This window comes from Tetrao urogallus (genome assembly GCF_951394365.1).
Source record: "Tetrao urogallus genome assembly, chromosome: 2".
In the NCBI taxonomy this organism is placed as follows: domain Eukaryota; kingdom Metazoa; phylum Chordata; class Aves; order Galliformes; family Phasianidae; genus Tetrao; species Tetrao urogallus.
The window spans coordinates 40,641,198-40,713,286 of NC_136814.1; the positions used below are offsets into that span (position 1 = coordinate 40,641,198).

General features: G+C 37.3%; 1 protein-coding gene across 1 annotated transcript; it reads left to right on the top strand.

Annotated features, from left to right (window-relative positions):
- Positions 1-22,476: 22,476 nt before the first annotated feature.
- On the top strand, positions 22,477-51,720 carry THBS2 (thrombospondin 2; the record flags this gene model as incomplete). The annotated part of the gene is made up of 20 exons (XM_079549901.1): positions 22,477-22,546; positions 23,421-23,977; positions 25,451-25,535; positions 28,692-28,888; positions 29,631-29,771; positions 30,046-30,142; positions 31,197-31,367; positions 32,185-32,361; positions 33,819-33,992; positions 34,454-34,581; positions 34,685-34,837; positions 35,822-36,040; positions 39,696-39,803; positions 41,430-41,589; positions 43,049-43,167; positions 44,276-44,510; positions 47,629-47,856; positions 48,304-48,575; positions 49,428-49,525; positions 51,576-51,720. 20 exons carry the CDS (start codon positions 22,477-22,479, stop codon positions 51,718-51,720), a joined length of 3,534 nt encoding a protein of 1,177 aa, XP_079406027.1.
- Positions 51,721-72,089: the final 20,369 nt, after the last annotated feature.

Consider the following 72,089-nt stretch of genomic DNA (forward strand, 5'->3'; position numbering starts at 1 on the left):
TCTGCAGTTGCCAGTAAGGGACAAGGCAACAGCCAGAGTCAAAGCAGAAGTGCAGTTGCGTGAGAAAGGACTGTCAGGGCACTCATGGTACCAGGAGCTGCTTGTGGGTTCTGGATAAGATCTCCCATGGCAGAGCCTGGCTAGCAGCTCCTACCTCTGCTCTACCAGCAGCAAGCACCTAGGGGCACAGGAGCAGTCCCAGTCCCAGGCCTCAGGCACCTCCCTGGGGATGGGACCAGGCTGAAGCCAGACCAGGACATGGGTCCATTATTAGGGGCTAGGATAAGTAGCAAATAGCAACTTTTCCATTAACAGAAACATAAATAGTATTACTACTTTTATTATGCCATATGTATGTGAAGCATTTTATAGGCAAAGAATGAAATACATTTAAGTATAATGTGCAAGGCAGGCTATTTCATATAATTGAGTACTGTGGAGTGGGCTTCTCAAGTCTGTGGCCAAGCTCCATCAGCATCACACCCCACTGGCTGCCAAATGAGCATGGAAGGAAGAAGGCCACTGGTTGCTTAAAGTCAGTGTTCAGGAATTTCACAGAATCATAGAATGGTCTGGGTTGAAAAGGACCACAATGATCATCCAGTTGCAACCCCCCTGCTATGTGCAGGGTTGCTAACCACCAGACCAGGCTGCCCAGAGCCACATCCAGCCTGGTCTTGAATGCTTCCAGGGATGGGGCATCCACAACCTCCTCAGGCAACCTGTTTGTGTGTCACCACCCTTTGTGTGAAACTTCCTCCTAATATCTCACCTAAACATCCCTTGTCTCAGTTTAAAATAATTCCCCCTTGTCCTGTCATTATCCACCCAATGGTAAAGAGCCATTCCCTCTACTGTTTATATGCTCCTTTCAAGTAGCAGAAGGACACAATGAGGTCTCCCTGGAACCTTCTCTTTTCCAAGATAAACAAGCCCAATTCTCTCAACCTTTCCTCTTAGGAGAGGTGCTCCAGCCCTCTGACCATCTTAGTGACCCTCCTCTGGACCCACTCCAAGAGCTCCACATCCTTCCTGTACAGGGGGCCCCAGGCCTGGACGCAGTACTGCAGATGGGGCCTCACAAAAGCTGAGTAGAGGGGGACAATCACCTCCCTCTCCCTGCTGACCGCCCCTTTTTTAATGTAGCCCAGAACAAAATTGGCCTTCCAGGTGGTTCCTGTGCTATAGCCTCATCTCAATCTTATAATGATTTGCTGACTTTGTCTTCCTTCTTAATATGATATCTGGTGGGCAAGCAGAGAAACCTCTGAGTATCACATTCAAAAGGACAGAAAAGGTTGTAGGTAACCATGTATGTGCCTTTCAGTGCTCACCCTGAGTTCTGCCCTGGGCATTTGGTCCATCTGTACTGAAGGACCTCACTACTGCTTGGGCCTTAACTTCTTATTCCAGCCATTGATAACTGCCTTGGAGGATTAATGACTGATTGATAAAAGGCTTCATACATTAGGGAGAATATGGCAGCATATGCAAAGTAAGCAGAAGAGAACTCATGTAAAAATAAGGCAAAACACACTGATTTTCTTGTGCATGCCAGGTGGTAATAGTATTGCATAGTATGAGAAGAGCAAAAAGTGAATGTATGCTTAGACAAAGTGAAAGTATGCTTTCGGTCTTACTAGGAATTAGGCTGAGAGTTCATAGTTCCTGCTCTAGTCTGACATCTACAAAGGCTGGAACATCATAATAGAGAAGAAGTCAAAATCTGATCTTCCCCAGTGGTATCTATTATTAGATTACAAGAATCTTTGATTTGGTTAGAATTCAGAAATGGCAATCTGTTTGGCTAGGGAAAAGGCTCCATGAGTGGCTGCTGTTTACTACTAAGTTCATGCTCAAAAACAGCAGACAAACAAGAGCTCTTGCCTATTGTCAAAATTTACTTTATGACATTCTTGTACCTGACATCACAGGAGCTCCTGCAATCCAGATGCAGCTATAAACTGCAAAGTTTCTTCTCTTCTGGATCACACGGTCTCAAGATTTCTGAATTCAGGATTTGCTGTTCAGAAATTCTATCACAGAAGAATGGTGCTGTTGATTTGGTGACTAATGCTATTTTATTTTTGAGGGAAGTGGAGGTATTCATACAGGAAGCTCTGCAGTGCTTACAAAGGCAGTTATAAGTAGTAAAAAAAGATAAGTCTGTAGTACATAGCATAGTGTGATCTATCATTCCTAAAAGAACTACATTTCAGTACACTTCTCATGCAATCTTTTATGTAGGTCACTCTGAATGTAATGCCTCCTGTTTATTCCCACGGAACAACAGCTACAAAGAGTACAACAACACTATTCGATAGAGAAAATTCTCACCTAAAAATGCTAGTTTTTCAAAAGTAGTCACCACCATTAGCTGCACATTTTCAGCAGTGATGAACAAGACCCTGCATGACATTGTAAGTCAACGTAATAAAATAGGAGGCATTGCTTTTCGAGCAGTCCTCAAATAAATGTGTATAAGCACTGCTGCTGATGCTTATAGATTGGTGGCTTGTAACCTTGGATAAAAAGGCAACAGGATGACTTGAAGGGATGCACTGGAGAAACAACTTAGCTGTGCAGAAAAACTCAAATTGTTTTTAATCACACAAAGAGAGGAACAATGGGAACAAATATATGATTAATGGCTCTAAACTAAGTGTCCCTGGAACCAGATGTTCTCTGCAAATACCTAATGTTCACATTGTTGACTGGGTGTTGGAAAACTGGACATGTTAACACATCAAGCTGCCCAAATAATTCAAAGATTAGAGAAAAAATCTAGAGAAGTTCAAGAAGTATTTCACAGTACTTGTGCAGGAAAAAAAATACTGTGTTTCTTGGGGTTCTCACAAAAACCATAGCAAACACACACACACACACATATGTATATACATACCATACCACAGGCAAATTTGGATTATAAAGTGAGCATTTACTTTTTTTTCAAGAGTGAAGATAAATGATGGAAATAAATGGACCAGAAAGAAATATTAGGCATATCTTTTTGGAAAATATGATTTAAATAAAATCATGTTACTGGGATCAAAGCAGGAATCTTTTAATAGAATTTAATGGACCATGATATACAGAAAATCATGTCAGATGATCTGATGATGTATGTGAAGGAAACTGTCTATCAGTCCCTTAGCTGGTCTTTTTGGGGATTATCAGAGTAAAATATGTCTTGGAATGACACGGTACGTTTGTCACCATATCCATAATCAGCAATGAGTATTTGATGGTTCTTTCCAAATTTTTACATTATCTGAGTGAAAACAAACCTTCTCTTCCTTCCACTAATCAATAAAAAACACATATGGGAAACAAAAGGAACATAAATAATTTCAGCATTCCTGAATTAATTTCATATTATTGAATTAATTATAGGAGATTAACTCAACTGTATGTTTGTAGGTTTAATATTTTGGTACACATGGAATTATTTACTTCATAAAATAAGCTAAAGTAATTAATGCTTTTTAGTCATAGGAAAATACTGTGTTTTAGCAACTAAACACATATTTATGAAAATAAATGGCTTCTTAGAGACTATTTCAGAGCTCTGTTTTGGGAAGTATATTGCATCTTTTTGAGAAGCGGCTGCTGTCATAGTGTCCCTTTCCCCTTCTTCCCATTTTCTCTTATATTTAAGATATTTACTTATTACCATGTTGTTTGTTAACTTGTTTCATAAGTTCTGCTGAACTTAACCCAAAGTATTTGAGAAACTAAATAGTTTCCCTAGTGTAAATGTACATATCTGTAAATAACAGAATAGTTTCAACAACAAAAGCAAAAACATAACTTTCTAGACAATAATAATCTACCTCTAGAGTTCTAATTACAAATGCTGAGACCTTAGGATGCAAATTAATAACCTTATGTGTGATCTTATTTCCCTGATTCAGATAGATTCAAAAACTTTCAGTCCATTAACTTTGTCTAAGTTTAATATTGGTTCAAAAATTACTGGTCCAAATCACTCTAGATTTCTGCCAAAACAAATATCATTGGTCTCTGACAGCTGTCATACTGTTGGCTTAAAAGTATGAAGCTGAAACACAGTCTATCAATCCATATCCTGTGTCCTGAATAGATGGGCTGAAACACAATTGATTGCATGCCCAGGTTTGAATTTTTTCATTGAATCTTTGTCTTGATGATCTGGCAGTACACAGATTTGATATGACTGACTCGGAAGTTAGATGCTTCACAGATACTTCCGATTTCTCTTTTTTCTTTCCTTTTTCTTTTCTTTTTTCTTTTCCTTTCTTTTTTTTTATTTTATTTTTTTAAATTTTTTTTTAACTTTTTTTATTTTTTTTATTTTACGAAACCTATCACTTCAGGTCCTAAAAGATAAGCTGCAACTTAATTTATGAAGTTGGATGAACTATATAGGAAATTTCACATTGACTTCATGTGTTCAATTTCTCCTACACAAACAAACGTGGCGATTAGCGATAGCTCTGTGATTCTGCCTGAACTCTTAGAAACATCTGGCCTTTTATAGTTTCCTGATAGAAGTCAGGCATTTTTGCTTTGGTACGCGGTAACATAGCGTATTGTTATGTTTTATATATGTATTATATGTATATATATATGTATTATATTACAATGTTATTGTAATGACTTAATTAGCCACAAAGCAAGGTGATGGTTTTACACAATGGCCATAAAACATTTGGAGTTTGGGTCAAAAAAAATTATGCCTGGGGACAAGATCAAACAAGAACTTGTTTTCCCTTTCTTTGTTTTTTTAAAAAGTGGTTATGGTAAATAATATCAGAAAATCTTACCATAGAAGAAATCTTAATCTGCAATTCCAGTTATGATGCTAAGTTCATAAAGAGAATACAGGATGACATGTGAATGCCACCAAAGGAAACAGTGGGATATAGCATAAATTTTTTGTGATTTGTACATAAAATTACAAGAAAAATGTGTAATGACACCATTACTGTTGGCATACTGTTAGCACAGTATGAGAATTAAAGTTCAGGTAATGTAAGTGTAGTACAGTACAACATAAAAAAATGCACTTGACTTTGAGGCTTGATAAAGTATAGGCATTAATGAAAGTAAAAAAAGTAAATAAAGTAAAAAAAGTTGTTAGATGCTTTTAACCTTCATTTCAGTTTCTAGCAATTGTTAAGATTATTGGTTAGAGGCAGCAAAAGAACCCATCATGCATCTTCTGTCTTTTAAATTCTAACAATAGAATAGCTCTTCAAGTTTGGATATGATCTTCCTTTCATAGTAATATAAACATTGCTTGCATTCTTAGCTGTACTGAAATCTATGATAGTTATTTTATTAACTTTATCTGGGCCAGTTTTTATATTCTGTATTTATTTTATACATATAAGGAAATGTGAATGCCAACACACTGGCTGCCACTATACTTTTTTAGTGCTTCTACCAATATTCATTTTTTTGTCTTTCTTTTGCAACAGTATCAGCTTGCATTGTGATGCTGCACCTGGCTCAGCACATCTGATGGAATGTATATGGACACTGTGAAGGAGTAGTATAGGGAAGGGTGACGTATGTCATGTTGCTGCCTATTTTGTAAAGCAATAATTTGAGAGGTTGGAAGTAAGGAAATACTTTCATAGAAGAATTTCCTCCAGTTGAGCTTTTTTCTTTGTTGATGATTAGAAATTGAAACGTATTTAGAAATTGCATGGATATTTGTCCCTTGCTGCAGAAAATGCTAGTCCTTCATTGAAAGAATCAGTTACAAACACATTTTAAATGAAATATGGGGCTTTGATGGTAGTACTGACCTTGTAATTTAAGTTGCTGTAGTTGAGGGCTTCTGTGTCTATTTCAGGCATATGTAGTCCCATTGAAAACAATGAACAAAGTCATGTTGCTACTTACTGGCATAAGTGCTTTTTAGAAGTGGAATGGATATTGGGAAAAACAAACAAAACTAATCTGCTATGATTAGTCTAATGGAAATTCATCATTGAAAATTACTGCAGTTTATCATTTCACTTAAAAAGGAACTCCAAAGCCAGGCACGAGATATTGCCCATATCAGGGCATCCGCACTGCATGTGTTACTAGAATACAGCTCTAGGATAGAGCATGATAGTCATGTTGGAGAGCAATGGTTTAGATAGTGGAGGGAAAACAGTTGGCTCATTACAAATCTGAAAGAGGAGACAGTTGTGCTCCAGAGCTGTGCTCTTGCTTTGAATAAGAAAGGTATGTGTACACAAGATACACAGTACAGCAGAGTGAGAAAAAAACCTTATTTTTGCAGTTAAATAATAGGAAATAAAGAATACTGAATTAATTTGTAAGGACATCTTCATAAATAGGAAGAAAGAAAAGAGCAAGCTGTGCTGATTGGTCTAAAATGAATGCCTCCTATTTATTTCTACAGAAAATACAAAACACAAAAAGCAGCCTCTTCCATTGCTTAGCCATCCTTTCTATGACAAATTCTTCCTGATATCCAATGAAAAACTCTGCTAGTGCTAATTGAGCTCATTTCCTCACTTCTTTCATTTGTCATCTGTGAAAAGAGACCAACCTTCCTCTTCACCATGACCTCATTTCAAGCAGTTATCAGCCTCCTCCAGACAAAACAGCCCCTTCAGCAGCTTCTCATTCACTTGTTTTTGAGTCCTTTCACCAGTTTTGTTGACGTTCTCTCCACATAGTCAAGCAACACAGTATCCTTCTTGTAGTGAGGTGCTCCCAACTGAACACAGCACTCAAGATACACTCTCACCAGGGGTGAGTAGAGAGGGATGATCACCTCCTTTCTTCTGCTAACTGCAGTACTTCTGATACAACCAGGATAGAGCTGGCCTTCTTGGCAATCTAGTCACTGGCTCATGTTTAGCCAGCTGCCAACCAGCAGAGTACCCAGATTTTTTCCGCTGCACAACATTTCAGTCACTCTTTCCCAGGTGTATATACACATCTGCACGCTCCTACTTCAGAGTTTATATAAAGCAGTACTAGGAGAGGACTGCGGTCCACACAGGTTGCTTCTGAAATTCACTTCTTCTTAAATGTTTCTTTCAGTCATTGCTGTGAGATGCTTTTCTGTTTCATACCTTTACTTTACTTGATTTCCACTGTGCTTGGCTAGGATAGGAAGAGAGGCAGCATGAATTGTCATCACAGCAAAGCTCACTCCATTGACTTCGCCATTTCCATTTGTTCCATTTCCAGTAGCTCATCCCTTTTGCAAACTCACAGTGAGTAGGTGAGGAGCTTACTTAATGAAACTTAGAGAAAGTTAAAAACAAGTTAACAAACAAGAAAATCCCACAAAACACTAAGAAAATGACTCAGACTTTAAGCAACCACACTACTTAGTGACTTAGGTAATCAGTTTGCCCTCTCTGTGATTCTCAGAGATTAGTTTTCTCTACCAAACTCCATACTGACTTCAGAAGACACATTCCTTCTCTAGGAAAACCCAGAAGCTTTAATACACAGCCAGAGCTGGACAAAGCAAAAGCAGGTGCTCTGCACTGGAGGAATGGGGTGGGGGTAGACGATGATTTATGTTTAGAAAGTTTAAATGCTAATGGTTCTTTCCAGACTTAGGAATGTTTTTTTTTTTTTTTTTTTTTTTTTTTTTTTTTAATATACGTATTTATTAAAAGGTTTCTGACAGGAAAAAAGTCCTGTGGTTTCAAGAGGATTTTTTCCCCAACACACATTACAGTTGCGCAAGAGATCTTTATTTTGTCTCTCCAAAGTTTAGTTCTGAAAACTGAAAATTTTGTCTTCTTATTTCTTCATACTATCTGCTCACTTTATAGCATCCTTCATGTTCTCCCATTTTCTCTGTAGACTCATAAGGGAAGGAACAGGCATTGTATTGCTGGCTCAACCAGCCTAGCAATGCGTAGTTGCTCTGATCTACGAGTATTTGATCTGTGTGGATATTATTGTAAAAAGCTGCATCAAATTAGGTCTTTTTTTTTTTTTCCCTTCAAGCATAAGGATGTTATTATTTATTTTTTTAAATAACAAATTCCACAAATAGGCCTCAATTCATTTGTATATATTTTACCTTTTATTATGTATACATACACACAGACAGACAAACACAGAATCTCTCTCCCTCCTCCTCTGTCTCATTTTCAAGTGTATGGGAACTACTGAGCCATGGCCTGCACCTCTGATTGATCACCTGAGGCGAGCCATGAGTCAGCCAGAGGAGCACAGGTGAAGGCAATTCACCTGTGCTGCAGGAAGGGATGGAGCCAGGCTCCACCCCTCCTAGACCTATTTAAGAGCTGGCTACCAGTGGGGAAGGATCTCGTCTGGAGATCCCTTCTTCTGGTGTTTTGTGGTGAGCTCAGCATAAGGGTAAGCCTTCCATTTATTCTCTTTTGTTATCATAGTCTACTTTGCCTCATTCTCTTGTTTATTTTGTGATTGTAATATCTTGATATCCATTGATTATATATCAAGCTAGGCTGACATTTTAAAGAAAATTTTATGAGAGATTAACCTCTTTATGAAGATATGCACTTAACTGCTGTATAACTGCTACTGAATATAACCTACTGTGGCTTTGGGGCAAGAGTCTTGCATCTTTTTTTTTTTCAGTGTTTCTTTATTCTGTTGAGTTGGTTCATTTATTGATTCATACAAAACATGGAGATGTTCTCAGAAACAGCTGCTGCCTCCCCTACTTCCCATGGATGTAGCTGCTTATTTTCTATTTCCTCATAAAGAGAAATAGTGGGAGAAGAAGCAATTAGTCTCACAGCTCTTCCCTAAACCCTCAGGAATTGGCTGTCTTAACATCAAAAGAGAAACCCGAATTTGTAAGTTACATGCAACTGCAGGGAAAGATAAGATGGTATATAATTAATATTTCTTGTGCTTGAAGAACTGTTTTACTTCTATAAACCTTTCCTTCTATGGCTATTAAGACTATCTCATAACTAGAACTGGAGGATGTCTGTAAGTCCACCTTAATCTATGTAAGTAGAAAACTGGATCTACATTACTCTCTGCCATGCCCACTAAAATTTATAAAAGGTGCTGCTACCTACTATCATGTAATTATTAAATGCCATTTGCCTGGCAGAAAGTATCTGTAACATAGTAATGTCCCCTAGCTCAGCGCTAAGAAAGAGTTTTTGCTCATAATTCCTCAGATAGGGTATTATTACTTCCATTGAACCCTCGTTCTCTATTTAATCACAGTTTTGCACTTGTGGCTTATTTGTATTATGTGTTCAGACAGTAAGACAAATGGCCCATGAGAGGATTGCTTTCTGTTAAGTGAAGTCTATGACAAAACATGATTTCACCTGAATAACTGTCTAAGCCAGGAAGGAACAGGATGCCTAATTCCACTCAACAAATATCTTGGCGGAAAAAAATGGTCTTCATGATTTTCTTTCCAAGTCTACACAAATGAAGTCTTCACTTCCTCATACGGTTTTTCTCAAACTATGATGTTATAGAACGTACCAAGTTTACTCAGATAGAACATCACAGCCATCCAAAAATGACTTGACTTTCACAGTAAGCTATATTATTGTCTTTTATCCACTTCCATGGGCTTATTTTTATCTCCTCTACATTTGTCTTTCTCCATCTCCCCATGTTTTAGAATTTCTTATCTAGATCATCACCTGAGGGAAAGTTTACATGGTATTCATGATGAATTCAATCTGCGCAGAGCCTCTTTTTTTTTTTTTTTTTTTTTCTTTTGCGTGTGTGGATGTGTTGTGAAGCTTACAACTATATGAAGAGAAGTTTCTGTAATTCTCCTTCCCTTTCAGTCACCATCATCACTATTGAGGATTCCAATTCCAGCTGTTCCAGGTAGCTAGGCAAAAAAACTCCTAGGTAGCAACCCGATGAATCTCACAACTGTAGCACACAGAAAATGCTTCTTCAGGAAACCAGTGAAAAAATGTTGCTAGCAGAAAACAGCTTTTAAACACTTTTTTTCCTGTTTGTGACTTTTTTGCCAGCTTCGCAGAGTGTGGGTATTTCCTAAATATATGCGTATATATTGTTGAAGAGGGTATCCAGGGTTTAGATATAATCAGTCACTTCTTAATTGATTTTAAATGATGTCTCAACCTAACTTAAATTGAATGACTGTACTGTATGTCACCCACTACAGACTTCTTTATAGTTCCGTATTACGTTATCCCTAAGGCTATGAGATACAGTACCAATGTGATACTGTCCTCCTGCTATAACAGTGTACAGTGATATAAAACATACTGTGTGGGTCATATAAAAAGAAAGATGTATTTTCCTTTGGAGACAGTGACATCTGGAAACCTTGCCTCTTGTGTTACTGTAAGAAGGATTTCATCTGGGGAGAGCTAAAAAGCTGCAAGTGTCATTTCTGCATACCATCTTCTTCCCATCAGGAGAGTTCTCTTAAAGACAAACAATTTACATGTTTAATTAGAAGTGAAATAAATGCTACATTGCAGATGTGCACATCAAAAACATTTTATTCCATGGCAGACACACTCACTCCAAATATTTATTTTTTTTAATAATTAACATTTAATTTTAATTAAAATCTACCACCATGATATAGAGAACTGAGAGGAAATGGAATTAGGAGCAATAGTATAACTATAACTGCTAAGGAAAAAGGGCACAGAAATAACACACAACCTGCCAGAACTTTGTGTTCCCCCTGTAAACCACTGAACCAATCTTAGACTATTTCCTTTGCTAGACTTGTTGGTAGAAGAAAAGACTTTTTTTTGACAAATCAGGTGCAAAGCAATTTGACATCTGAAAGTAGCAATTCAAAGAGTGAACAAAGACAGAGAATGTCATTACATTTATCACTCATGCAGAGAGTGAGGAAAAAGTGAAGGGAATTTTATTGCCATCATGTATAGTATCATTAACATGTCAGTTAATACTGTTCTTTAAGCCAAATCCAAAAAGCTAGTCAATGAAAAAAATGTGCTTGCACTGTGTGCTTTCTACTTCATCAGCCAAAGATGGCTGCACCTCCGGTAGTAGAACTCCTGTATGTTACCAAGAATGCTTCACATCTTTAATTCCTCCATCAGTCTACTTTTTCATATGTGGATTTCTTTTTTCCTGCAAAGTTGTCAGACTGTCCAAGATATTTGACACAAGCCAACCAGCATTTGACTAGCTAAGCCTACCTCCCATTCAATATATTCTCCACCACTTTCTTGGACTAGGGAAATATTTCTAATGGAATATATAAAAAAGCAGCTTCATATTTCTCATCTAAAATATTCCAGAAGGCTTTTTACAAACCATGACAGAGAAAGGAAATAGCTGATGGAGATTTTTTTTCTCAGTTGGCTAACCACAGTATATAAACATAGGGTTATGATAGATATCAAAATCATTTCTGTTTTCTTTTTACCCAATAAAAATATGCATGACATAACACCCAGTGGACTGCTGTATTCTCACTATTTGCAGCTTTTTAACTTTCTGTTTTTTGTCATTTTTAAAATCAGGCAGACTTGAAAGAAGTACAGTAGTTAGAATGTGAATATTCTTCAATGACTGTATGATTAGTTAAAACTCAGAAGCAGGCAATACACATTTTTGAAACGTCTTAGAATATCAAACGTCCTTCAACAGGCTATTTGGAGTACAAGGAACAGATATGGTGTTACATTTCCACGAAAATCCTCAGAACACACAGAACCTAGGAGAACACCAAAATTTGCACTTTGTGTAACACGTACTTCATTTTCTGAAAACAAGGAAATGCAAATAAGCTACCCACTCTCTTCTGCCTCTGCAGCACCCTCTTGTGCTGTATGTACAGCTTCTGTCTCTTGTGCTCCTATTCCCAAACCTTCACTCTGACCCATGAAAGCTTCTGAGAAGCATTTGAGAGTCTTATGAAGAGACTTATCCTAAATATCTAGGCTTGTTCCTGGAAAGGCTGAGCCAAGGCAAGCTGATGTGATCCATGTCAACCTCATGCAAAATGAAGGACCGAAAAAATGGGCATGGGGCTTCATAGATATAGAAGTAGGGGCACTTTGGAATTGACTGCTTACATGATCTTGAAGCTGCAGTAATAACACTGCATTGCAGACTCCAGATGATGACAGTTTTCTGAACAAAGTTAATATGAATTTCGGAGTACTTGGAATAGTCATCTTTTAAACAGTAAACAATGTCAGTTCCAGTGGTAATTCAGAGTGTATGCTGGCACTATTCCCATTGCATTTAGTGACATTTTTGAGTGGGTGATGATTAAAAATGGAGTATGGACATGAGGACTTGCTCCGTATTCTATAATGTTGAGACAATGCATGCTGCCTTGTCACCCTCAGAAATGTGTGTTTTTCTGGTGAGACTTCCCAGTCTGATGTACAGTTTTAGTGACCTCTTCGCACGCCCTTCTAAACACAGCTGAATTGAGGAGTTACTTATGGCAGTCACTTTAGGAGTTCTTTTCATGCCTGTCTCTAGGATACAACTTCACAATAGTCATTAGAGATTTATTAAGTTTCATGAGTGAGAGGACTAACAAAAAATTCTTATCTTTGTGATGTAAGAAGCATCAGACATTTTCCCAGTAAATTTTACTCTTAGCAAAACATTATTACGTGAAATGGATACACAGAATTGACATGGAAATATGTTAAAAAGTCACATAAAATTTTCCAGGAAAATACAAAAGATCAGCTACACTTCATTTTGTGAAATCTATTTTTTTATGCATACCATTTTACTGGAATATTGAAGTTTTCCTGCAGGTCTCCTTTTTACTTCCAGAGCTTTATAAAATGAGCATTACATTTTATCTTCACGTTGCCTGTTCAAAGCATGAAGTATGTTTTTTGAGGTTTCTGCTTCATGCTTTCGTGCTTTCAGCTTCATAATGCTGTACTGATTCCAGTTCAACTCGCCTGTGTCCATAAAGTAAGTCAAAATTAATTTTGAATCAGTACAGATTAAAGGATTATTTTCTTTGCTCAGGAATACTTATCTTCAACCTTTTGGATTAGTCAGAGATGTAGATATATAATTGCTATTGGAATAATTGTTCAAGAGACTATGGCTTGACTAGGAAAAATTCTTGATCCTCCCTTCCTAACTACATTCCTACACTCTGAAAGTCAAATTCTATTTCCTACTAACATAAATCTCTTCTATTTGCTTAATACTTGGTGGTATAGTTAAATGTGATACTTGTGGATTATACCAAGGTATCCAGCAACAACTGCTATATATGCAATAGGAATGTTACAAGCAATGCAGATGACATCTCTAGATTAAGGCTGTCTGATTCTCATCTTAATAGTTTTTTTTTCCTTGGCCGTACTCCAAGATAAAAGTTTCTCATTCTGATGCTGTCACGATACCTTTTAGGAAATTTCAGGCAAAAATAGTTGTGAAGGCTGTTTCTGAATTTCTCAGATTGTAATGGGTCTATCTCGCATCTAATTTTCCCAACTCATATTTGAATGATGTTCCATAAAAGATCTTGTACCCTCATTTTTGAAACAAATTTTTAAAATTCAGTGAAAACTCTTCCCATTTTGCCAAATCAGCATTGGTATTTAGTCAAGTTGCAACCTCTGAAAAAATCTGAGATATTCAAATGTTTCATAGCATCTTCGCAGATAATTTGTTTGACTCAGTGGCAACTGCACCTCAATCTTTAACAATGCAACAATTAGCTGGCTGCTGAAGCACTTACCTCAGAGAGCCATGAAGCATATCACTCCCTCACCACTGTATGTCCAAATTCATGATGCTCAGAGGCGACTCTGAAACCCACAGGGAAGTGTAGGCCTATCCTTGTCCAAAGCAGACTCAATATTCTGTCCCTGCTTCCTATGTCTTTGCAACCTCCAGCAGATATCTGTATGATGATCTAACTAGTCAATAAATGTGATTTGATAAGAGGGAATATCTGTGTCTTTTTCAAGGTATTTTGTACTTTGTGTGAATCTCTGCATAAGGTTAGGTACAAGATCTGCAATGACTTTGAGCTTTTTACACAATTGGTCTGATTGTGTGGAGGGTTTATCTTGCTATCATAGAGTTCAGAATTTCAATGAGAAATCGACTCTTCTTCCCAATCACTGTTGAATTTTAAGTACTCCTTGTAGTTTTTGCATTCATTCTTTAGCTACACATCGAATTGGGAAGCCAAGTAGCCACTTGCTATCAAAGAAAAAAAAATATGTACTCATAGAAACTTTAAGTAGAAAACACTGAAGGAACCTTGGAAAGGTTACGTAGAGAGTAACACTTTCGGAAAAAAAATCTGTTCAGACTTATCAGAATGGCATGTGAACTCTGGCGTATCTTACATTTACTGTCACTATAACCAACAGCATTTATGCATGTTTTGTTCATTTTGGTCTTTGGTCTCCACCTCTAGATCTTATTAACTTGAGACTTGCTTTTAGGAAAGGAAATGCCTGTGCCTCTGTGTTAACAGTAGAAGTCAGTCTAAGGCTAGATAAGACTTTTAAGGCTTGCTTATAATTTAAGTGAGAAAAGTCCTACCTGTAATTTTTATAGCTACAGTAACTTGGTGGCCCAATGCAACCAGAATTCTTTAAAATCTCACTTTCCTACTTGACATCTTTTCCTTAGCAACACTAGTTTTAAAGTTCTTATGGTTCTTATCCTGTTCTTCATGTTAATAGAGAAACAAAAACAATATATAAAAAAAACACCTTTTCTTTTAATGTCGGAAAGTATGCTTCTTGATGTCTTTGTAAATTGATGTGAAGTTGTAGAATGGACTTAATAAAGCAATGTCCATAATACAATACTGTTTGGTTGACACGATCCTATGCCATGACCTGGTTACCTCTTTTAAAATGCACAAACGTACACCAAATCTGCTTTCTATCATGAAAGCAGATGACTAAATGCAATTGTGAAATAGGTTGTCTAATGATCAAAGAAGATCTTGTGCTGGCCTCATTTTATAAAAGCTCTTAAACACATTTCCTTTTGGCTGTGTGTTCAAACTTACATAGACTTCTGTGATGCAGAAGTCTGATGACTTTTTAATTACATCTGGGACTGAATTTCTAAGAAAATTGTCATCCTAACCAGTCCAAATCTCAGAAACGAGCAATAATTATCTTTTTGTCCAACAAATAATCTGAAATCATTTTGTTTTATGGCAACAGTCTTTCTCCCATGGATCTGACTGTTGGAAGCCATATGGCTAAGACAGTTGGAAGCTACCGATTCTCCTGGCAGAACTAATCACAGAAGATTTATATTATAAGATCAGATTATGTCCTAACAGGAGCAGAAATTACTATTGCATGTCTAAAAGAAAGATGAGAAACATCTTCTCAACTGAGATGGTATGAATGATCAGTGAACAACTGGTGTACCTATGGCTACAACACTGGCATCATTAGCCAGATGTCTTTCCGATCTGTGGGCTGTGTTTGAACTACAGCCACCGTACAATAAATTATTGCTGTTTTTCTGTGACATGTTAAAGCTGTCAATCTTCTGATAATTTCAGAGAATTTTAAACAAGCCACAGCAACAGAGAGACACATGACCCAAATTCACATCCTGTTCACAGAAGGCTGATGCACGCCTTATACTTAGGCCATGTGGTATAAATAACCTTGTCCTCCAATTATGTGACACTCATCAGCTCCGTTCAGAAGGTTGTTTGAGAGATTCAAAGTAGTAGTTGGCTGAACATATTCTACTCCATAGTCCGTCCATTCCTTATTACTGATGCTGCAAAAAAGGAACACCAGTTTGGGAAAAGAAATTGAATCATTTCCATAGTGAAATCCATTCTTGTAGAGGCAGTGTCTAACTTCACTTTAAAAACAAAGAGCCTGACATAGAAATTCTAAACAAAGGCCAGCAGTTAGATTTTTATTAATTACTAAAAATATGTTTTCCTAAAAACAAAGAACCTCAGATTAATTTTGGCACACAACATACGCACGCAAGTACTCGTGTTCCAAATATTGCACTAATTTACATATACTGGAAATGAATCTAAGAAAATCGTAGCATCAAGACAGCACTGAGTAATTTAATAATGGAAACAAATCACTTATCTATCCGTGATGGTGCAAAGATTAAATAGCTTTTAAATATATAATAAATTTTTGCTATGTTTATTATGTTGACAAAGGCTTTTCATTAAATTTAAAACTGTGGCCTCATAGGGACTTACATGTAACTACAATTTAGTGCTATAGTTATTATTCAAAGATGCTGCAGGCAATGTGCCTTGCTGCTTACTTGATCAAAAATGTTTCTTCAAGATCAAACCTGAACAGGACTATAGACTGTCCACTAAAATCTTTTTATTACAGTAAAGTTGTATAAGTCATATGGAACACTGAAATGTTAAACTGTGTCTTTAAAAGGAGCAATTTGAAACAGCTGTTATTTTTATAAAATTCAGTGGTACAAATATAATTTTTTCACCTTTAGTCTATAAAGAAATTGAAAAAAATAACTGCACATAAAATACTATCTCTAATGAATTATAGAATTAAAAATTAAGTTCCACAAGAGCTAAACTTTTGAATAAAGAGCCATCCAGGTGATCAGACAAGTAATTAGCAAGCCACCTTGGAAATCTGTCTGCAGGTCATTAAAGACGTAAGTATTTTCTAGATACTTTCTATATATTTTCAGTGATTATTAAATATTATATTATTAAATATTTATTATTAAATTAATTGAGGATTTGGATTCGGAAGAATGAAGAAAAATAATAATCATGGTTCAAATGAAAAGGCAAATGCAAGGCCTGTTGTAGTTTCTGATTACAAGGTCGACGTGAACTACGTGATTAATCAAAGTAAACAAAAGTGAAGCTACACGTTTTTACCCAAAGTGAGTTTAAGCTTCAGCATTTTTAAACTAGCATAACCCAGCAGCACTGGTTTTTCAGTCAGTGAAAAAATAATAATAAAATATGGCAATTATTTGCTCAGCTTTAATCATCATAGTCATTATCAAGCCACAGCTGAATGAAGCTCTGTTTCCTAGTTAAAGTCCCACAGCCAGCTGTAGTAGTTTCATGAATTGCTTTCTTTCATCTCCTCTCTTCATCCTGTGGGACCTATGACTCCATTTGTGGGAGTTTTGCACATATGGAGAGATATCAACCCCCTAGACTATTCTCTGTGGTTTTCAATTTTTTATTATTTTTTTTTCACCAATCAATTTCAATTCTTTGAGTATGTTTCCCGTGCTTTTTTTGGTCTCTCAAGAATCTGTGAGCACCTTGATTCAGGGATGCACTGTACCTGATGAGATCATAGTTTGATTTTGGCCACCCTCAAGTTCCTACAGAAGAATGGAAAGCAAGGAAAAGGGTGCAGATACTTGGGGCCTAGATAGCAGGAAGTGAGCATGGTAGAGGCAGCTCCTCACTACAGTCAGCACATCCAACAGTGGGATTAACCTGAACTTCATGGGACAGATGTATGGGCAAGCAAGGAGATGATGATGAAACACCAACATGGGTCTCTCATAAAAATCCTTTTTAGATTGAGATCATTCAAATATTTACTATAATTTCTTAAGACCTCTGAAAGTGTTTAGTATTTCATTTCTATAGTGAAAAGGCAGTTGGTCTTCCAAGATAGATCTCTCACTTCCCTTCTTGTATCTTCTTTTTCACCTCCTACTGAAATGAATGACAGCTGATCATCTGAACAATTTTTATGAATTGAGCTGAAGCACTGAAGGCATCATTTTTATTACATTCATTTGCACCTCAGGTAACACTACTAGCAACTTCAACGTGCTTTACTTCTCAATATGAATTAAAATCTAAAAGATTTGAGAGATGGACTATATTTGAACACAGGAAAATATAACAGTTCAAATTGCGTTTGACAAACAGAAAACAGAATACAGCAAATAAAACAGAAATTATACAATTACAGTCTAGATAATAAAGATAGTCTTAGCTGTATGAAAGTTAGTACTGCAGTGATGTATGCTTTTCCTCTTATAAAAAAATTGTTTCCTGTTTTAAGTTTCTGGCCATGAGTTAGGGCTCCCCTTCCTGCTTGTTCTGTAAGCTATTGTAGGATATTAATTAAATTGCATAGGAATTGGTTTAGCTGAGTTTTAAGCTCAGTCATCCAGCTAACACCACTAAATATGCTTTTATGTATAATCACTTCATTGAGTATGAACTACGTTTGTAAATGGATGATCCTAAGATTTCCCTCTCTGACAAGATTATTGTAAAAGTACACCAGGTAGCACATGTAAAGCCCACAGCTGTCTTGTCTGACAGAAAATGTTAGCACGTGTAATTGGACGTATTTTATACCTGCAACTTATTTAAGGAAGGTTGGAAATGGAACACTTCTCCTTCTGAATCAATAATAATAATAAAAAATAAATAATTTTAAAAAGGGAAACTAAGTATCTGATAACGATATCAATTTATCTTGACTGCTTTTGCACCAGAACTTAGACTAACACATACATAAAGCTTTGTCAAAAATAACTTTCTCCCCCATCCTACATGAATTCATTGTCCCCAGTGTAATTTATTGTAGTGTTCAAACTGCATTTAGCTGGAGTACTTTCAGCGTGTCATTTTTGGAACCACCCAGGTCTTTCTCCCTATCAGTAATTTCTTGCTCGTGCAGAAATCGAATGTCTGAGTCACATACTAATCTTAAGTCATCTGTTTCATTTCTGTAACCCAGTTATAGTAAGTTACGAAAATTAAGCCTCACCGTGCAACACACTGATTATGTATTCATTTGGAAATTGGAAAAAAAAAAAAAACCTCCACTTCAACACTGAATTTCGAGGAACTTAACAGAAAAACAGAACCGAAGACCACAGCTGTTCCAGCAGCACTTGCAAAGGAAGTCCAGAGATTTCCAGATTTCAGGGCTTTCAAGGACTGTTAAAACATTCAATCTAACCTACATAGTGGAGGCATGAATTCCCACCCCACTGCTCTTGTATTAGTCTAACTGGTAGCAAGCTGCTTAGAAGCAGCCTGTTGTTCCAGGGGCAATATTTCTCCTATAAGCTTGTGAAAATTATTACATTTATGATATCTGTTTTTTATGTCAGTTTTTACTGAAATTACATAGGAAAGCAACTAATTATGCTGCAGTTAATATTATTTTTTAATCCAGAGATTAGAAAGTTTATATTTACCATAAAAGGTAAAATACCAAAGAAAACCATTCATTTGAGAACTATTGTTACCTCATTAGTGCTCCTAAATGTTAGCAAATCTGCCTTGCTCTTTTTCACACTCTACAAAACAAGATGGAAGACTGATAAGAGATGTGAATGTGATTCTAGTATTTGTGGCTAGCAGGGGAAAGCAGCACATGTATTCAGTTCTGTAAGCTTTTCTGTCAAGAATCCTATGATGAAAACAATGTTTACTTCTTTAAAGTTGGCCAAGGAAAAGTAAGCACTGAGCATTTTCACAGTCATAGAAGAGAAGCAAATCTGTCTCCTCAAAGGTCATTATCTTCTATGTAAATCACTCAGCTTGAAACAATATGCTATCAATCTTTCATTCCTGCAACACACACACAGACAGAAAGAAGGGTAGCTGGTTAAAAGCAATCAGGATTAAATTTATCTCTGCTTTGCACTCTTTTTACTGACTTGAAAATCTGCACTGTAGAAGGTGATTTTTTTATATATGCATGTAGTAAGACTAAACTACTATCTCAGATACCTCCTGGGCCTCTGAAACTCTTTGCTGCCCTTTCTGCTCCAAGTGTAAACCCAAAGCAGATTCCTGAATACAATCATGCCAGTCCTGTTCAAAATCCTGTGGAAAATGCATTGCACAGCCACATATATAAAGACTAACTTAATGTAGTGGGGGGAATGAGTAAACGCAGTAGAATTTGAGGTTTTGTGAACTTCATTAGCTATTTTTTAAAAATTCTTGAGGTTTAGCAAAACTGAAAACCAAATGTCTTAGGAAGACAAAAAAGCCCTCTCCCTCCTTGCTTGGCTCAGACCCCTGGACCTGCGAGAAAGGGGAAAGTTCCTTGGCTCCCACTACCCTGCAAGACCAAGGCCAGCCAAATTGGAAGGAGCTTCCATGGCAAATGGCAAAGCAGTGATGCTTGCGTTGGCATTTTCTGCTCTAGAGACAGATTGAACCTTTTGAAGTCTTCTGTGTTTTGAAAGAGCAACATGTTTTCCTACTGGAATTTCAAGTGGTGATGACAAAGTAGGTGATTTTCTACACTTCATTCTCTGTGCATTTTTATTTTTAAAGCAAACAAAACATTGATGACATTTGTCCATCTATACATTTGTTGGGGCTCTACCCTCTGGATTCATCACACTTCTCAGAGCCCAAACCCATGCCTCTTCTCATCAGCTGCAGAATCCTTCCACAGATGTTGTGCAAACGTGCTTCCAGCCTCAGCAAAGCAGGGATCCTTCTCTTCCCGTTTGAATTCTGAAACTTTTCTGTGCTGCAGGGCAGGACCCACCGCGAGTAATTCATTCTCTTGTTCCACACTGAGCGGGCTTGCTGCTCCACAACAGGACAAATGATGAGTCTGAGGGTTGCTTTGGGAAGATATTTTCCAGACTTCTGCAGTTTGGGAACAAGACGTGAGAGACATGTTTTGTGTGCTGGTTGTATTAAACTGAGGCATGGCTCCGTTCACAAGAAGCATACCTCGGACAGCCTAGTGCCAGGTCAAAGGGGATCAACGCTCCCACCAGGACAAGAAAAGGATGGAGTGCACCCTTGAGGAACTTCTGATTGGCCCCCGACGGGCACTTTACCAACTGGGTGACGGTGCCCAGTTGAGTTGCCAACGCAAAGTAGAAAGAAAAAAAGGTTGAGAAGGAGAGGGTTCTGTGCTGAGGAAGGCTGAGCTTTGCCGCGGTACAAGCCTTCAGCTGCCGACGTGCAGGGCTGGTGGGACCGCGGCTCGGGAAGCCCAGCGGCGGATCCCGGCCGCGCACGGTGCCTGGCGCCGCCTCCCGGGGAGCTCTGCCGCGCCGCCCGGCCGCGCTCCACCGTCCCTAGAGCCGCCGGTAATCGAGGAGCACAACACCCCGCCCCGACCGCCTCTCCTCTCTTCTCTCCTACCCTCCCCTTCGCTCCTTCGGGGAACCCAGCCCGCCTCCCGCACCGCCCCGACGCGGGGCGGTACAGGGCAGGGGGACGGGCCGCCATCGCCCCGCAGGTAGGCGAGGGCGGGCGGCCCGGCGGGGAGGGGGCGGCAGGGGGCCGTGTCACTGCCGCCGAGGAGCGAGCCGGGGGCGCGCCCCGCCGCCGCTGATTGACAGCGGGGCCCGGCCCGCAGCCTATAAAGGCGACGGCGCGGGGCGCGGGGCCGCGGAGGGACGTGCGACGGCGGTAGGGCACCGCGATCCGCTCCGCAACGCCAGCAGCGCCCCGGGAGCAGGCACTCTCGCCCCGTCGGCTCTCCTCATGCCAGGTGAGGCGTAAGGCGCCGCATCTCTCTGCAGGCTGATGCAGCTCCGGACAGCTCTCCCGAGGCAGCGTGCGTGCCTCTCGAGTTCTAGGGGGGGTGGAAAGAGGAACCTCCTGCCCCTGGGTGGGAGCTGTCCTTGGGGGGAACCCACAGGGAGCGAGAGCTGGGATTGAGCCGCTGCCCCGCGTTCGTCGATGTGCGGCTGTAGCCGTAGTACATCGAGGCGCTGAATAAGAGCTCCTGGAGATAAAAAGATCTGTATGAGAAAGGAAATAGATGGTATCCTGAGCGCTTCCAAACGTGCGCGGAGTGTTGGGAGTGTTGATGGGTGCTTGCAGAAAAGGGAACGTCTGCACGTTCAAGCTACCGCCGCCTGCTCCATTCATTGTGGGAGTGCACGCATATGGAGATGCAATTATGTGTCTTGCGGTTGTACAGCGCTGCAGGGCAGGAATAGCATCGTGTTGAAAGGCACTTTCTCCAGCTATGATTGGGTACAGTACGCTGTAGGAATGGATAATGATATGTGTATGAGAAAGAGGAATTTGTCTGATGATACTGGGAAAGGTCCTGGAAGCCAATTCCAGTAGTCAGAACTGGCCTTTATAAGATCCTGTATCCTACAAGGAATTGCAGATGAACAAGAAATTTCAGCGTTTTGATCCAATGTGAAGATGCAGCTACTTATGTGTTGTCTTATGCAGTACTATGTGGTGGTATCTATGCCACATGGTAAAAACCACACATTTTTCTACGTGGCTTTTTTTTTTTTTTAAAAAACAAAAACAAAAACAAAAAAACTCCTAGGGCCATTTACATGGAAATGAGCCTTATTCATCATCCTTTTGCTTGATGTCATAATGCTTTACTTCTGGAATAAAAATAATCCCAGAACATGTATGACAGTTGTTAGGGAATATAAAAATTTTGATTTCATATGTGTAGTATTTAATGAAAATTCTGTTTATGGTGTATACTGCGGTTAATTAAAATATTTGTAGTTGATAACAATTATTTTCCTAATACTACTTCTTTATTGGTAGGAGTTATGCTGCAGAGGAGCAGGCTGTTGTGGCTTGCTGTCTTGATAACCCTGTGGGTTTCCTCAGATGCTCAGGGTAAGTTTTAATGCTTCTTAGATTAAGTCACAAACCTGAAATCTGGCTTAAATAGACTTGCCTGACTTACAGTGGACACAGTAATTCTGTAAGAGTTTTAGAAAATCTTGGAATGGTAGTTGCTGGGTCTTATTTTGATAGCTGCATCTAGCTGCTGCAAAATGGAGATTCCATAACTAATAACTAAAAGCAGTTTTCTATAGAAATCATTGATCAACACCTACGTAATCTCAGAAGTAATTGCTGTTATGCTTACTTCTGCCCTGTAAATGTGTGGCAGCATAAACAGAATGGCTGAGTCGGCTGAATTTCTTGAAAAGATGGAGGTATAGCAATAACTCTCTGCTGACCAAATGTAGTAGAATGTAAATTGGCATAATGCCAGGCCCTCATTTACATCTGACTTTTTGTCCTGAACTGTTAAAAAGTGCTTCTCGTGCTTCCTGTTTTCCTGTGGCCAGATGGCTTCTCAGAATTTGATTTTTATTAGGTGACTGTGAAAATACTGAAATTGCCTCATTCCTTATCCGTATACAGTATATATATATAAATATTTAATGATTACATTGTTACATGCATCTGCATGTGGGCTTGAACATACAGCATGTATTGTGTGCAAGTTTGTTTATACACTGCTCGTAAAATGTGTGGTTGTATGTAGAGTTCATATAGTTATGCCTACATGTGTAGAAGAAGAGAGTTGTCATAAATGAAAATTACAAGTGAAAAATACAATTAACTTGCATGTTAGTAAACTATTATAAGAAAGTATGGAGTTTACTAATCTTCACATGTGTTGCAGTTACTAAGTATTGTGTGCAGAGTTGTGTTTCTGAAGACACTTCTCATAGTCATGTGCTGTTTACTTTTTCAGATGATGTCAAAGAAGAGGAGAATACCTTTGATTTACTTCAAATCAGTAACATAAACCGAAAGACAATTGGAGCAAAATTGTTTCGGGGTCCAGATCCCGCTATCCCAGCATATCGTTTCATTCGGTTTGACCATATACCTCCATTCAAACCAGAGAAGTTAAAAAAGATTGTTAAACTCATACGGCAAAATGAGGGCTTTATCCTTTCAGCCACCCTGAGACAGGACAGGCAATCTAGAGGCACTATCCTTGCTTTAGAAGGTCCTGGCATCACTGAGAGGCAGTTTGAGATAATTTCCAATGGCCGAGCCAACACCCTGGACCTCATTTATTGGGTGGATGGCTTCCAGAATGTGATTTCCCTGGAAGACGTGGACCTTGCTGACTCGCAGTGGAAGAATCTCACCGTGCAAGTAACAGGAGAGAACTACAACCTCTATGTTGGCTGTGACCTTATCGACAGCTTCATCCTGGAGGAGCCTTTCTATGAGCAACTGAAGGCAGAGAACAGCAGAATGTATGTGGCGAAAGGATCCATTCGGGAGAATCATTTCAGGGTAGGTAACCTGTAAGTTTCTGGTGAGGTAAGAATGTAGCTGCAAATAGTCACTGAAGATGCAATAGATGCAGTTTTGTTCTCACAAAGGCCCTTGAATTTGATGAGGTCCGAGGTATTGGCAAGCAGATTTTTCCAGGGTATGTTTTTATTCATTACTGGATACCTATTGCATGTATTTGGGAGTTCCTGAAAATTCAAAGGACTGATAAAGAACAGTCTAAGACCAGGAAAAATGCACAATCTGTTTATGGGCGTTTCTATACAACCACCCTCTTTATTTTCCAGATGCAGGAACTTCTGAACATGTCACGTTTTTAGGGGTGATTCTTGGAAATATCTTGTAGACTTGTTTATTTTGCACTATGTCCATTTTGTTCACAGAACCTGTCAATATTTGTTAAATTTTATTTGAAAAAAAATCAGGTGAAGGAGGAGAAGAATTTTTAGTAGAGTTGAAGGATATAGTGTTGTTCCCCTAATGGAATGTCTTGGTTTACCATTTTGAATAACCTTTCATTTCAATATCAAAGATAAAAGACATTTGAAAAGCAGACAAGACCAGAACAAAATGTTTGGATCAGTCTGGTAGAAAGTTTTTCTTTTTGTGGAAAAACATCTTGCTTCTCTTTTGCTTTAAAATTAAGCACATTCAAACTCTCTAGTTCTCCTATCAAATGAGAATTACGTCCTGTCCATAGAATGATGTGATCTGGTCCTGGTGCTCTAAGGATGGCTTCTTTGCACTTAAAATTGAAATCAAATTAATTTGTGGCTTCAAAAATTTGAAAAATGCTTCATTTTCTCATCCTGTTGTGCCATTTAGTTGTCAGTCAGAGTGTGACATGCTGGAGGCTGGTCCTATGGGTTGACTAGTTTTGGCAGGAAAGCAGGAAGTTCTTGGCCACACATTCTCCCTCTGCCTCCATGACTACGTTTGACAATCATGTGTGCTAATGGAACTAGTTTTGGAGCTGTACAGTTCAATGGACCATTGAAATCTGCTATTAAAATAATTCCTTTCTTTTTTGAGATTTTTAAGTGAAACATACTAGTGTGTTTATATAGTATTGTATCAGGGTAGTGTCAGCACAATTGAGGAGAGAGCAAGGTATGATGCATGGAAAACTGGAAAATAATGGAGGTACAGTGGGGTGGGAACTTCAGAAGTTGGCTTTGACTTCACGGCCAATGTGTTATGGAACTACAGTGTAAAATACACTCTATGGAAATAGATTTGAGCTCATTGCTGATGAATTACTGATTTATTATGACCTATTTCAGAAAATACCTAACTTGTTGCTTAAAGTACTGAAATTGTATATAATAAAACTATCAATATATATTTTTTCATGCCATGGAGATTGTTTTATCTTGGTATTAATCATGGCTAAATGCTAATAGTATGGGCTTGAGATTGTATAATCCCAAATTGATAAAGCTGGTTTTTATTTATATTTTTTTATTATTACAGGGTCTTTTGCAAAATATTCATTTAATCTTTGATACTTCCATAGAGGATGTTCTACGTAAAAAAGGATGCCAGAGGAGCCAGTCAAGTAAGGCTTGCTTTTTTTTTTTTTTTTTTTTTTTACCTCATTAAAGTTTTTCATTAAACTTTAAAAATGAGTATGCCATTGATGACATATTGTAAAGCCATGAAACAGATCTATTTGAAATTTTAGAGGATTCTTACTTGATAATGAAGAAGAAAGCAAGGTTCTTTTTGGTGGTAAAAGGAACATGCTTGTTTGCTACCTTGAGATACCATTCCTACAGTCCAACCTACTTCTCTAGTTCATGATGGTTAGATTTATAACTTTGAATATCTGCTTTTAAGTTGAGATAATAATCTATCAAGCAAAAAAAAAAGAAATAGAATTGCATATGCAGATATCTGTATTTTACCATGAGGAAAAATCTCTGATGCTTTAAGCACAGAACTAAGAATATTGCTTCTGACTAACGCTCCTGAGCCTCACTGGGTTCATGAGCAGGTTGGCAAGTCTTAAAGACAACTAATTCCTCAACAGTGAGTTTATTGAATGAAAGAGGTTTTGGGTTTGAATCCCAGAAGGGTTTTCATCAAACCAACCAAGGCAAAATAAGAAGGAAAAAAAAAAAAAAAAAAAAAAAAAAAAAAAAAAAAAAGTAGTTATGGAAGGCATGTGTATGACAGGCTACAGTATATTCTATTTAGTCCTGCTCATGTTGACCTCTCCAGGAGGTGAGCACTCTGTGTGTGGGAGTTTTTTGGATTCATCATGACAGTATTGAAAATTTGTCAAGTGTGCACTAAGGTTTTGTAGTAGGTCTAATGGGAGGTGCTATTCTGCTTTCCAGGGTTTGTAACTGGCAGCAGTTCAGTAAGGGCTCAAATATAACTGATTCCATTAGAGGAGCATGGTGTCTGTACAAGGCAGTCAAGACTTCAGTGTTTTATATGAAACTCCTTTCATCTGAAATGCAATTATTTCTTGGTGAAGTGACAGAAATAAGACATTGAGCCTTTTAAGCTGGGTGAACTCAGCATTTTTCCTTGCTTGTACAAACCCCAGAAATCAAGCAGTAGCAGTGTAAACTTCAGAGAGAGAAAGAGATTTGAGTTTTGTAATTAAAAATTTCTGAAAGGTATATAAATACACACTTATATGTATTGTATAAGTGTGTATGTATATGTTCAAAAAAACTAAACCGCTAGTGGAAGAAAGTGCTTGAGAACTGCTGCAGAAAAAAATGGAAAAATAGAACATATATTTAGATCTAATTGTAATCTGAATAAAAGAGATGGTTTCAGGAATTAAGTAGAGTATCTTCAAATCTTTTGTGTTTTTATTTGTTGATTAATACAAAGGAAGATTGTTTGTCCAAATGTTTTGAAATATTACCAAGCACAAATGGAATGTTTGAGTACACTATTTCTACTATAAACGGGAAGCCAATGAATGGGTGCCTAAAGGGATAATTGAGTTCTACATGCTAACCGTATCTGCTATAATGCATATTTCATCATGTCTGTCAATTACCAAATTTCAGTTCCAGTAAACTATGCAGATTTTGTTTTTATCCTTCCTGGGAAATGTGTATAGAACTATTTCATAAATAATATTTTCACTTTACACCGAGATAACACTTCAATATGGAAATTGCTTATCTAATGGCAGAAGAAGGCTAATGGTATGCTGTGGTTTGAGGCTATCAGAAGGACCTGAGAAGGACATATTTGACTGTGGTTTTATAGCATTACCCATTCACCTTATCACAGTTACAAAGCCATGAGTAGTATGCTAGTGACCACAGAATAAGTATTTTCCCATTTGTATTGCCCATCCGCTGAACTGAGGTACAGGTGCTGAAGTGTGAAACTTACGTAAGTTATATGACAGACATTATCAATGAAATGCTACTGCTTTTTCAGAAATGCAGTTGTGTTTCTCTAATGCATCTTATTCTAGTATGAGGTGAGGTATGATGAAATGGTAGCTTGGAACTGCTGTTGAATTGTGTGTAGAAAAGTGTCTCTGTAATGTGGCAGTTGCAAATACTGTAAGCAGGTTTTGCACACAATGGTGAGTAGGACAGATGAGAAAAGTGTGCCTGAGTGTACACATCAGTAAAATTCTTTCTCCAGCTAGATCAACAGCATGATATTTGCATATGTGAGAGAATGTACATTCTGCTCTTCTGGTTTCTCATTTTAAGGATAATCATGTGGTCGTTAGGAAATTAGCAGGAAGCCAGCAGCAGAAAACTGGTTTTGCAGTGATCCCCAGGCATCTTCTTTAAGTTGCTGCCAAGTAACAGTAGGAAGTGTGGATTTAGCTCTTCTGACATAGTTTTGGTTTATGTTTCCTGCTGAGATTGCATCTTTATTAATGTTCTTAGAGTGTTCCGGTCAAGGCATACTCCATGTTGGCTTGAGAAATATGAAATGAATGACCTGAGAAGTGCTATGGGGGAATCTGAGAACCTTAGTGTTTCAGCGTGGTAGGAAAACTGCATTCTTTCCAGGGAATCAAAAAGCAGTTAAATGGTTACGACACAGACTTCTGAATCATTATGCGGTATATCAGTTTTCTTCCATCCTATAAGTGAAGGTGGACAATTACATAAATGCTGGAACATTGCAAACAGTTTGTTGTAGTCCCTGGCTAGCAGTAGATTCTCCATGGCTAATAGAAAAGCACATCAAACCAAGCATCTTAAATACGGTTGTGACAATTTTTGAATGTCATCTTATTGGTTAGTTCTTTTGGACCAACTAGACATGGGATATATGGGCAGCACCATACCAGCAACTTTCTGGTAGACTTTCAACTGTTTTTTTTCTCTGCACTGAGGAAACATAATAAGATTTGGGGAAGGAGGAAAAAAAAAAGGAATCTTTCATGGCTTTGAATAGATGACTTTGACTTTTTTTTTTCTTTTTTTTTTTTTTTATACTGTGTCCTTTACTTGCACTTAATTCACAAATGAATATGATGCAGTACCAATGGTGTTTTAGAGTGAGGACTGTATAAAGCAAAGCTTGGCTCTTAGTTTTGAAAAGGCAAAGACTATAACTGGAACCATCTGACATCTAACCCCTGTTTTATTCAGGGTATAATACGACATGAAGCTATTCCATGGTTACCAGTTTGTGACTTTAACAGGAACTGTAAACTGTGGGAGAACTCTGTATATTCATCTCTTCTTTTTCATTCTCTTGCAATTAGCTGAAGTGAACACCATCAATGAGAGCACTGAAATCCTTCACTTGAGCCCTGCTGTCACGACTGAATATGTAGGTGAAAAAACAGAGAAGAAGGCTGAGTTCTGTGACCGGTCCTGTGAAGAGCTGGGAACAATGTTCACTGAGCTCACTGGCCTGCGCATTGTGGTGAACAACTTAGCTGATAACCTCCAAAAAGTGGCAAGTACCTTCAACTCTGAAAAACTTAACCTTTGCTGTAATGCTTTGCTTCATACTGGTAGATTTGGGGTGGTCAACAGAGCTATACGTGTTTGGATAGCTACGCACTGTAGACATTAGACACATTTTCCAAGTAAAAGTAAAGCAGTTCTTGAGTAGGAGTTGTTAATGAAGGCTTTGGTTTTAACTGATTGGGTTTAAAGGAACACAAGCACATGCACTCTTACACAGAGTAAGAAATCTAGTCTCTAAAACATACTCCAAGGATGGAAATTGAAAGCAAGCTGTAAACTGTACATTTAGAACATTGTTACCATTCTTATACTATTTATGAATATATCAGCAAGTGGCTACACGGAGTACCAAAACTGTAAGTGTGTGTGGAATTTTGATAGTTGAAGTAAGGTGATGACGTTTTACTGAAATTTGCCACTCTTCTTATTTTGGATAACTTACTATCTTCTGAAGGAAGTTTATTATACCATTATGTCTCAAGAGTAAAATCTTCCCATCTAAAGGAAGAAAGTCTCCTCAGAATGGATTTCCCTTGGTACTATGTGAACTTATTTGTACTGTTAGCTTCACAATATTGCTGTACCTGAGATCACTGTATTTATGTATGAGTAAATGTATAGAGTTCTTAACAGGAAAATTAAATCTGCTAGTGTTTCTTAGTTTTGGTTCATTTAAAACTATATGCTTACAAAGTGCAGTAACTTTTTTCATTTGCTTCATCTTCTAGTCTGAAGAGAACCAAATTATGTGGGAATTGATTGGGCCTAACAAAACACTCAAGAACCAATCAGTTTGCTGGCAGGATGGCCGAGTCTTTGCAGATAGTGAAAGCTGGATTGTAGATAGCTGCACAAAGTGCACCTGTCAGGTAAGGTCTGGGAAATACTCTTTTCTGCACCAACAAGCAATAGGTTTAATCCGGTTTGACTGTCCAGATCTGGTCACATTTACTGAGGGCTTGGTCCAAGCTTTCTGAAACTTACTGCCTCACAAAAAAAAAATAAAAAAAATAAAAAAAATAAAAAAAAATTTATGTCCATGCCATTTAGAATAAATACAAATTCTACATGTGAAACCTTCCCCATAGGCTCACCTTGATTTGTTTGTCTGTGTGAGCATGTCAGAATATTCTTTTCCTGTAGGACTCTAAAATTGTGTGCCAGCAAATTACCTGTCCACCAGTTTCTTGTGCTGATCCATCCTTTATTGAAGGTGAATGCTGTCCAATCTGCTCTCACTGTAAGTATTTATCTAAAGAAAAAGATTCTACTCTCTGTTGATTTCTTATTTCACTACTAGTAGGTCAGAAAGGTCAAAATGAGGTGAAGATAGGTAAGAGAAAATCAGATTCATTTGTATACAAGGATTGTATGAAATAACTGATGCTGCTTCCAGAAGCTACCTTTTGGAATAGTTTTTCTCACTTTAGTCATTGTATTGGTATATTGCTAACAAGCTGGTAAATTACCTAGCTTAGTCAGATGCTGAAGGTCAGATGCATACTCCTCCTGAGTTATGTTTTCCAAGGCTGAACACTGTTGTGTGTTTAAATTGGTTTACAGTATTATTGTGCATTGTTATTTGTTTTCTGTACTGCCTAATTGAACAGACTAACATAGATTAGGGTGTCTTTTTGCTTGCTTTACTTATGTGAAACAAATTGACAAGGTTTGTTTAAAACAGAATTGTAGGCTGTGGACTATGGAGTAATGCTAGTTTCAGTGATTTAATTGCGTGACTTCAGTGTCAGTTCAGTACCTTTTTCTCCTTAGTTGGACGGATCTGTTACAGAAGAGAACAGCTTTACTGTTTTGTTTGATTAGATGTTTTAAGTAACAGTACAATAGCAATATACTCAGTTTTTTTACTTGGTTAGAGGAGAGAGCATGTTCTTACAATGTGCTTATGATGGTTTTCGTGCTAATGTTTTGTTTAGACCCAATGCCATATCTCATACTGACCTATTTGCTAAAGTTAAAGGCAGGTGAGAATTGAGTGTTTGTCTCAATGCATTCTAGGATAAAATATCCTTCTTCCTCCAGAGGTTTGTGCCTTTTGCAGTTACATTGCATGAATGGGAATTCCAGAAATACATAGCATTAATCTGGGCTAACCTCTTACTACCTTCAACCATATTTTCCTAACTTTAGTGACAACCCAGGAAAGCAAAATTAGAAAGAGATCTAGAGGACAAAGCATACATAATACACAAAAGGAGAAGTAAAAATTTTCCAAGTAGGATAGTAGAAGCAATTTTCAATGCTAAACACTTTTTGTACCTTTTACTTTGAAGCTGATGATAGTGAGGAAGGCTGGTCGCCCTGGTCAGACTGGACAAAGTGCTCAGTTACCTGTGGCTCTGGGACTCAGATGAGGGGAAGGTCTTGTGATGTTACCAGGAGTGCTTGTACAGGCCCACACATTCAGACAAGGATGTGTAGCTTCAAGAAATGTGACCATCGCAGTAAGTAATAAATTTCTCCCTTTCTTAAAAGTTTCTTTTCATTTCTCAAAGCAAAAATAAACTTATCATAAGTTTTCTGTGAACACTTGCTAGTCACTAAGTATATGCATAACTCTCATTACGTTCTTTGTTGTGTCTCCCCTTTCAATATTCTTCTATTTACTGTCAGTTTAATTTCTGTCTGAATACTGGGCACTCTTTTGAATAGAACGATAGTAGGTCATCTTTTCTTTCACATTACAAACTGGACTTTCTTGTTTGAGGTCAGCATAAAGAAAATTGTTCATATTTGTGATATGTGAGAACATAGATATCTTCTGCTGTTCATTCACAATTATTGGCCTGTTTCAGTAGCTTCGGTAGAGTTTAGGAATTCAGTAATCATAGAGGGCTTCTGGAAAGTATGAAACTGCTTTTATATTTAAGGCACGTAGAAAAATCACAATCTTTATCCAGAGCTTTAGCTCATACTGTTGCAGGTAACTGCTGTATGCAAGCTATGTGATTGCCTAAGGTTGTTGCTGAAGCTGCTAGTTGTCCAAATGTGCATTTTAAATAAATATTTGTTCAATTGGAACAAGTTTATTTTTATGTAAAATGTTTAACATTTTAGTGCTCTACTGGTCATTGAGATTCTTAAGAAAGCTGCACTTGAATGACCAAGATGAAATGCTGGGATTTGTAAGAGATAGTAGTAGGAAAGTAAATGTGTATCACATGTGGTGTAAGACTGATTGGAAGATTGAATTTTACAGGTGGATTTGTATTACTACAGCAGGTGGGGTATTTCCTTGAATTTTGCTCTTTTCTCTGGCAGTACGTCAAGATGGTGGTTGGAGTCACTGGTCTCCCTGGTCCTCGTGTTCAGTCACCTGTGGAGTAGGAAATATCACCCGCATCCGCCTCTGCAATTCCCCTATTCCCCAGATGGGTGGGAAAAACTGTGTTGGAAATGGGCGTGAAACAGAGAAATGTGAGAAGGCCCCATGCCCAGGTAAGTCTGTGGCCTTAAATCCAAGTGACAAAATAGCGTTCCATTTGAACTTCTTCGTTTTATACAACTCTAAATTACAATGAATTTCTATGACGGAAAACATAAATTACAGCTTAGAGGTTGAAACAACATTTATTTGCTCTAAGTTTTGAGATTTAGTAGCTGGTTCAGCAGTTAGTGGCCACAGAAGTTGTGGAGGAATCAGGAGATCCTGTTGCAGATCAACTGTTGCTGTGTAATCTCCTAATATTCACAGCTGATCTCCATGTCTTAGTTTGCATGTAGTTACTGTTGCTAAACTGTCTAATGATGTTTTTAGAATGAATGTAACAGTGCAGTCTGAGGTTCTATAAACCTGCCAGGTTATGATTAGGCATTAAGCATTAACAGAGTGAGAAATTACCTATTTATAGTTCAGCACTTTTATTGTTGCACAGCAGAAATACTTTCCATCTGCAATGTGGCTGGCACTACATATTAGGAAAATACATAATCCCCCAGTAGCCAGACTACTTTGAATGTATGCATAGATACGGTTTATACATATGCAACACACTTTTTTTTTTTTTTTTTTTTCATACTATCATACTTTTGTTCCTCACCTACATGTAGTAATCTCTAAAGAGATTAGTTTTCATTCCACTCATTCTCTTTCCTAGGAGTTTAAATATATATATTTTTTCCTCACTTTGTTTATATTTCTTCACTCCCTTGTCTCTTTCATTTCTACTCTAGGGATATAACTTTGAAATTGATGCCAAGCTTTTATCCAGTGTTAATTGAATAGCTTTTTTTTTTTTTTTTTTTTTTTTTTTTTTTTTTTTTTTTTTTTTTTTTTTTCCAGTGCTAAGAACAAAGATGTTTTCATTTGAAGATGTTTGTACTCTTGAATTTTCCTGAAATGATAACAGTCAGTGGGAATGTACCAGTATAAATTGTGCAGAAGAATTGTACAGTTAAATTACTTATAGTGAGTTAAGCAGTACCACTGAAGAAAAACTGATGAATGAGTTACCAAATAAGAATAAAAATATAAATGCTTCATTAAGCATAGTTAAGTCTGGAGGTCAGGTAGGGCTCAGCAGAAGTTTGTGTACTGTAGATACATGCTGCTGTCTGTACAAAATCAAAGCTTAGAATGGAGTTTTGAAGCCACTGTACTTGTTCTGATCAGCTTAAGTGGAAATGCACCATGCCAGTGGGTGCTATGTGCTGTTTTGTATTATTGGCCAAAAATGCCTATAAAGCAGTTGGGTATTTTTTATTTGCTTGTTTTTTTCTAAAATACTGTTATCTCAGTGTAAGGCTTTGTCAGCATCTTTCTTCCTCTGTGTGTAGTGAGAAACTGTCTTCAGTCAGGGATCTGAAGAAAGGAATGTTGTTGTTGGCACTAATTGTTGTTCCCTGTGTATTGCCTGTGATGCTCTTCTCCTTTATTCTATCTCCACGTATTCTAGTGAATGGCCAATGGGGTCCTTGGTCTCCATGGTCTGCTTGCACTGTTACCTGTGGAGGAGGAATCCGTGAGAGGTCTCGCCTCTGTAACAGTCCAGAGCCACAGTATGGAGGAAAGCCATGTGTGGGAGATACTAAGCAACATGATATGTGCAATAAGAGGGATTGCCCAATTGGTTGGTATTTAATCATTTCTTATTTAGTTTGTCTACTTATCATTGCTTTTGTTTCTGCAGTGGAAAAATCTTGAATTAATGATTACAGAAATACAAAACTACAGAAATTTGCTAATTAAATCTTTGTTACAGGAGAGCACCTTTATGTTCTCCTGTACTAAACATTGTACAGCGGGATCTTATATGTTCTTGATGCTAGTTTCAAGGATGCACTTTTCAGTCAGATCCTGAAAGCTTGTTGCACGTTCAAATAAATTTAGCAATCTGCAGTATTTTCATAGCGAATGAATAATATATCAAATGCATTTAATGACCTTAATTTGTAGGGGATTTTTCCTGTGAATTGGCTGTATCAGATGTGATCTAAGCTAATGAATAGAGAATAGCTATTTCTTAGGTGGTCTTATGTGCCTTGCTGTGCTCCTAACTCAATTTATGCTTCTTTTTTGTGTCTTTTCCAGATGGTTGTTTGTCAAATCCTTGCTTTCCTGGAGCAGAATGCAACAGTTACCCAGATGGATCTTGGTCATGTGGGCCATGTCCAGCAGGTTTTCTTGGGAATGGCACAGTCTGTGAAGATCTTGATGAGGTACTGACTTTGTTTTCATTAACATATGGAAACTGCTGTGAAGATTTAATTATCTGGGAATTACATGGGCATCTAATTGGTTTCTTTCTTCCCTTTCCTCCAGTGTATAGCTGTGTCAGATGTTTGCTTTAAGGTGAATCAGGTCCATCGCTGTGTGAACACGAATCCAGGTTTCCACTGCTTGCCATGTCCTCCACGTTATAAAGGAAGTCAGCCCTATGGAGTAGGGCTGGAAGTTGCCAAGACAGAGAAGCAAGTAAGTGATGTTGAAGAGAATCTCATGGCCCAGAAACTGAGTAATTCTCACCAAAATTATCTGAATGAAAAAGTGATAAACTTGCGTGCAAAACAAAGATAACATGAAGTAGACAACTCCTGAACTCCTGTTCCTGGTTACTTTTTTGTTTGTGTGGCAAAATACCAATTTTATTTATTTATTTATTTGCCACTGTCGATAAAATGTCAACAGTGGGCATTTGGCTGTTTTGCACTGCTTTGTCTTGGGGTTATGTACCAACTGAGGATATCAGGAATTGAAGAATCACGTTACTTTCATGAGAAAAGTATTACTGTTAATGTGGATGTCATCAGATATAGGTCTGAATTCCAAATTCCATTCAGCCAACACCTATCAGTGGGGAAGGATAGAAGAAATTAGAAGTGATATTAAAGATTGTGGTTTGATAGATAGGACAAAAACATTAAAATAAATGCCATGGGATACCCCCTCTCTGCTGCTGAGTAAGGTTGTGGTTAGTTCAACGTATGAAGACTAAACATAAAACATCTGCATAAGATTCGCAGATCCTGCCAAAGAAAATAAGCAAGGTAACTAATCTTACTTGAGGAAGATGTTAAAAACTCATTAAACTTGACGTTTGATGCAAGAAAAAAAAAATGTAGTCCTTGCATACTGACAGCTGGACTACTAAAGTAAACAGGTGAGCATAGTTTACTTTGTGGACATCAATGACCCATGGAAAAAAAGCGGATGGAGTTCTGAAAATGCCGGCTGCTTCAGTTTCTTTTGAATAATAGCCATATTTTTCCTATGTTTCTTTTACTTATTTTCACTGTACTTATTGCCCAAAGATGTGAACTGACAGCAATGTGACTTGGTAATAAAAAACGAAGTTGCTGTTTTGAGCAACAAATGACTGATCTGCTTTTGACAAAACTGAGGCAGACAGCTGGTGGCTGCAATTGTTATGTGTCAATGAGTATGCTTTATTTGCTACAGGTCTGTGAACCTGAGAATCCGTGCAAAGACAAGACACACAGCTGCCATAAATCTGCGGAGTGCATCTATCTAGGCCATTTCAGTGATCCTATGTACAAATGTGAATGTAGAACAGGTTATGCTGGTGATGGACGCATCTGTGGTGAGGATTCAGATTTGGATGGATGGCCGAATAATAACTTGGTCTGTGCTGCTAATGCTACATATCATTGTGTGAAGGTAGGTGTTGAAGTTAAACCATAACTGAAGTTTCCCTTTTTTTTTTCTTCTAAATAGTTATGAATGATAGCTATCAGCATCAAGCTGGTGGTGATCACATTTCAGTTTTGGCTGTTATAGCGTACTTACTTTGTGGGAGATTCTGAAAATTGTGTATTCACTTAACACTGTATTCAAAAAGGGATTTTTTTAATTGAAATCCAGAGTTGGGTTTTTTCCTGTTTAGTATACATAGAAGGCCTATGAGTAGAGTTAATGTACTGAATAGGAGCTGCCACAGCTAGCTAGAACTAAACAATCTCTGGTGCAGGTGAGTAGGAAATCCTATCTGCAAGGCTTGTTATGAGATCCTGATAGTCAAGTAAGATCTATGCTTCTGAATACTGCTTTGAACTAACCCTTCTTTTTAAAGAGTTACATTGTGAAAACAAATTCAGATCCTGAGATAAATTTTCGCAATAGGAAACAGAAATGAACAAATATTAGTAACTAGACAGTTTTCTTAATTGCAAAAGCTTATGGAGGAGAACAGGAGGTTCAGCCACTCTCCTTTCAGAGATATGGAGTTACAACTTTCACCCCTTCTAAGGGAAGTGACCTACCTGCCATGCTGGCTCTAGACCTTTCTAGACTGTTCTCTGCCCTTTCTGTCTAATCATAGTACTGAAAAAGGAAAGATTGCTAAGCAAACAAAATGGGAAAGCCTGAGGGAGCCTGAAAACAGCTATATGTAAGTTTTGCAGACGCTGCTTATCGTGGTATGTTCCCTGGGACTGGGTTTTGTGCTCATCTGAAATGTTGTTATTCTTGGTTTCCTAGCTTGGTTTTTCTTCTAGCAGGAATTTCTGAAAAAAGGTGAATATATTTGTGGGCCTCATTGTGATGAAGTTACTCTGCTGAACAAAACTGGGCTGGAAGTTGTTCCGGGTCCACTGGTTTAAACATAAACCAAATATCTGAGATATATTCAACTCAGTTCTGAGTGGTCGCCTCATTGTTGGTTGAAAGGCAGGCGCAGCACAGAGGAGCATGCATTCTTAAAAGTAGCAAATCAAGTAACTGGGACAAAATAAGCTATACCTGAAGGTGAATGGTTAGATTTACATACCTATGAATTAAACGCTTGCATCAGTGGATTAGAATCATAGAATCACCAAGGTTGGAAAAGACCTAAGAGATCATCCAGTCCAACCGTTCACCTATTCCCAATAGCTCCCACTAAACCATGTCCCTCAGCACAACATCCAGCCTTTCCTTGAACACCCCCAGGCTCGGTGACTCCACCACCTCCCTTGGCAGTCCATTCCAGTGCCTGACCACCCTTTCTGAAAAGAAAATATATTCTATATCTATATTCTGAAATATATTACCTATATATTTTCACTCAGGCAAGTTCTCAAGTATTTTTATTGAATCATTTATGGCTTCAAGGGTGATACTTAGCATTTCAGATTTGTTGTGGGTTTTTTTGTTTGTTTTTCACCCAGAATGGAAGCATTTTGGTTTCTCCCTCTAAGTTAAAGCAGTCTACCTCTAAATTGTTATGAAGTACAAGTGCAATAATGTTAAATTAAAAAAGAAAAAAAAAGGGAAAAAGAAGTGCAAAAATGAGTGGTTTTTTTTTTTTTTTTTTTTTTTTTTTTTTTTTTTTTTGGTTGTTAACAATAGGAATACAAATCAAGAGTTTGAAATCAGGTGGTTTAAGAGAGTCAGTAGTTACCTCTATTAATCCAGCTGAAGTTGTGAATTTGGCCTTTTTTAGCACAAGGGAGTTTGAGTTTTAGTAGGAAATATGGAACTCAAACACTGAATGTCCTCATCCTCACTGATGTCTGCTCATCGTGTTTGCAGCCAGTTCAGCAATTGCAGTTCACATATTCATTCTTAGTTCCTGTCATCAAGATTTGCAGCATGTTGACTCCAGATGTAACACAAATGATTAATTTTTACTAAGTGCCCAACGTACCGAACCCATTCAGAAAAAACTGTTCCAAAGATTAATTGATTAATTCATGTTTTCTTCAATTTGTGTGTTGATCTAGTAGAAACATTTAGGGGGTGAAACACCTTGAAAATTCTAGGTATTTTCAGATTGTTGTATTCATTACAAAATATCCTACTTACTAAAAGGCAACCAAAAACTACTTTGAGTTGTTGTTGTATGAAAATTTACATACTGTCTAAGCAAATCTATATGCATAAAGCATATAGTTGTAAATAATAATAAAATCTTAGCAATATTTGTTAATGTAAATCTATTTCTCATTCATATGATAGTTAATCTTTTTTTCGTTTTTACTGTACCAACATAGAACTTGATTAACAGATGAACCAAAGAAACCTAGTTTCTGGTAGGTTGAGTTCCCTGGAGTGAAGCGTGATGTGTCTAAGTCTTCTTTTTAATAGCTAGTAAGAGGCTTTTTGAGTGCACTGATTTGATCTCTTTCCTCTACATAGCTACTTCTTCCTAAAGCTTATGGGATCTGGCTACCCTTGAGGTCTTTGCGCTACTACTAGATTTGTATGAAATTGGACTCAATTCTATGGAGAGTACAGGTGAACAAACGTGTAGATGCAAACATGGAAAGCAATTGAAGAAGCTTTGACTGATTTTTTTTTTTTTTTTTTTTTTTTAATTTTTTATTTTTTATTTTTTTCACTGTTCCCAAAAATACATAAAGAAATAGAAAATCATTTCATATTACTGGATTGATAGTAATCAGTACTGAGTTGGACAGTCAAGGCCATCTACAACTATTTGATAAAAACGTGCCATGAAAAGGTTGGAGTTACATTATGGTTTTCATACTTACGATGAACAGTTACAGTTTTCTTCCTTGAATTGTCTCCACTATTTGAACTGCTGAGATTTTTTTTTTAAAAAAAAAAAAAGGGGACGGGGAATATTACTGGAATATTCATGTATTACAAAAAATACTTCTGCAGTCTATTGGCAAATTCTGTTTTGGTGTGAGATAAACATGGAAATACTTGTTAAAGTTTTACATCTTAGATTACACTTAAAAAATACAGCTTTCTTTATTTAAAATAATAATTCTTTGCAAAGCTCCAGTACAAAATAAATACATTTACTTTGTTTTCAAAGCTCTGGCTGTACAAGAGAGCAAAGATGTTCTTTTTTAGGACAGTTTGAAAGGCCCATTTTCTAAAACCCTTGCTTACAGTGTTCTCCTTATTGCTCCATACTTCTTCATTCCAGTAACTTTCCATATGAACAGCTGTTTCTGAAGATCATCTCCTGGCTTGTGTGTTTTTCTGGCAAAAAAACCTGTTCATTTTATATGTAATCTTCAAACATACATCACCAGCTGTCTATAAAAAGTTGATGTAAGTGATCGTGTGTGCGTGTGGTGTGTTTGTTCTTTGCTAGAGATTTTCATCTAAAATTTACTGGGAACATCCCTTTTACAGAAGGAGAGCTGGGAAACAGAATGATTTGCAGATGCGTTTCACTTACTGTACAATATGAAGGCAGCAAATTTACTACTATCTTTGGCAACAAACACAGATCCTTTAAAAAGTATTTGTGGATGACTGTTTGCTTTCTAGCCTGTGGTGGTGGCACCATATCTGCACTTCTGTTCAGGCAAGTCATTCTGACATAATGTAAAGATCAGTTATTTCTTTTGATCAGGATAACTGCCCCCTCCTGCCTAACTCTGGCCAAGAAGACTTTGATAAAGATGGCAAAGGAGATGCCTGTGATGAGGATGATGACAACGATGGTGTTGAAGATGACAAAGTAAGATGCGTTTCTGTGTTCTCCGTACTTTTGACATAAACATCCGTTTCTGATTACAAGTGATGACTTAATTATTGTTCAGAGCTTCAGCTAAGTTACTCTGCGCTACTTTCCTTGAATGATACCTGCTGCAGAGTAAAGTTGTTGCATCAAATGAGATGTAACGCTGGGAAGAGCAAAACAACCCAGGGAACCTGAGGCTGAGCTAAGTTCTCTGTATTGGCTCTGAGTTCAGTTGTGTACATGAAAACAACTTAATTAAACTCTTTATTTTGTGATGAGAAATGATAGCTCTATTTATTTTAAAAGCTGATAGATACCTGATATATGGTGGAAACAAGTTACAGTAAGTAATGTAACTATAAACATAGAGAGCATAAAAGAGAAGTGACAAGAGGAAAGTAATAAGCCTTGTTCATGCTTTCATCTCTTAAGTATGCCCACAAGATTGAAATCTGTATAGTTGTGTTAACTGAAAGACAAGTGGTTAATCTAAACCTCTTATTCCTTTACATTAAGCAAATGGACAGGAGTATCTTTCATTGTGCTTTTTCTGAATATGTTTAGGCTAAGATGCATGAACTGCTATTAAAAAATTGTAGTTGTTTTCAGTTACCTTCACAAGAAGCCTAGATGCTCTGAGCTAGACTGTAACTACTAGTTCAGTTTTATGCGCAGTATAAAATTTTTATTTGTCCTCTATCATCTCTTTCAGTGTATAAAATGTGTGTCTGAGGAATCTGAAATGTTGATCTGAAAAGTAGTTTTCTGGTAAAGGTTGTTGTTTCTTGTTTTCACAGAGGAAAAGTAGTCTAAAGGTATTTTCAAATTACTCCCTTTAGATTCCACAATTTTGATCTTCTCAATTCCACTGCTTTGATTTGGCTTGGTGATCCTTTACTTCTACACAGAATACTTCCTCAGGGCTGTGCAGAAGACCATTTGTAGTTTGAAGATGCATGAAGCATAAGAAATCTTATTGTACCAGACTTCCAGCATAGGGGTTGAACTGAGATGTAATTTTAAAAGTTCCACTAAAAAGAGTGGCTCTAGGGAAAAATATTTTGGATCAAAGAGTATTTCATTTAAATTTTGCTTTTTAGCATCTTTTATACTTTATCGTATGCAATATACCCACAAAAATTAATTCTTGTTTAAAATTAAAAATCAAAACATTTGATTTCAGACAGAATATTGATACTAGATTGCTCTAAAAAAGTCAGAGTATTAATTCTTGTTTTTTCCAAAGAAAAATGCTGCTGCCGTTGGACTGATTCTACAGCACATCCTGCTTTTGAAAAAATTGCATGTACCAGTGAGATATTTTCATTGAAATTATGGAGTACAGATCCAATTTAAAATGTGTTTCTCTTCTAGTGATATACAGTATGCATTTAGCATGCCTTGTATAAAAACACAAAACACACAGTAAGCCTGGCTGTCCAGAAACCATCCCATTAGCACTATGATTTTCAGCTTAGTTACAGTTTGTCCAGTGGAAAAATCACATTTTTTTGTCTTGATTCATCTGTCCAAGATGAATAGGAAGATTTACCACCAAATGCTCATGTGACCTCAATTCAAATTGTGATTTATGTTCTTAAATGTTTTATTTCTTCTCTCTAGGACAATTGCCCTCTTCTGTTCAATCCTCGTCAGTTTGACTATGACAAAGATGAAGTTGGTGACCGCTGTGATAATTGCCCTTATGTGCACAACCCTGCACAGATTGACACAGATAATAATGGGGAGGGTGACTCATGTGCTGTGGATATTGATGGAGATGGTATGTTTTTGGTTTTGAGAATTAAGTTATGTGCTATGAGTACGCTTTGATTTGTGGTTATTGAGACGAGCTGCCTGCTTTACTATGTGAAATAAAATCAAGTCTAACTGGTCAAAAATGCCAGAGAAAACTAAGGTTCCTTTGTCATGTGTTAGTATAATGTCCCTAAATGAATACAGTGAATACTATTGAATATAGTGAATACTATTGAAGAATAAATCACAGCAGTCTTCTGTCAACATAATCTTAAAAAGAAAGTCTTTTCTTCATCTGTAATCCAAAGTAATCTGGGTCTAATGTAAAAGTTTTGTTGACCTTTCTCCTTTTGACATTTTAGGGAGGGAGAAAAGACTTGAATATCCACCCAGTTAAGACAATATCTGTAAAAAATTAATCTGCTTTTCTTTATGGAAACATTGCAAAATCCATAGGAATCCAAATATGCAATTCGTTTTGCCTTGTAATTTTACTAAAGGTGTTTAATTCATGTACAAGTACATGTCTATGTGAACCAGATTCCATCAGAATAAGGACAAGAAAATTATTTAAATATTCTTTTAAAATCAGTATCCTTACGAATTCTCATAAATTATAATATTTGTGGTATTTTTTAAGTTGAAGAAATCTGGTTTTGGATTTCCTTCAGCAAACATAGAAACGTTTGGCTGCTTGGCTGAACTGATCTTGTAAATGTTTTGACTCCTTTCATCCTTCATATCATCAGGTTCTTAGTAGTACTGCTCATGGGACTTCTGCATATCTGCTTGGTAAAAAGAATGCAATTGTATGCTATTGGCTTAAAGACTACAGAAATATCCAGGGAATATTAGTGTAGGAGAATGTCCTTGTGTCCTTTCTGGACAGATAGGCCTATATATCTTGATTTTGTCCATTGTATAATTAGGTTTCCTGAGGGAGCATTTTCTATTGAAAATTTGGCATGCAGTACAATAAATTATGCATGTGTTCTGGTAAAATGAAATAATTCAGTGCTGAGGCAGCTGGATGCTAATGCAGTTGTTTCTGTACAAAACTATTCAGACATTCCACCATGATATAACTATGCATTCTTTGCCATTCCTTATAGTGTTCGCAAAGGAAATACAAATCATATTAATTAAAAAGTACCCCACCTCTTCAGCTGTTTGTTCAAGGAATGTAGAATCTATGAGAAAGAGCTAGAGTCATAAGTTTTAGCCCTTCCATTAGTGAAATATGCTGGAAAAAATACATATAGGAGTATTTACCATAAAAAGAAAAGTTATATTGATGCATCTTTGTTTTTTTAATATTAGTCTCTTCACTGTTTTGTGATGCAGGAATTACCTTGTAGCAATGAGAGAGTCTATGAATTCTGTAAGAGTGTTATTTTTTACTGATGACTGTAGAGTCTATGACTTATTTGTGCTGGACGTCATACCATTTTGATTTCTTTATTCTTTTTTTCTTTTCCCCACAGACATCTTTAACGAAAGAGACAATTGTCCTTACGTTTATAATACAGACCAGAGTGATACAGATGGTGATGGAGTTGGTGATCAGTGTGATAACTGTCCGCTAATGCATAATCCAGACCAGGTAAATGTTAGGTACCGCTTAAGTAATGATGAGGTCAGAACAAGGACAAAGAAAAGAAGAAAAATATCTGAGGAAATAGCTAAAGCTATTTCTCTTGCTATTTCATAGTACAGGTAGACTGAAGGAAGTGTGCTGCATACATGCACCCAATATCTTCACGTCTGCTCTTACCACAGTAAATAACATTGATTTAAAGTGTTTAAAGATGCACTTTCAGATATAGAAATCCAAGACAAAGCTACTAGGGCTGGAGAGGCTCTGGGTTAAAACACGCCTTGCTTTACTCACCCAGTGAGTAAAGTGTTTGCCAGTGTTTGTCTAAGGATGCAGAACAGTTCAGAAGGGTAAAAGGTAAGAACAAGGGAAGTAAACTATTTTTTTCAGTAGTTTCCACTACTTCAATTTATTCCTTTTTTTTGTTTGTTTGTTTTTTTTTTGTTTGTTTTGTTTTTTTAACAGTTAATGTTCTGGAATTTAGAACAATGCAGAGATAATGAATTTGCCTGATTGTAGGATTCATAATGTAACTGAGTTCAACTGCAGTCTTTCAAACTATAAAAAAAAAAAAAAAAAAAAAAAAAAAAAAAAAAAGAATGTATCAATCTGGATTATATGTGAGATGCACAGATTACACAGAACTGAATTATCTTGGAATAACAAATTGACATGAGGGAATATTTGTTTTTTGACTTGCATGCTATCATGCACACTCCCCCATGACAAGTCAGAACAGCTTCATGGCTTTATTTAGTATGCTCAGATTTGTTGGTCCGCATGCAGGAAAGTAACATCAAGTGTTATAGAAGCAGTCAGATAAATGCCTGGACTGCAACTCCCACATGATCTGTAGAATGAAAACAATGACAGTCATGGCCAAAGGCCTGCCCTGAAAATAGGTTAGAGACCAAGTCTGATGCTTTGACAGTAGCATAAGTAGGTATACTCTTTCAAAATAACATTTCTACTTTTAAGCATGGTTATCATCACAGTACCACTTGTCTGCAGAGAAGTCTTGAAGAGAAATTTTGGAAAATTAAGTACCAGGCTACTGTTATTGGTATTTTATGTGCTTAATAAAAGTCACAAACTTGCTTGCTTCTTTTGGTAGACTGATGCAGATAATGACCTTGTTGGTGACCAGTGTGACAACAATGAGGACATTGATGAAGATGGCCACCAGAACAATCAAGATAACTGCCCTTACATTCCCAATGCTAACCAGGCTGACCATGATAAAGATGGTAAAGGGGATGCCTGTGATCCTGATGATGACAATGATGGTATTCCAGATGACAGGGACAATTGTCGCCTCAGATATAACCCTGAGCAGGAGGACTCTGATGGTAAGAACAATGTTACATCAACTTAATTTAGTCCTTAGAATCCAGTTCTGTCTTTGAGGTAGTAATTTTTGAGGAAAATGAAGTCTCTTGAGAATGAACCGACTTATGACAGTTCAGTCAGTTGAGACTTGAATGGAACTGCTCTAGCTCTGGGCCAAATTAGACAACCTCTTTTTGAGAGGGTCTTGAACACACTTGTGTATTTATAGGTAAATACCTGTCCGAATTTTTTTTGAGCGTTTGAGTTTTCGTATTTATTTTAGTCTTGAAATGAGATATAAGAGGAAAACCTGGAAACTTTAGACATTTAAAATTAAAACTGAAATGGAAGAATGATATCCTTTGTTTTCAAAACAAGCTGTTTTCTGAAAATTAATATAGAAAAAATACAGTCTACTGCTGTTTTTTTTTTTTTTTTTTTTCAAAAGCTGTCTATTACTTAAATGTTTAACTCAAAAATTAATATTGATTTTAAGTTATTTTTCTAGTATGTATTTCTTAGGTGCTTTTCTCAAAATCAGTTTTTAAAGCTACTTATCTATAAATATTTTGGTAATATATGTGTCACTGTGTAAGAAATAGATACATAATTCTTCCCTTCTCCAGTTCTTGCCCTAAAACATTGCTCGGCACTTTCCAACAATCCTTCTTTGTGTTTGGTGGTATTTCAGTAATGAAATAGTGACATTTTACAGTCACAAATGTCATTTATGAAGCATCTGATCCTTTGAAAACCTTGAATGTTATAGGTCTCCAATAATTAGCCTTTAAATAAATACTTGAGCAATTTCTGTTCGGAATTATACAATTTACTGGAGTCACTGCGTACTTATGTTGGTGAAAATGAAAGCAGAATTTGGTACCAACATAATACAGTTTTATGTACATTTAGAAAGACAAAATCCTGTGTCCTGAGTGATTCTCTGGTAAGACAATTGCTGATGTCTGAAACAACCGGTTTGTTTGGTATCAGCAGTAGCACTTTACCCTGTAGTCAAATCAGGTAATAGAAACATCTTTGTAATTGCTAGTTTCTGGAAAAGCCTCTTACTTATAGAAATATTCCAAAATAAGGGTACCTCCAAATTGGCATAATTTGTTTTAGCTGTCACCTGGGTCTTTTGAGTGAGTATGCATTGTGTTTGGTGTAAGTATTTACAAAAAGAGTAAATTTTAAACAATTTAGCCAGCTCATCACTGTCATCAGTGGCAATCCCAAGAGAAATATTGGAAAAATGATAAATAAAGCCAAAATATGCTCCCATGCTCTTGACGATGTGAACTACATCATTTAAAGATGAGGCCTCTGAGAGAACTGTTGGATGTGGCTGGGTAAACAAATGCTTTCTAACTCTTCTTGACATAGTCAATGTTGTCATCAACAGCTCAGTACCAAATGGCTGTCAGCAGGGTATTCAGTGAATAATTAAATTATCCTATGACTCAAGAACTCTTTGATTAACTCTTTGATACTGGCAAGAGCAATACAATTGGAAATTCACTTTTTCTCTTTAAGTGCTAAGATAAACAGGTGCAGGGACACACAGCTGGTCAGGATTCTGTGTTCTTTAGGGCCAATTGCCAGAGTGAGAAGTTGGACTATTTTACAATGTAGCTGAACTACTGAAAGTCTTTGAATTATTAAACTCTTTAGCTTTCCCTAACTACCCTTTTTGGCTGTAGCCTAACTCTTGTTCTACTTTTTTTCTGAAAGCTTTGTACTTGAAAAATGCTGTGCTCATTAGGCGTAGTAATGCAGCTTTTCATTTGACTGTGTAGCATCTATTAGTATCTCCACAATGAATTGGTTGGATCATTGCTATTTTCCATTAAGTTAATTCCCAATTTCTTAAAGGAGTCACAAATACCTTTTCAAAAGCAGATGCGCAGACTTGTGAAGATAGAAATAAATTAGCTGGCAGTTCCAGTTTAGAATAGTATCCAGTTTAATATCCAGTTGTTTCTGCTGTAAAAGTCAGATATTTTTGAATTTGTTTTTGTACTTTCCTAAGTCATTTTTCAAGTGCTTGTTTTATTTAAGTAATATGTATGTCACATATGTTGACAGTGGCTTCATTGCTGAGAATTTTTTTTTGTGCCTTCCTTCATCACTTGCTATTTCTGGCAAAATGCATCTACTGATTTCCTACCAATATCATGTGTAAATTAAGGAAGAAGGTATTTATTTATTTTAGTACTGAATGTAGTAACTGTAGCTGCACTATGTGGATGCATTTTAGATCGTCTAAAAAGCTTCTTCTATTTCATATGACAACTTAATGTCTCCAAGGCTAGTCCTCCTGTACATAGTAATTCCTTGTTTTCTTGCATTTTCCTAAAGTGCTATCTTTTATCTAAAACAGATTGTTCTACTCAGAAGTGAAAGAGTAACTAAACATGTTTACATATATTACTGTAAATGCACTGGGTGGATTGTTGCTGTGCAAATCCTCAGACAGATTTAAAAAGTCTTAAAGTCTTCGATACTATATAGGGATGTAGTAACTTGTAGTAGGACAAATGTTTTAGCATGTGCAGCATAAATTAATTCAAACAATATTAAAATGTGGTCTTGCATCAGATCATAAAATCAGAATGGCTTGGGTTGGAAGGGATCTTAAAGCCTATGCAGTTCCAACCTCCGTACCGTGGGCAAGGACACCAGATCAGGCTGCCTTGGCCCCGGTCCAACCTGTCCTTGAATGCCTCCAGAGATGGGGCATGATCTGGGACTGAATCATACTGAAAATATAATACAAGTGTTAGTGAATTATATCAGCATAGGAAACTTCCAAGTTTCCCATTGCTGATTCTGAAGCACTGTATATAGACTAGCATCCAGATTGATCACTGTCATGAACCACTGATGGGATGTGTTTATTAGAAGGAATTTTGGCCTGGATCCAGGTTGATGACTTATTCCAGTCATTACCAGCAACATATCAAATGTTCATTTGAAATGAACTTCTAGAGAATGAAACTCTGTGTAAAGCATTCTTTGAAGAACGAGAAAATGATACACTCATATGCATCATAAATTTCTTCCATTAGTACCAGGGCAGTAGATAGTGTGGTTAAATTGCTAACAATTGCATTCCCTTATTGCTTTAACTTACAGGTGATGGCAGAGGTGATATTTGCAAAGATGACTTTGACAATGACAATGTTCCGGATATTTTTGATGTATGTCCTGAAAATAATGCCATCAGTGAAACTGATTTCAGAAAGTTCCAGATGGTCCCTCTGGACCCCAAGGGAACAGCTCAGATTGATCCCAACTGGGTTATTCGCCACCAAGGCAAGGAACTGGTGCAGACTGCCAACTCTGATCCTGGAATAGCTGTAGGTGAGTATCAGATTATCAGATCAGTAAGCCAGCATCTTTGAGGAAGAAAGCAGTGATCTATTGATCAAGAAGATAATAATAAAAATGATCATATATTTTAGTATTCCAAGGTTGGGACTGAAACTTGAGGTTTATACATCCAAATTAAAAACAGCTCAGTGCTGTTTGGTTTTGTTAACCATTCAGCTTGTCACTGACTGTAACACAGGTGAAATATCCAGTTGAAGAACTTGACATAAGCGTAGTACCTGCTGCCTTAACCACTTCTGGTAAATTACTTATTTTTCTCTAGAGTCTCCATAGGGTAGATAAGCAAGTGAAATTACTCCTTTCTTAGAGACTAGAAACAGAAAAAGCAAAAGTTGGAATCAAAGCTAGGACTCCAAAGTGTTGGTGACCAGACCCAGCGTTGTAACTCAATGATTCTTGTCTTGTGTCTTCTCCCAGGTTATGATGAGTTCAGCTCTGTTGACTTCAGTGGCACGTTCTATGTTAACACAGACCGTGATGATGACTATGCTGGCTTTGTTTTTGGCTACCAGTCCAGCAGTCGGTTTTATGTTCTAATGTGGAAGCAAGTCACTCAGACATACTGGGAGGACAAACCCACCAGGGCTTATGGCTATTCTGGTGTGTCGCTCAAGGTAGTGAATTCAACAACTGGTACTGGTGAACACTTGAGAAATGCTCTTTGGCATACAGGAAACACCCCCGGACAGGTGAGAGATTTAAAACTTCAGCTCTGTGGTGCATGATGAATCATTTAACACCTCAATTGTTGCAAAAAACAAACAAACAAAGAAACAAAAAAAAAAAAAAAAAAAAAAACAGATTTGTTTTTCAGTTCACATGTAATAGCGCTTGCCTTGTTTCAAAGAGAACATTACACATATAAAAATTATGAATGGAAAAAATTACATGTGTAAAAGGGTGGGTGTGGTGTGATCCTAAAATGAGTAAAAGATCTCAGTTCTCCACAAATCCTTTGTGACCTTGGTATTGGCACTTGATCCTTCAACATTCCAGCTTGTTTAAATTAAGCTGGGTTTATGCTTCAGCAACCAGTGAGAACAAAAAAAAAAAAAAGCAAGAAAAGAAAAATTACTGCTGTTCCAAGGGCAGCCCGGCCACAGGAGAATCTTGTGCCTTTTGGAAATGAAGCTAATGGAGCTTTGCACATGAATAGAAATTTCACAGTTTGGAGTTCTTGGAGGAATGAGGCCTTGGCCAAGTGTGAGAGTTTTCAAGGAATAATCTAAAGGCAGTAACTGTGAAGCTGTGGCCCCTTTTAATCAGAGGAGTCATTTGGATAGGAAAAGCAACATCAGATTTTACAGTGTGGATGTCTGTGTGCAAACAGGGACGAGACTACATAGTTAAAGAAGTGAACTTTCATTACTCTTGATAAAGAAGAATAAATTGAAGAAGTATGCTGGTCATAACACAGTTAAATACTGTTTTTGGTTTCATGCTCTGTCGCAAATAATCTGTGGCTGTATATTGTCACTGTAGTGGGTGCATAGTTGCTGAAGCACAGTGTTTCTAATACAGCATTTGTGTTCCTAATGTAGGTGCGCACTTTATGGCACGATCCTAAGAATATTGGCTGGAAAGATTATACTGCATACAGGTGGCATTTGATTCATAGGCCTAAAACAGGACTAATAAAGTAAGAAATATTTCTGTGCCTCTATTTTTTAGTAGCATAACTTTGCTCTCCAATGTAACAGCTATTTTTTCAAGTTCTGTGCTAGCTCTGATAATGATGATGCTTACATGACAGTTTGTTTCAATATTTAGGGAACTGTTTTGTTAACTTATTTTCCCTTTCAGATGTGTTCAATTAGTGGGTATTTACATCAGCTAAACATTCTTAAATTTAAAAAAAAATAAATTAAAAATCTCTCTCAATGGCTCTCTTGCAAAGGAATGGAAACTTCCTAAGAAAAACTCAAAGCAAGGTTAGAACATGAGATTCCTTCCCAGCTTCTGGAATTTGAAAGAATGAAATTAATTAGAAACATCAGAATTGCCACAGGGAAGTAGGCCAACCTTCTGTCTATTTCAGCATCCTGTCTCCAGTAGTGAAGAAGTAGCCATAAGCACATCTGCAATGCACATAACAAGGAGCTATGGCATATTAGTTTACTAATATTTGATATTATGAACATTCAAGGAATGAACATTGACTGTCTCAATTTTATCTTGAACTAATTACTGTAACTATAAAGTGTGTTTTTCAATGAGGTAGCCCAATCTTTTGAGGTCTTGTTATTTTGTGTTTAGTATGAGTAGGGATGTTGAAATGTAGACAAATTTAGTTAGTCTATTTTACCCAGTTTTCAGGAAAAATATTTCTTCATCTAAGTCTTCATGCTGCAGTGTATATACTGATACAGGTAAAAGAGAAACTTTTTTTTTTTTTTTTTTTTCATTCATGTTGCTGTTGCTTGTGTCCTTTTTTGTAGAATCTACTTAGAGTCAGACAAAATATATTTCAAATGGTATCCCACTAGATTAGTCTAGCATGAAGAATTGTGATCTGGAGCATTAGATTCCACTAGATTACTTAGGGCATTTTTTTAATAGGAAATAAATAAAAGTGGGTTCAGTGGTTTCATTATGCTGCAGGGCTTCCCCGGGTTCTCTTGCTGGAGAGGCAAATGACATGCAGACTTGTTTGCAGGTGCAGAACAAAAGGCATTTATTCTAGGTGCTTACCCACTTTTATATCCAAGCAGCACAACGGTTTTCCTGCGCAACCAAGACTGGTTACATCTAAGGGTTAGGCGCCTTGTAGGTGTAGATGTAGATGCCTCAAGTTATTGTTGAGCTTTACCACTTGTTAGCAATACAACAACCTTCTTTATCCCACGTCATTATGGAACTACGTTGTTTGTACAGAAATAGCAATTTAATATTAACATATTTAGATCTGTGTAGTATTTTTGGCTCTGCTGTAATCAATAGACCATAAGCTCACTTCATGTTTGGCTATTTTAAGATACTGAAAACTTAAGAACCTTGACTGTCCCAAGGTGAGAAGTAGAAAGTCTAAGATAGAGGAACTACAACCTATCTGGTAGAAAAGGAAAATGAAGAGTTCTTTTAGCTCTTGGGTGGGTGTCTTAGATGGTCAAGAAAAAAATAAATCTTCCTTTTCCAGTTCATGAATTCAGCTGTTTCTGTCCAAATTCTTCCAGCTTTCATTAAAGGCTTAAGATGTCTGAAATAAAAATTAAGCATGACTCCAGTTAATGTTTCTTTGACTCTAAAGGGATGGTTCTTCCAATTTGTGACTTTGACCTTTGCACCAAGAGGTAAATAAATCAGTCATTCACATAGCTGTAAAGACAACTTTGTTTTAACCTCTGAGTTCACAGGGATAGAGGCTTATCAATGAATACATACTCATGTCTCCTGGTATGAACTGTTCTAAATGAAGAACTGGGAAATCTCTTGCAGATGGTGTGCATAAAATTACTTACAGAACAGCTCCAGTACTTCTGATTAATGTATTGTGGCTGCCAGCCATGTGGTCATGAGATAGAGATGAGAAGTGATCCTTACAGTGAAGTAGTTATCTGGTGACTAGCTAAAATTAATTCTGATTTAATTCTTGGAAGCTATTACTATCCTTTAGCAATGGACACTCCATCATTTTCTTAGTTTAATTTATTACTTTTTTTTTTTTTTTTTTTTTTTTTTTTTTTTTATAGAGTTCTAGTGTATGAAGGGAAGCAAGTCATGGTGGATTCTGGACCAATCTATGATACAACCTTTGCTGGCGGACGATTAGGTCTTTTTGTCTTCTCTCAAGAAATGGTCTATTTCTCTGACCTCAAATATGAATGCAGAGGTTAGTTATAGAAAATGTCTGGAAAATGCTGATGCCTTTGATATCCTATGGAACAAGCACATAATATGGAAATGAAGAATATCCTCCTTTAACTGAAAACAATCTGTAATCTTACAGCCTGTCATGAACCTGTTTGTTGAAATACCATGGATGCCCTTTGCCTCTGTAGTAATCTCAATTTGAATAATAAAACCCAGATGTTTAATATTGCCCACCTGGAAAAAAATAAGATAAATCTCTGAGTGGGATACACGCTTATAATTTTCTTTGCATATCCACTTTCCTTTGTAGGCTATTTCAATGTGTCCTGCGGGCAGAGTGCTGCTTCTGGATCACTCCTCTTTCCAAGAGGGAAAGAGAGAGTAGGCATTAATGAGCATGTCTCTGTATCTTGCCTGTTCAAAAATGTTTTGAAATATAGAAAATGTTTTCCCAGGCTTTCTTATGTGATTTTTTTTTTTAATTATTATTATTCACAGAGGTAGATGCATGTACACAAACAAGTGCATCTCTATCTACATATATAGATGACTACCTATTTTTATGTAAATGTTATCATGTTCGTAGGATAATGCAAAACGGGAAACTTTGTGCTGCAATCCTTATACTGTACCATGATGGATCTCTCCTCCTTTCTGACTGAATTCTAAACCAGTAATACAACAATTAATACCTTTTTCTCTTTCTTTCAGATGCTTGAGCAATGGTTGCTGCATTACCAGCAAAGTACTGTAAATGCTATGCAACCTAGACACCTCAGTACATCCTGGTACTCCCTTTTTTTTATTTTTTATTTTTGTGTACCTCCTTCCTTGTCCTCTGTCCACATGCTCCAGTGACCAGGAATGCTCCCTGCTGCCAGGAATGCCTCAGCCATCCCTCCACCCAAGTGCCTTCTCGCAGCCAGGACTAATGAAACCTAAATGTGAGCGTCTGACCCACCACAGAAGCAAAAGCAGATTGATACTTCAGAACGCTTTTCTAGAGCGTTTTCAACTTAGCAGAACATGTTTGCTTGTATTATCTAAAGGAGTAAGATATGAAAATGTGTATTTATATATATATATGGGAAAGAAAAAGGGGAGATGATAATTATCAGTCATCTTCTTTAAATGAGGAAAAGCAGTGTTTGAATAACTTTATAGGTATATGGTTGATACTTTCTTCTTTTGATCAGGGCTGGACTTCACTAACAGAACCTCTGGGTAGTAAAGTAACAGGTGACCACGCGAATAGTGTCTATATTAACAATGAAGAAGCTTTTGGAGTATAAAGTGAAGGTTAATTGTGAAGATTTCTTGATTTGAGATGTCCTTTAGGTGATGAGGATGCTCTTAATAACTCCCATTAAAATTATAGTTGTTAGAAATGTCACATTGGCAACCTAAAGCATTGCCTAGTATCAGAATGTTCATTCAGGCCAAAGAGAACTGAACTGGAAACTCCCATGTGAAAGGGGAGAGTGATTCATTTAAGATTCCAAAGCTGTCACCACTGCCTGACTTTCATGAAATGATTTCCAGTTTTTTCATTTCCATTATGTCTTGTGTTCTTTCATAATAATTAAAAAAAAAAAAAAAAAAGTAATCACATGGCCATGTGGAGTGAAACAAGCCCAAACAACTTTCCCACCACTGTTATAAAAAGCACTTTGACATCTAGTATCCAGATCTGGGATTTTGAAAAGATGGCAACACAATTGTTACTTAATTTGGTAGTAGATTAAGGTTAATTAAGATTAATCTTAATAGAGATTAAGGTTCCACTTATAAGTATTTTGTTAATATTTATTATGATTATCACACCGAGCAAAATTCTCTGATAATTTATTTTAAAGCATGTCATATGATGCATCAGTAATACATTAATGATATTCTAAAGTGTATCACAATATGTAGATATGGTCAAAGCATGATATACACCTAAGTATAATTTTGTGGGTTATATTCAAGTATTCTTTAAAGTTAAATGAATAATAATGAAGAATTTATAAATGGAACCTTAATATATATCCTGTTACCTTAAGTTTATTATCTTACATTGTTACCTATGTCTGCTGTATATAGAACTTCTTAAAATAATGCTGAAGGGCTACCAGTGTTTATTCTAAACAGATAAAACAGTTATTCAGATATACAATAGTATAAACGTGTTTAACATTTTGTTTTAAGTTGTATGAGCTTTGTTCACAAAAAGACACTTGCTGGTGTAATTTTATTCATTGATGAATTTACTAATGGAATATGATGTTATCTCTGCCTTCTTATTGGGTGCAATGAGCTAAATATTGAATCAACTTTTTCTTCCTTGAAATAGATTTTATTGCTATGTTCAATTAGAAAGAAATCCCCAGTTGCTGGCTTTGTTGCACATTTTATAGTGGTCATACTATCAAATCTACTTTGGCTGGTTGTTTTCGGTGGTTGTTGTTGTTTTTTCCAAATCCTCTTCATGAGGTTTTGAAGTGTGTTTCAGTTTCTTTTGGTGTTTCAAATTGTATCCCTGAGTCCCAAGCAGAAGGGAGGGTGACTTCATTAAATGTAATGGTTGTAATGGCTGTGTAGGGTTTTTTGTTTTGTTGAATAGAGACATCAGTACAGGGATGAAGATGTTAATATTTGGACTGTATCATGTTTCCTATTCTATGTAAATTATTTATGATGTTTTTCTTTTATTTCTTTCCCATTTTTTTCTTTGCAAGTGTGTGTATGTGTGTGTGTGTGTGTGTGTGTGTGTGTGTGTGTGAGAGAGAGAGAGAGAGAGAGAGAGAGAGATTAATGAAATTTCATTTTGTTTTGCCAAAGATTGTAAATAATTATTTATTTGTTTACATGGACGGAAATTTATCATTTAACGTCCTGATTCATTTAGTCAGATCCTCATCTATCTATCTATCTATCTATCTATATTTTTAAAGAAATTAATGATAGGAAATAAACTGTAAAAAGGTTTTATAAAAAAAAAAAATCTCTTTACCTTTTTTATAGTTTAAATGTTTCTTTAAAGGAATATTCTATTCCCCAAGGCCCTTTGTTAGATAACTTCTTGCCTTGCTATAAACCAGCTCATTTTAAACTGACCAATAAATCTGCTGCTTGGCTACAGCTTGACAATTGTCTTCTCAGATTATAAATGACAGGTTTCCTACTCGCATTGACAAGAGACATGGTTCCACATAATACTTTGTCTGGCAAACTTTCTCAAGTTTTACTTATTGTGAGTGAGAAATTTTGGTCTTACTTTTTTGTTGTTGTTGCATTTGTATACACATTTCTAGTTTGGATCTTGGCTGATGCATTTGAACAAATACACGATCCTGGTCTGCAGCTGCTTCTGCTGCATGTCCCATTTACGTCACTGGGATATGTTTGCCTGAGCAAGGATTGCCTTCCTGCTGGAGACTTTCAGGAATGAGTGCTTAGTAATAACTCAGAGTAAGATACGAGAAATTCTTAGCGTGAGAGATCTTCACCATCACTATGAACCTCTCCCAGGAGGGGTATTTGAAATGGATTAGGAAAAGTCAGAATGTCCTGCATGTCAAAATGCCACTTTTGAGGTATGAACTGTAGTCATCTCCTCTTGCAATTAATACTAGCTATTAATTTTCCTCAGCCTCCCCAATACTGTGCAACTGTTTGCTTTCCTTTGCTTGTGATTCCAGTGTGCCAAAGCTGGAGTATTCAGACCATTACACAACAAAACCATATACTCCACAGTACCATCTTTTGATGAATCCTTTAAGCTAATATAAATATCCAGGCCTGATGAGAGTGGCTCTTTTCTGTTTATGCTGCAAAGATGAAAGTGATTGGCATTGTTTGGGTAATACAGTAATCAAGATCTTTGTTACCTATGTTCTCAAGAGTCTCTTATAGGCATCTATGAGAACAAGGTTGTTGTTAGTTTTGGGAATGAATGCTTTATAATGACTTGAAAAGAATGAAGGGGGGAAAAAAACTCTTCATGGCAACCAAACCAAAATCTCCCAAACAGACCCAGGGAAATAAAACTATTAAACAAGTGAAACCATGGCAACACTGCACTACTGTATTACTAACAGTGTCTCCAAGAAAAAAAGAAGCGAATGGAGGACCAAAAAAAGCAGTAACACTTCCTGAACTCTCTACTTATATCTCCATACAGATTTTTGAAAATGTTCATGAATATTTGGATAATTTTGGAAAAATTAATTATAAATTTCGGCAGCCTCTGCAATTCTTGTTCCCAGAGTCATAGGGTTACGAAAAAAGGCCTGAAATCCCTGGAAAGAAGCTGATTTTTTGATTAAGGGGAGATGTTGGGGGGACCTGGAATCCTTTGGATGTCAGGGGGAAATTCTTTAAAGAGAGAGTGGTGAAGTGCTGGAACAGGCTGCCCAGAGAGGTTGTAGATGCCCCGTCTCTGGAGGTGTTTAAGAGTGGATGGGGCCCTGGGCAGCCTGGTCTAGTATTAAATGGGGAGGTTGGTGGCCCTGCATGTGGCAGGGGAGTTGGAGATTCATGATCCTTGAGGTCCCTTTCAACCCTGGCCATTCTGTGATTCTATGACCTGGACTCCAATTCTGCTACTGACTTGTATGACACAATACAGACTTCTTTTTTTTCTTTTTGTTTCTGTGAGCATCAGTATCCCATCTAACAATCAGTGATCAAATTTCCTCCCCTTTTAAGATCCTTCTGGTAAGTTTTATGTATCTTACTGTTTCTGAGTCAGATAAAAGAGTAGGAAACACTAAAATCCTGAAACCCCTGAGAGAAATTCTTGCCCAATTTTAAAACAAGTGTTTTTCAGATAAGCTTTGGATAAAACTCTGAATTCTGAAAAATAATGATAAACTCACTTCACATTCTTCTTAATCTTCTTAATCTTCATTAAGATTGACAGAATTTGTCAATCTTAATAATATGTTTACATTGACTTTTCCAGAAAAAAAGGAAAAAGTGCACCTAACCACTGTACCTGTTATTTCTCATGTCAGGCAGCAGAAATATTAGCATCATGAATGCTTACATCTGCATCTACTACTTGCTGGAGTCAGAAGCTGAGTAGACTATCAGAGTTAGTGGGCCAAATCCTCAGCTTGGGATATGGATGTTTTCCTACAGACGTGAATGTTATCTGGATGAGATTCAGGGTTCTGCCTGTGCTGCAAACCTCCATAGAGGAAGAGCTGTAATACTCATATGGGAACATCTGTTCTCTAAAGTGATTTAAAAAATAATATGTAATAATTTGGCACAGTCTTGTTCTCAATATGGAGAAGACCACCCTTGTAGATCAGGAAGAGGGACATCGAAGCAAAAGGAATGTGGGATTGATTAAGCCAAAGGTCCATCTAATCCATTATCCTACTTCTTGAAAGCCGCTAGTCCCAAATGTGCCAAAGGAGAGTGTAAAATTCTAATCATTAAAAATTATACATCCATATGCCTGGAGGAAAAACAATGTTCCTACCCCCAGGCAGGTAACCTGAGGTGTTTTATGCTTTGTTGCCTCTATGGCTTATGTTACAATAATGTAACTGCAAATGTTCTTCTTATTTATATATATATATTTTTTTAATCCCATTTCCTGACTTTAGTAAAATCTACTTTTGAATTCCTGACGTTGATTATGCATGATACACAGTATAATTTTCCTTTTGATAATTTCAGATCTGTTACTGTTTATTTTTTTTTTTCAGTCTGTTTCTCACAAGCTTTGGGAAGGAGAGAAATGCATACATTTCATCATAAAACTTTGTGTCAAAAAAAAAAAAAAAACACAACACAAAACCTATGATATTTTGCTCTGCTCTTTTTCTCTGTGTGCTTGCCTTGGTAATGGGATCAAGAAATACATCAAAGGTAGAAGAATGTTCACTGCTTGTTGCCATAAGCTGCAGTGTTGTAGTTCTCTTCATGTCACTTTTTCCCATGTCTCTCTGTCCAGCTTTGTGGAGTCTCATTATAACATGTACGTACACATATATAATATATACATTTTGCAAAGAATGAAAATTACTTTGTGCTTGTTTTATTTTCAGTGCTTTTCCTGCCCACCTGCTGCTGGCCATTGTTGGAATCTGGCAAGTGAGTTGGACACTGGATGTTTTACAGTCTTTTATTCTGTCAATGACCGTTGATCATTCTCCAGTCATCTTGATATTTGTAGAGCTAGACAGAAACATGTTTATTGCTCTTCTTTTAGAAGGAAGTGAATTCCTTTTCAGACATCAGCTGAGCATTTCTGGTCTCCTTTCAGCACCACAGAATGCACCAGCAGCCTCTAGATGCTGGAGGCATGCGTTGCAAATCACACTTAAAATCTCAGCAACATCTGTAGTAAGGTAACTTGTAACTTGGAAATGGGTTTTAGACATCAAGATTTCATAGTCATTCAGTAACTTTCAGGAGATAAGGACTTGGCATTCCATTTGTCAACTGATTTTCTTTCCTTAAATAATGTTGACACAAAGGGAGAAGGTGGAAAGCTGCAAGCACTGTCAACTGCTTCATTGGATATTTTTTGACCAACATCCTTTTATGTATGTGAAAAAAATGAAAGACAGAATTATCAGTTTTATTCCAGGCAGAATTTCCTCAGATAATGTCTTCTAATTATTCATTCTAGTTCTCTTTCTGGAATTTCTGCTGCTACTCACTTGAAAGTAGCAACAACAACCAACAGAAAAAAAATTAGAACAGGATGAACCTATTATAGACAGACAGTGATTCAAGTTATAGGGAACCAATCAGAGTATTCAAAAAAACGAGATTTAGGAGCAGTGGAAACCAACTGTGAAGACATTCCTTACTGGTAAGTCTTATATACTGGGAGGTGAAGCATGGACCCCAAATAAATTAATCTTTCCTGAGAACTGAAGATTCAGCTACACTGCCTGCTCTAGGAGTTTGCAATCAGAAGTAAAGGACCACCCAAATGGAGCTAATTCAGAGGGTTTAACTATACTCAACAGTTCAACTTTGATACTGAAGAAGTGAAGACAACGTCTAGAGTTGATCCCAGTGTTGTGCAGCAGATCATGTTTTCTCAACTGCAATTCAGTTGCAAAGAGACTGGCAATTGCTCTTTGAGACAAAACCACTTACCCATTTAAGACAGAAGTTCTTATGCTTGTAAAGGAGACCAGAAGCTGAGAAGAAAACAGAACTTTGTTAATTGTTAAAGTTAATTAAAATTTGCATAATTTTCAAAGGAATAGAACATCCAGAGGCGGTAAAGTGGCTGAGATCACATCCAAATAAAAGGAAAAATCTTGGTTTTAATGAAGTGCAGAAAAAAGACAGTAATAAAGGGAAAGGTGACTATGCATTAATATTTTTTTCATTAATATGATGAGAGGAAAAGTACAAATGAGCTGCAGAAAGCAGGAACTGGCACTTGCAGCATGATCCTACCTGAACATTTGTGACAGCCAAACAAATATTCAAGGTAAGTAATTCTGCCTTCCACTGTCCTCATGCTCAAGCCTTTACAGAGGAGAGAGGGAAAACAAGCTCTTCAGGCACAGAGGTTTGCAGATCAGTTACATGACTGCTACGGTACCTGTATTTAAAATACTCTTCCCTCTCTATGTAAATATTTCTATAGTATGAGATTTAGCACCTAAGTGTTATGCTTAAGATTTAAATCTTTTTTTATGATGCATATAGACAAAAAAAATTACTTATTATTTCTAGAATATTTGTGCCGGTGGGTTTTTTTTTTTTGTTTGATTGTTTTATTCTATGGACCAGAAATTAATAATGCTACTATATGCCATAGAGAATGAAATACTGTTCTGAAAGTGTTCTTTAAAGATGTCCAGTACAAGGACTGTGCTGTTGTAGCACTGTGAAGGATTGTTGTTTCTACCTCTTTGATCCTATTCAGAACATGTTCACAGTATGGTGGCCACTATTTTTCAAATATGATGCACATTTTACCTTGATGTACTATGTGCATATTTTCTTCTGTGTATTGTTTCTCCAATAAAGCATGAGATATAGTGATTTACCAACAGCACTGATAAATTGCAGCCTACTCCCATGCTAGCACAACTATCATCTGTTACTTCATACCATCTATTTACTCCCTGCCCAATTTCCAAAACAGAATTGAGACAATGTGGTTTTTGCAGAACTTTATTTTTAAAACTAAAGGATTGCTTGTTTAACTACTGCATTAATTTTATACCTTCAAAATAAATTAATGTTCCATTTACACATACAAATTTCTTATAAATATGTGGTTTGCTTTTCTGTATAGTTTTGACTCGAGTTTCAATATTAATTTTAAAATATTAACACTTCCAGAGGCAATGGAAAGGATGTAATCAGTGTACTTTTTTTGTGCCCTTTCCTGCAATGTTCTGTGTAAGTTCTAGCAGTGAAATGCAGCTTAGGAAACCTTTGAGCTGTATTGTTTAAGGAAGAACTGGTGTTTTTCAAGAGGAAAGATTATTTTGTAAGAAGCTATAAACCTTTCACTGCAAAGTGATTAATAAGTAAAATAAGAAATGGCAAATATCTGGGATATCTCTTCCTCTTCTATTGCTCAATCATTACTCTGTATAGACGTGTCCATGTGAGATGAGCCAATGTAGTCAGCTTGCCTTGTTGGGACTACCAATTTTTCATGCACATGTTCATAATTTTGAGGAATATACATTCTTTTAGCAAAAAACCTGATACTTGTTATACTGCAAGTGTTTTGCATTAAGAATGTAAAACAAAACCGAAGCTGTGGAAAGAGTAATTTATTCAATAGGAGACAATGTCAAAGCATTTTAATTTCCTCTTATATCCATAATTTTGTTCCTCATCAGCTGGGGCTTTGACTTGTTTATGCTCTGTGCTCTGATGTCCATATTATGTGAAAAGCTGTTCAATTTCTTCCAGGTATTACCTCTAGGGAGGGTAGAAAATCCTCCCATTTTTACCTCTCACAGCTCTGAGCTGCAAGGGGTGAGACAGTGTCTCCCAGCATCACAGAAAAGCATGCACTGAGAAGGAAACTGGAGAAGGAGTAAAACAAAAAAAGTGAACCAGAGGAATATCCGCAACTATTTGCTGGGTTTCACAACCCCAAATGGCAGCCATTGAAGAGGGCTCTTAAGGTTGTCTAAATTTTCTTCAAACTAGACATTAACTTTCTGAAGTGTATTAAGCCAAAGGGATTTCTTTAAAAAAACTTATCTAAAGGAAACAACAGAAGTATTTGCCAGCTAATCTATCTAAAGCTTGTTTGTCTACCTTCTCTTCTGCCTCAGCAGGCAGCTCTGGAGCAGCTGGCAATACTCAGCCACTACCAATTGGCGGGTGGCCATGTGTGCCCCTGGGCCAGCTGCTCCATGTACTGCCTTCTTGCCAGCTTCCCTGGAGTGGGTGAGATCCTCACAGGTGTGGAGGTATCAGGTGGGAGAAAGGGGAGATTAGATGCTTCTGATGGATGGGATTTTGTAGAGGTGGGGACATGCCTCAATTTGTCGCTCAACGGTGAGTCATGAAACCCTAGCGAACTTTATTAATAAAGTCTATTAATGTAGGCTTTCTCTGATTACTTAGTCAAGGATATTGACTTTTCTCAGCCTGGGTCAGTTAAAAAGTATATGTGACCATCTACCTATTTCAAATACACTTGCATATACACAAGACCATATATAGATAGTTTCAAGGCAAGTGCTTATACTCACAGGTGTTTCCATGCAAATCAAAATGGAGAAAAAGAATCCACACATGAAGAAAAACACACGATTCTTGTTAACAAAAACATGTTGATTCAAAACAGTTATAGAAAAAATATAATTTCTAAACTTACAGCTCAGTGGCAGATGGAGAAATATTACAGTGATTTGTGTTGCAAAGGGGCCTCCACTTCTTTAAACACCAATGCCAATATCACTTTGATGAAGCTATTGGAAAGCCAGCAGAAATTTCTCAGACAGAGACATGTAACATACCAGATGTGGCCTAGAGGAATGAATAGGGGGAGTACAACAGCAATAAAATTGTACAGAATTTTATAGGGACTGTCAAACCACACAAAAGAGGTGGGCAGCAGGAGAAAATACTCTGTTCAGTTACAATCAGCACTTGCAGAACTGTAGGGTCTGGTCTGCAGAGATCATCAGTATCTGAACCTACCCTGGGGGATGCAGTGCAGTGTGCATCAGAAGCCAGCTGTTTGATTTTCTACGTTGCAGTATATTTGTTTTAAAATAGATTATAAAAGCAGAGAGCCAAATTCCTGCTTCAGTTGTGCATGGCAGTCTCAAGAATTAGATGTATTAATAAAATACAGAAGTTAGAATGCTCCTTAAAATGATCTTACAGAGATGGCATTTTTCAGTTGTGTACTTTTTATTTTGAAGGATTTTTCTTTTTTCTGGTTTCTTCATCCTGTCCGGACAAAACAAGGCAACTGATCTATGTTCTTACCTAAGAAATACCAAGGCCCGTTAAAGACCTTCATCTTAAAGATGGAAACAGAAATGATTTGATATTGTTAATGTGGAGCTGAAGACAATGGTTAAATCATATTTTCCAAAGGCATACTACTCGTAAAGCATCGACCATTTGGTCTGTACATCATGATGTCGCACTTGCAGCTGTGGCTGTAAGAAGTGCTGCGTTTCCAGATGTATGAGACAGATGATACTCTGGTAAATATATGCGGGGAGTGAAGGAGGGGAGCAGAAATGGGATTTACCCATCTGAGATGTAGATTACACCTGGTCTAACTCTTCCTACATCCTTTCCATTTACTCAGTGCTGTAAATTCCATTTTGGACTAGGATGGACTTTAGTTAATGATGGAAACGTGCAGTTTTGACACCCTCTCTATTATGGAACTAAACAAAGCCACTGGGCTCTCTAAACAAAAATAGAAGTTATTCTAGTCTCCATGGGAACAATTAGGAAAGGATATGGCTACAGATGCCAACTGGGTCTCTCTTACTTCTGAAGTCCACACTTCTGTTTGCAGAGTTCCTTTGCTACAAGAGTGGATAAACAAATTAGATCTTTTAAACAAAAATTGCCAGAAGAGATGGTTAATCTCTTCTGTGCAGTTACTGCTGTTGTAAAAACACACCCTTCAAGAGCAACAATTCTTTCAGGATAAAAAGGAGGACCAGAGCTTACTGAAGGATGAGTACTGAGGCTGAAGCCTGGGAATGCAGAACTCAGAAGAACTTCATTTCTGAACTGTGGACTTTCAAATGATGTTTAAAATAGTACCGAATAGAGTCTAGGAAAAAGAAATGGAAAATAGCATCTTAAGATAGTTGTTCTAATCTCTGAGGTCTTCTAAATAAATACTTTATTTAAGGAAGTAATAATGCTGTCTTAAAAGATGGGCATCGTTTCAATCCAGTAATCCAGTTCAATCCATTGTGGGGCTTTTTAGCACAAAGAACTCACAGTTTAACTTCAGAATAAAACTGTTTAAAGATATACAAGGAAACAGTTACCTCATCAACATTGCTGAGCTAACACTACTGCATATACTGACTATATCACAAATGATGACACTGACAAAATGTTGAGAAGAAACTGTGCTATTACGCCTGAATTGCCCTTTATAGTCCTAGCATCACAGCAGGTGAAAGTGAAAGGAAGCAGAAATGTCTCTCATGGATACTGCTGGCCAAAACATTTAGATTTCAACCCCATACTGTGCACACATACCAACGGTGGAGTATGCATGAACAATTGAAGTTGAAATAAATATTTCAGCAGTCACACATCATAGCAGTAGTGAGAATCAGAACCTTGTGTTTGTAACTCTTCATCACTTCTGTGTAGGAATATTTGAAAGCCTTAATTGTCTACTGGCCTAACCATGAGGTGATGATCACTGCCTACAATGTGCTGAAAGCTCTCAGAAACCACTGCAGTCAGATCAAAGAGATGCTGATATTTGGTACTTTACAGCAGCAGCAACATCCTTCCTCTCCAGACCCATACTACTTTTTGGAGGTCCTCATTGCAACCAATAGTTGTCATTAAACAACAATAGCAATTCATCTGGAATTCCAGCTGTGTTTGGGCTGGCTGACAGCTTCAATTTCCAAGCTTGGTATCAATGAAATCTGTTTCTGACTCTGGAGAAGAAACAAGGCATTTGATCTTGAATTGTGGAAGACCACTCCTTTCCCCATACTCCCACGCCTTTCGTGTCTCCTTGAATTGAATCTGCTACTGCCAGCACACAGGGGAAGCCAGGTATGGTGATGTCAACAGGGCTCCTTCAAGCAGACTATGTGTCATCAAAGAGCTGCTCCTTGGAGGAAACCTGGAGCAGCGCCTGGAGTTAGTGGAGGCTGCCAGCAATCTGAGAAGCATTTATCTTGTTGAAGGGGGCCAAAGGGCACTGGCGGTCTGTCCTTCTCATCAAATCAGTCAGACACCAAGGAGCAATTCCAGCAAAACAGTCCAAAGTAAGCACCATGATTCTGAGAGGGGTAAATAACACTAGAAGCCAAAGAAGTTCTTGAAGAAATAGTGTGGTAATATTTCACTAGGCCACCTACTGCCATAGTTAAACAGCTGCACTATGTACAAATGTAAGGTGAGCAGGGAATCCCAGCAGGAAGTGTGGGCAATATTCTTAAACCTCACTTTAAAAGCAGGCAAAAAAATAACTCCAGAAATCCTCGTCCAGAAATCTGAAAAACAAATTATGAGGCAAATTTACGTATGCTAAAGAATGTTTGAAGATGATTGGAAGACACATTAGCAGAAAGGAGCAGAAAAGTACTGCATGGCTCTCCCTTTAATCACAGCAGACCTACAGATTACCTAATTATGTGCAATTGTCCAGTGTCTTTATTAAAATCCGTATGTCAGGGAGAAAGTTGTTGTTTTCTTTCTGGTGCTTTGGTGGTGGTGGTAGTTTGTGTACATATATGCTGAACTGAAAAAAACTCTGCATTTAGACAGGAGAAGAGGCACTGTATTTTAGCATAAGTGGATTTAGATGTTCAGCCTCCAGTTGCTCTGTGATCACTGGTATCTATTGTGTCTTTACTCCTGGTAATAAAATCTCCTAGATAATACCTACTGATCTTTTACCAGTATCCACCGTGACAGAGAGCTGCAGAATGGGTACTGCGCTAACAAACGGGGGGCTCCCAGGTGCTGGGAGCAGCAGGGATTCACCTCCTACAGACAGGAGCAGTGCACTGGGGGCACTGGGAAGCCCCAGCACCAAGCAAGTCTTTGAGAACCAGGCTGGGATGAGGCTAGACTGGGAACAGGACCTGCCAGTGGGGCCCAGGATAAGTCCTGGTGAGGAGGACTGGAGTCAGGCATGGCCTCAGTGAAGGCTTGTTAAGGCTGAAGGCAGGAGCTGTGGCTGCAGCAGCCCCAAGGACTGTCCAGCCCTAGTCAGGAGCTTTCCTTCTCTTTCCTGGCAGTAACTCCTGCTTCAGGTGATCTGGCCTGAGCTTCTCTGATCTAGATGTCTTGGCAGAGCTCAATCCCTCCTAAGATTTTAGATTCTCTGAGGCTCATAGCAGGTCATGAAGTTTGGTGGTCTTCACTGTAACACATAAAAAGTACTGTGTGCCAGACCAGTTTGTTCAGAGCTGGAAAGACTATGTGGAAGGCCTTTGTGAATGCTATAAGCCACAGTGACGTATTAACAAATGTATTCATGCTTGTTTTATCAGAAACCAGAATCAGCTGCGTAATCTCATGCACAAATTAGAGCCAGAAGCTGTATCTGTTCACTTAAGCTATCTTTTTCCCTGTGCTGATCCAACACCACACTTTGCCTGTCATCAGGACAGCAGTTGTCCCACTGCATGAGTTTCAGCTACTCCTTTTATAGGGAGTTAGATGGGACAGGCTGTGCATAAATGAAGCTTCAGCTTTGCTAGCATCCCACTATGAATGAACTTCAGTTTTTTCAGGCTGCTCTTGTAGATACTTATCCTTTCTTTTTTAATCAGTTCTGTCAAGGAGAAGCATTGCTTTTTTTGTTTGGTAAGTCACTTGTGTTTTCATTTTCATAATGAAAATTTCATAATTTTAATAATTTCTGTGCTTACTCATGTGTGCTTGGAAATAAAACCTCAATCTTTCTGCTATGTTTGCATGTATGGAGGAGCCGCTACGCATCCCTGCCCAATCTGTCAGAGGCTTTAATGTAAAACAAGGACTGCCTAGCAAATCAGCATCATTGTAGAACAGTGGTCCCACTGTTGTCTTGAGTGTAATTATAATAGGCTGTTCTGAGTGCAAGATATGGTTAATTTTGAAGTGACATGTTTACATTGTTAACACATAAAACCAATGATCTTCTAACATGTCACATGGCAGTGTTTTGTCATATAATCTGTGTTAGTCAGTGACCATATTTGTGGCTTAAAAAAGTTTTTCAAATACAGCATTTATAGTTTACTTTTGATATGACAAGATACATTTTAAGCATGAATGTTAGCAGGTAAATAGTATATCCCCAGATGATAACCTCGTAACCAAAGAGTTTTGTAGGCTGGGGTAGTGCTGAGGTTGTAGAAACCGAAAAATCAGGGAATAAGCCTAATGGGGTAACAGGAGAAGCTTGATGGGAGTAAGGGTCATCAGTTAACTGTTATGTGTAGTTTTCTGATAGCATTTAAAAATCATAGGAGCATAGAATAGTTTGAGTTGAAAGAAACTATAAAGATTATCTAGTACCAATCCCTCTGCTGTGAGCAGGAATACCTTCCACAGAGAGGTTGATCAAAGTCCCTGTCAATCTGACCTTAAATACTTCTAGGGATGGGGCATCCACAGCTCCTCCGAGCAGCCTGCTCCAGCACCTCACTACTCTCATACTATAGGATTTTTTACTTCTATCTAATCTAAATTTACCCTCATTTAGTTTAAAGCCATTACAGCACGTTCTATCACTACACTTCCTCTCCAACATTATTAACTGTTTAGGTATTGGAAAGCTGCTATCATGCCTCCTCAGAGCCTTCTCTTCTCCAGGCTGAACAACCCCAACTCTATCAGCTTGTTTTCAGAGGTGTGATGCACCTCTTTTGTCATTTTCATGGCCCTCCTCTGGGGATGGAAGTAAAAAAATAATCAGGAAACATTTTAAATCTTTTACTAGATGCCTAGTCACAATTGTGGAAAAAATACACTGATTTTTGTTTTTTCAAATGAATTTAGGTGTAAATGGAAAATGGAATCTGCTACACATGCTTGTAAAATTTGTAGATGTACAGCCACACATGCTTTTCATTTTTACAGCAACAGATGAATTTTCAGGTATTTCACACAATCAAGAATGGTACATGATGTACATATAGATACACTCATTATTCTATAGCATAAACAATTAATGCAATTTTGTACAATTTGGATGACGAGAATTCGGATTAAAGTTAGAATATTGTAAAGGAAACAAAGGCATAGAAGAATTTGCCATTAGAAAGAAACATACAGATGTGTTAGTTATTGTATGGGCACATTAATCATGATAAACTGAATGGAGAAGAATTCAACAAACATTTCTTGTCAGTGTTTATGTCTTCTTAAAAATGTTCGATGATGTTGATTCTCTAATCTCTCCCTCCAAACTACTGAACCCAATACTCTGCTATACAAAATACCAACTTTTTTGTTTCTTCAATTTATTGTGGGTACTGGGAAAAAGATTTTTATTAAGTCTTTTTAAAAAACATAGAATTGTTATTTCTTTCCCTGTTTGTTTTTTTTTTTCCAATCTCAGTTCTTCTTTTAATCTTTTCTTCTAACATTGATTTTCTAGGCAATTGATCGGTCTTTGACTCTCTCCAGTTACTTAAAATCTTTCTTGAAATATAAGAGCCCTAGTTATTTTATATGGCATGCTATTTGAGCAATGCCTAAACAGTGCAGAAGAAATCAGAACTATTTATCTTGAAGATAGAACTGTTATTGTTTGAATTATTCAATCATGGTTTTTTTCATCTGTTGATTGGTTGTTTTTTTTAAAGCAGAATGACAGTGCTGGAATAAAAAATGCCGAAGATTTCATTTAGCTCTTTAAGATAGATGAAGATTTTTTTCAGTAAATTTTGCATATGGGAGGCAATCATAATTGCACTAAGGACATTAAGAGTTTTGTGGAACAGAAGGACATAGTTTAGGGATGGCACTTGATAGGTCAGATTGATGGATGAACTTGGAAAAGGCATTCTGAATGTCTTTTTCAACTTAGATGATTCTATGATCGTATGATTCAGCAGGTTGACAACTATTATTTGTATATCATATCCTTGTTGCTCTTCATCAAAGTTGGACTAATTATTTATTTAAGAGTTTGCCTGTAGCTTGTCATAGCTTGAATTTTATTTAGTTTTTTGGTTTTTTTTTTCAGTCTACTCTGTATCTGAGATATATTGGAATCAGTGTGCATAGTTTACTCAACATTCTCCACAAGATAATGAAGTTTCTGAAAAGGCATATGAAAACATGTCAGCAATGGACGTAGTATTAACAGAATATACTTTTGAGTTTACAGATTCAGTTTCAGCTGCATTCTCTGCTATGCAGACAGGAAAATGGCTGTTTTCCAGTGTTCCACGATCTGATATAACATACTGATTAGCCCAGGTCTCATTATCTTACCAAACAGAAGATCACCTTGCCTATTCCACGGTGTTTATCCTGAGGTATTCTCTTCTATACTAGAGTAGAAAGTGGCTCTTATCTTGACCGTGAAACCAGGCTTGCTTCTAAGAATGGTACGATTTAAGTATCCATTTAGATTGAGAGTTTTTATAAAAAGATGCCCTTGAGGATCTGTCAGCAAGAGCAAGCAATGCAGAAGTACTTTCTGGAAATGAGGGAAAATGGCTTATCTCTGCAGATACTTCTTATTACTAAACCAGATTTGAGCACTGGGTAGACAAGAATGGCATGTCTGGATTTCTGGGGGAGTCCTGAAACATTATGTTATCCTCTATTAAAATTCTCAGCTGTTATTATCAGAGCACGCCAAGAGCTTTTTTGAATCGTCTTTGAATTGTCTCAAAGGGATTAAAATTATGTAGAGAATCACGTTTACCTTCCAAGACACTTCAAAAGCATACAAACATGTTATGCTGCAAGGGGATTGCACAACACTATCCATTAATTCATGTCAAGGTCATAGTCCCAATATTCATCATCTTTGGAAATCTACCGAGGGCCTATAACTTTTGTAAGACTTGAGAACTCCTTTCTCATGGTTAGTGAGAGTTAGATAAACCATAGTGGAGTTCTGTTATGAATCTATCTTGTATTTGTTTTATTCACCATTTTTTAATTCAATCCCTCTGAACCTTTAAGAATGAAATAGTATTGCTTAAGTAAAAGAAAAAGAAATGCAAGCCAAGATTGAAGAAAGAAACAGGAATATTTATAGCTCAGATAATTCTGGAATTGTTTTGTCTGGGGCAAAATGATCTACCAAAGTTTCCTTGGCAATGAAAATTCAAATGAAAAAAAAAAATCATGTCTGATTAAGTTTATGTGATATAGATAGAAACTAGTTTCTTCTGTCTGATAGACTTGTCCTTCCATTTCCACTCGTTGTTTTGCTTGTTGATGGAATTGAAATATTCTTTCAAATGCAGTGATTATTAGGGCCTAAGGTGATTTTACTAAGAGTGATTGGACCCCTACATTTATATAGGACATACCCAACCTTGAAACTAGATGGAAATGATGAGGGAAGAGCTTGGCTGAAGCCTGAAATAATGTGGAAGCATTCAAGGCCAGGTTGGATGGGGCCTGAACTGGTGGGTGGCAGCTCTGCCCATGACAGGGGGTTGGAACTGGGTGGGCTGTAAGGTCCCTTCCCATAAAAGCCATTCTGCGTTTCTACAGTTCCATGATTCTAAGGCTTTGGGCAATGTCTGTAATAGTCAGAATTCTCCTACTTGGTCTTATGGGCTGTGTCATGTTCGTGAAAAAGGAGAGTGGTTTAAAAGGAATTTTTCCACTGTGAAGGAATTATGCTCTGTGTGTACATGAGCGGCACAAGGAAAACAAGTAAGATTTACTTATGTTTCCTTCCATTAGTGAGACTTAGAAAGGACCTAGTAGTATATAGGTACATAATCCATTCTACCAGAGTTACTTTGCCCTTAGAGAAGTTAAGTAAATGAACTGCTTAAGAAAAATATCAGGTCACCTGGCTTTCTTTTGTTATTCTAAAGAAAGGGTTAAGTACCTGGAGTTGAGTGGGTGGCTTTGCACTGTACAACGTAAGGTTTTCTTCAATTACTGTAAATTTGTCTTCAGAATATTATCTTTTCAGTAAGAAGTGCTTCTGTACATCATTAAGATGCAGAATTATCAATTCTGTCACAAGTAAGACATGTAAGTGAAGCCTTCCAAATAATGAAGAGAAAACCACATTCCATTGAGTCTTCTAAAAATAGCTTGGGCTTGAAAGTTGGGACTAAAAGGCTGGAAGAGAGACAAACCAGGGGAGGTCTTAATAAAGATTTAATAGGAAGTTTGGTATAATTTGAATAAATTGTATAAACTCCATTGGACTATAAACTGGGGGATCAGATTTAGACAGACACTACATAGATATTCTAAAGAAGAGAAAATTTATGTCTTCTGTGTTTTGTCCCAGACTGTTGCTAACATAATGGAGCTAATTACATGAATATTATAAGCCTTCTCTAAACTAAAGGAAAAGGATAATTGCATTATAGATTTTGGGCTATTTGTATTCAACTGGCAAAAGATACTGTTAAGTCCTGACAAATGTTCTGCATTGACATTAAAGATAAATGACCAGAATTGTCCTTTTAGAAAGGCTAAGAATTTCATGGCAGGAGGACTTCAGAATATTCTGTCGGAGTGTCTTTTTGAATTGTGGATTTATTTATTGTCTATCATAAGTTCTAGAAGAAATCTGTTCAGATCATGAGTAAAAGGTTTTCTCTTTATAACTCGCTAAGAGCCTTACAAAACTCATCACAAAATCTAAAAGAATGGCTGTGATCTTTCTGGCTCCAGGCTTTGTAATAAAAACACTGCAGTCACAATTTAGGTAAGAGATTGTATAGCGTGGACAGGAATAGAGAAGAGAAGCAATTTTTTAAAGACTAAGGTTAGGATATCAGATTCTGATTAGAGAGAAAGAGTAGGTCTCTTGTGTACAAAAAAAATCATTTTTAGAGAATCACAGAATCACAGAATCACCAAGGTTGGAAAAGACCTACAAGATCATTCAGTCCAACCATCCACCTATCACCAATAGTTCTCACTAAGCCATGTCCCTCAACACAACATCCAACCATTCCTTGAACACCACCAGGGAAAGTGACTCCACCAATACACTAGGCAGCCCATTCCAGTGTCTGACCACTCTTTCAGAGAAGTAGTATTTCCTAATGTCTAGCCTGAATCTCTCCTGGCACAGCTTGAAGCCATTCCCTCTACTCCTATCACCAGTTACACAAGAGAAGAGGCTGAACTCCAGCTCACTACAGCCTCCCTTCAAGTAGTTATACTGAGCAATAAGGTCTCCCCTGCGCCTCCTATTCCCTAGACTGAACAATCCCAGCTCCTTCAGCCTCTCCTCATAAGGCCTGTGCTCCAGACCCCTCACCAGCTTTGTTGCCCTTCTTTGAACACGCTCCAGGGCCTCCATGTCTTTCTTGCAGTGAGGGGCCCAAAACAGAGCACAGTACTCAAGGTACGTCCTCACCAAAGCTGAGTACAGGGGGACAATCACTTCCCTGTTCCTACTGGCAACACTATTTCTAATGCAAGCCAGGAGAACATACAGAGCATTACATATCGTTCTGCTATCATGCTATCATTACATAGCAGAACTTCAGAGTAATAGATGAATGCAGAGACAGATCTAAAGGATTTTTCCTGCCAAGTCTGCTAGAACAGGAAGAGTGTTATAGTGCCCAGCAGTATAGTCAACTATGTGTTGTGCTAAATTATCTAGGGGACATCATTAGAGAATATCATCCCCATGGACTGCCCAGGCTGTGATGTTAGTTCCTGTTAGGGAAAAATGATCTGACCTTGAGGAATAAGTTAGGCTTAATCTTGTGAAAAATAACTGTCATTTCAGAATCTCAGCACCAGCCCTTGAAAACTATTTAAAAAACCTAACTGTCTAAAAAATGTTCTGTCCTGGTATGTGTGAAATGCTTAGAACTGCTAAAAACTTTTGATGCTTTCCCCCATGGAGACCTTTCAATATAAAAAGATCTGGATCTACCACTCTTCTGATACACTGAAAGATTTTCTACATTCAAAACTGTACCACATTTCTGCTGTGCAGCTTCTTTTGCTGTTTCTAATTCCTGTGCAAGAAAGGACACAACATGTTTCTTTTGAAATGTTTGTTGTTATGAGTTAAACCAATTGCTTCTTGTCAT